Below are 60,948 nucleotides of genomic sequence, written 5' to 3' on the forward strand. Positions count from 1 at the left end.
TCACAAGGTGGGTGGTGTTAATTCCTCCGCCCATCTTCGTGGCCTCAGAGTGAAAAGGTTCTTCCCTCCTGGGGCTGACGGCTGGGGTTTGTGTGTTGTCTCGAGGGGAACCTGCAGCACTGTGGAGACTAGCAGCACAGAAATAAACCCCACTGTCTTTCAGCCCAACAGCAGCAATGCTGAGGCTGGAACCTGAACGTCCATCTCCATCAAAGCTTATCTTCCCTTTCACGTCCTCCTCCACGTTTTGGTTGTTGGTGTACAGATATCCCAGGAGCTTCAGAGCCCTGCTCTCATCTTGTTTGTACCGGAGTATCACCTGGAAGCTGGAAACTTGGTGTGAACAGTTGATCCCACTGACAAGAGCATCTCCTTCTCTCTTTGTGATGGACGGAGGTGTTTGACGGACACTTTTGTCGTCGGCAGCAGCTGTGAGGAGAAGAGCAGAAGAGGTTATGGCCACGGTAGCTGTGCAGCCTCTGTTCTTTGGTCTCACCTTCTTACCCTGAGCTGCAGACAAATAAAGGCTGCAAACTACCAGAAGCGTGAAGATCATGTTGGCTGGCTCAAGAAGACTCTTGTGTGCCAGTTTAGCCCCAGTAGGCAAGAACGTCTCAGTGGTGGTGATTCTGATGAGCAGGGGGGGTCTGAGAGGAGGGGGCGGCTCTGCTCTGGCTGAAAACACCTCCTCAACCACCTTTAGGTAGAACTTGATCTTGAGATTCTACCACACTGATTATATGTGTGAGCTCTTTGAGTACATGAGTGAAGGTCTGGTCTTGGAAAAGCTTCTTTATTCACGTGAAGGTGTGTGTGTGTGTGTGTGTGTGTGTGTGTGTGTGTCTGTGTGTGTGTGTCTGTGTGTGTGTGTGAGACAGCTGATTCAGTTTCTGTAGAGTGTTAGAGGGATCTTTATCAGTGTGCTTCACTTGCTCCACAGTAGTAAACTGCTCTTTCCTCCCGTCCTGTTATGTGAATCATTAGAGATCCATTCTTGGCTTTAGTGCCGCTCAAATCTCCAGACAGGTTAAAGTTCTGCTTGTATTCTTCTTCCATGGTGACGTCTCCAAAATACAAATATCCAACCAGCTTCATAGCCGTGTCTGCAGGGCTTCTCTGGTACCACAGCATCATCCTGTAGTCAGTTTTATCATGGCTGCAGAAAATCTGCACTTTGTCTCCAGGTTTAGTGAGCAGATCAGAGACAGACTGACGGACGTCCACACCCAGACAAACACCTGTGTGGGGAAAAAGAAGAAATCATTCACACCTGCTGTGGAGAAATCTACTTTCCATGGATCTTTCCCCCAGTTTCTCACATGTAAAGCAGCAGAAAAGTAGAAGGCGGCTCATCCTGAACCGTTTCAGACGACACGAACCAGAGGAGACGTTTGTGTGCTGGTTTGTGGAGACGCCTTCAGTCACGTGACCCGGGTGTAAAGAGGAAACGGACGTTAGAAGATACACATCAGTGAAAAGAGACGGCATCTTCGTCTGCTTCCACTTGACTTTGGCTCCTCCTGACGTCCTCAGAACTGGAATTAATGAGCTTCTATTCTTTGAAAACGATGTGAAGATTTAGTGTTTTCTTTGGTTTATTTAGGGCGTGAATATTAAACACCCCCAATAATAACAAGATTTCTTTGGCTTGTTCGAAAAGAAAAGAATGAATCAATCAGTTAGGACGAATTAGTTGACACAAATCTTGAACCATAACTTTCTAATGAACCCAGTAAACGTTTCATTCCTTAATTCTGTTTCTTTGTGCACGAGGTTGCTGTAATCACAGGTCTTTTTTCAGTAAGTGTGTTCCTATTTTGTTTGCCCCCCCCCTTCCTGTATGTTCACCTGGTTAAACCGGCTGGACCTGTGAGGATGTCCCCTGGCTCTTGGGATCGGCTCCCGTCCCCCAAACCGCCAGTTGCTACCGTGCCACACGTTTCCAGCTGTTTCCTGTTGGCGTGCACTTTATCTCCTGTTGTTCTGGGGCTTTTTGTATGACGGAGTCTCTTTCTTGCCAACTGTGCACACTTGCAGCTCCGTAATATTCTGTGCTGTCTTCAGGGTGTCCCAGGATGTGGAGATGAGCTGCTTTCTCTCCATCTCCACTCACAGCAAAGGCTTCCTTAAATGCCGATTCAACGGTGGGGGTTTTATAAGCCACGTACCCGATCAGCTTTAGGCCAGTGTCTCCTGCTGGGCGCTGGTACCAGAGAATCGTATCATAGTTCTGGATCGTGTGTGTGAAGCTCAGGTTGACTTGAACGTTTGGTCTCGTCAGCACTTCCGCTGGAGTCTGAGAAACCTGATTATCTTCACTGAGGTGAACCCCTGCAGACAGATGAACCATATTCTGTATGTGTGACCCTCAGATGATGGATTAGGATTAAATGAGTGAGAAAAGAGCTGCTGAAAGCTCTCTTTGAAGGTCAGGTCCAGATGGCACCACAGTAAATAGCTGAGCAACCACAAACCTTCGGAGCAGAAGATGATGATGATGGAGCTGAAGATGTGAGACGGCTTCATGGTGAATGTGAGACCTGCTGGAGACTCTGCTGCTGATCAGGGGAGGAAGCGGAAGTGAAGTGGAGACATGAAAGCATCAAAGATGAGGCTTTTAGTGAGCAATCCTGTGTCTTAGAGATCTAAAGAGCTCTTAAATGTTCAAACGCTGGAGGGTGTGTTCAGCCTCCTCCGTCAGCTGGATCGTAGGAGGAAGGTCTGAGACCAGGAGAAAAGGGACCAGATCTTTTATTCAAACGTCGCAGCCACAGCTGAGACACCTTTTCAAGACTTTATGGGAGTGAAAATTGATGAGAGGCTTGTTGTAAAAAGGGGTCGAGGAAGATTGAACAGCTCCCTCCTGGGGCTGACGGCTGGGGTTTGTGTGTTGTCTTGAGGGGAACCTGCAGCACTGTGGAGACTAGCAGCACAGAAATAAACCCCACTGTCTTTCAGCCCAACAGCAGCAATGCTGAGGCTGGAACCTGAACGTCCATCTCCATCAAAGCTTATCTTCCCTTTCACGTCCTCCTCCATGTTTTGGATGTTGGTGTACAGATATCCCAGGAGCTTCAGAGCCCTGCTCTCATCTTGTTTGTACCAGTAGATCCTGTCGTAACTATTGATGCTGTGTGAACAGTTGATCTCACTGACCACAAATTCACCGGTTCTCAGAATAGTGAAAGAAGGTTTTTGGGAAACACTTTTGGCGTCGGTGGCTCCTGTTGGGAAACAAATACACATTTTTAAACTGGAATTTTATTTTCGACAATATCTGGTTTGAAAACTGACCTTCATTCTCTGGCAGATGGAGAAAATGGAATAAAATAAAGAGCACAAACATTTTCAAGGCACTTTAGCTTCTCCTGTAGATTCTTCCAACTCTACCAGGTTCTGATTAATGCATCTATATAACCATGGGGGGATGGGGGGGGGGGGGGGGGGGGGGGGGGGGGGGTGTATTGATCTGCATATGCAACAGCTTTTCTCTTTACTGTGTTTTGTCTCCTCCTACTGGTCAATTCATGCACTTGTCAAGATGGGAACGCTCTGGAAAGTGAGCTCTCTGGAGGCTTCATGAGTTTCCTGGAGAAACATGTCACCATTTTTAATTTATTCCTTAATTAGTTGAGTTAGTTGATTTTAGAGTTGAACATTATTTACAGCATCTGTGGAGAATTTTGCTCTCCTCAGATCAATCAATCAATCAATCAATCAATCAATCTTTATTAATATAGTTTCTGTATCAATTAAAATAGTTTCGAGGCGCTTTCCAGAATCCCAGGGCCTGACCCCCAACAAGCTACAGTGGCAGGAAAGCAGGTGGTGGTGCACCGTGGGCCTTTGGTTTTGGCTACGCTTCCTGCGATCCGTCACCGAGCCGCCCTGGCTAGCCGGACAGGAAGTGACGCAATACGTTACCCAACGGAAGTTCCTGTCACATGTAGCACAGTAGTAAAGGCTTCAACCATTAAAGGCCCATTTCAATATGATCAGACTTTATTCAAATTGCCTTTGATGCAACATTAAAGCAGCTACAAAGCTGTTACCCTGTGGTCAATGTTTGATGGTTTTTAAGTAATGTACAAATGTTAGTTTACCTTAATAATTAGTCATAATGTTGAAGTCGATCCTGAAAGGTGACTGGAACTCAGGCGATGAGGATTTTCATGAAATCAGCACAAAGACAACCAAAGTGAAGCAAATGGACAGACATCGGGACAGAAGAAATGAGGGTGAAGACCTATTAGAAGAGGATCGTGACCTTCTCTCCTCAATTGATGAATTAATTGAGGAAATTGAGTTGAATTTGCCTGACCCAAATAAACCCACTAGTTCATCTGAATCAGAGGATGGCGACTGGGAAGCCATCCAGGAGGCAGTTTATGAGCAAATCGATCTAGAAATGGACATCAAGTTTCTCATTGAGGACTATGAAAGAGCTCATCAGGACATTTTAGTTGGCAGAAATAATATGAGCAAATTATTACAAGAAATTAAGGAAGTGAAACAGCAAGAAAGTGCTGAATCTTCTGATGCCCATGAAGACAAACCTCTTGAAGTCAACGCAGAACCTCCACAAAGGAATATTTTAGAGGACAAAGAGCTACAAGAATCCTTCAAATACTCCAACAAATCCTTTCTAGCTGAACCCCATATAAAGTCACACAAGTCAGAGCTTCTATCAGAAGAAAAGCTCCAAAACCTCAACTTAGAGGAATGTTTGAACCTGCTAAAATGGTTTGAGGCAGACCTTCAGCAAGAGAAGAGCAAGAACAAGGCTGCCCAAGAAGAACTGGAGAAGGTAAAACTTTCATGTGCGGAGGAGATTCAAAAGCATAAAACTGAGCTGGATAATGTCCGACAGCAACTGGAGAGTCTTCAGCGTGGCCACAAAAAGACGATCAAGGAACACTCAGACCTTTGCCAACAAGAGCTGAAGAGGACCAAAGCTGCATATGAGGAACAGCTTCAGAATCATAAAGATGAGCTCAAAGATTTCAAACGCCAGTATGAGATTCTTCAGCAGGACCTCAAGAAAGCCCGGGAAACAATTGAGAGGGAACAGTCCAGTGGCGAAGCTCCTCTGGAGCAGGAGCACCCAACCTGTAAAAAAGATCTCAGACAGAAGTTTGACAGTTTCCGGGCTGACCTCAAAAAATCCAAACTGGATCTTCAGTCTTCAGAGTCCAGTCTTTTCATGAGAGGCCTGGGGAGTATGGGAATGCTCTCAAACCAGGGGATGCTTCACAGCTTTAAAAACTCAGAGAAGAACGTTAGAAGCAGGGTCCTGAGTCTCCAGAGTGAGCTAGAGGATTCAAGAAAAGAAACCCAGCAGGAGAAGAAATTGTGTGATCGTCTCCAGCAAGAGAAGGACATCATTATGCTAGCATACAAGGAGCAGCAAAACCAGCTGAGTTACGCCAAAAGGCACTTTGAGAGCGTTCGTGTTCAGCTGGAGGATTACAAGACAAGGAGTGAGTCAAAAACTGAAGAGATGGATCATCTCAGGAAGGACTGGAACAAGGTCAAAAAATCCCTCAACAAGGACCCTGAGAAGACTGACGGTAAGATCAGTGATAGTGAACTAGAGCCTCAGAATGACAAGAAGAAGAGGCACAGTAAAGATTATAGAGCGCAGGAAGGAAACGATGCCTCGGAGCTGCTGACGGAGAGGAAGGGACGGAAGAAGCATCGCAAAAACAAACCAAGGACAGAGAACGAGCAGAAAGCGAGCGATTACGAAGACCCGCAGACATCTCAGCAGACCCAAAAGACCAAAAAGTCTGCATTTACTAAAATGTGCCACTTTTTCGGATGGAGGAAACACAAAAAAATGGAAGCCGAGCAGACAGGAGAATTTGTTATGAAAAAGACTGAAGAGAGGTTCTGGTGAAGGTCCGATGAAGACACAGACGTTGTTCACCTCGACAATCTTTACGAGATTTTAAACCAATGAAAAACAAACTGCCTGAAACTGGGAGGTGGACAGTGTGAGAATAATTATTCTATTAGTATCGTTTAAATGCATTTGTATGTTTAGCACCTAAGTAGATGAAGAAGAATCAGAGTGTTTTTCACTTCTCTTGATTTAATACACTTGTCCAGAGCACCAGATTTACTGTGAGATTGTTATCTGAAACCTTCAAAGCGTCTAGGGAGGGGGTGAAATACCACAAAGATAACAAGCTGATGTGAATAAAGGAAGGGGGTTTGCAGAGGAGCAGCAGAACGACGGAGGGTGTTCCAGAGTGAACTGCTGCTCGTTCTCCCTTGCAAGGTCACCCGTGTGTCTGTGTCTTTTGTTGATTCATGCAGGGTTTTGCTGGGTTGCTCTGTTTCAACTCTAACATAATTTGGTCCTTCGAGCCAGAGCCCAATCTGTGAGGTAATCTCGTCAGCAGGACGCCGAACACCGAAGACTGTGTACAGCCAGAACCCATCAACGGCGGTTCTGCATCAAAGACCTCGGTCGTGAATTCGGCGCGAGGCCGGTTGGCGGCCTCCTGAGACGAGAAGTCCTCCAGTGACGGACTCCGAACCACATTCTGGTGAAACAACGACACAGACGGGTAAGGAGCATTCCCGCAATTGACTGTGGTTCATTCGGAGAACCAAGACCCATCAGGGGTCTCGACAAAATTGTCGTGGGGATCCTATACTATCCTCCTGAGTTGGAAGCAGAGGCAAGACTTGTCTGCCTCATTGAAGGTAGAAGCCTGACAAGTACCAACAAAGGATTTTAAAAGGAAGTATGGAAGTCTGAGATTTTACGTCCTGTAGGGACTCACATAACTCAGAATGGGACAAGGACAGGCAAGAGACTGGTTCAAAATCCCTCCATGTTGTAGATACATGGAACAAAGGTATCCAGGGTCAATACATTTTGTTAAAATATGGCATGATAAGTTTGGATTTGATGGACAATTGGATAAACCAGAGAAATTAAGGGCCCTGATGAAAGAAATAAAAGAAACGGCAGAATCTGATCCCAAAAAAGAGGAGAAATATGGCCTCCATTGTGCCAAAGTCTGGTACGATGAGTCTGTTCAAAGATGAGAAGGTCACAATACAGGAAAGAAATTAAAAGAAAAAGTGGAGGAAGGACCACCACCTTATTTTAGTCCTCCTCAATCTAAATACCCATCGTTATCCGCCTATGTAAGATGGGCCTATGTAAGATGATGAGACGGGCGTCTCTGGGCAAATACAGAGAATGGTAAACGTACCTGCACAGGAACCACCTGCACCCACACCACATAGTTCTATGACTAACAGCCCTCAGGGGGCAGAAGGAGGAGTCAGTCATAATCCTTTCCTCCAAGAAGGACATAACACACCTCAATTAGGTGTACACGTTCACAATATGACATGAGTAATATGAATTGGAATAGACATATTCCTGGGGCGTTCAGTCCAGGACCCCCAATAGGCTATGGCGATTCATTCATCACAGTAGCAGAACCAAAACCTGGTGTCGAAGATGTTTTTCCAATGACAGAAGTCGCCAATCCAAATAGTGGTGTAGGACTTCAACCCCCTACAATGTTTGTCTACAGGACCTGGACACCAGAGGATTGTAAAAAAGCTTGTGCTGAAATTCCTAAGCCCGCGCAGACGTCGAAGCTTGTATAGAGGGAATAAATGAGTTAATGAGAAGTTACCATACAAATGGGGCAGAAACACAACAAGTCCTGATGACTGTCTTAGGCCCTAAATGGTCAACAGTCAGAGGCAATTGGACTCCCATAGAGTCCAAGGTAGTTTTCTCTGTCAACTGGACTGGGTTTCTTCTCTTGAAGACGTTTCGCCTTCTATCCAGAAGGCTTCTTCAGTTCTGAAATCGCTGGGGAGAGAGCTTGAAAATATATAGCCCCTGTGGACCATTTGCATGCTAATGATCTGGGTGGTCACCTGAGAGTCGTTAGCAGGGTCGTTGGTCGGGTCGTTCACCTAGTTTCTGTTGAGATGTCTCCCCTTTGTCTGCTGGATCACATGGTGGTGAGTCTCCAGGTCTCCTGGAATGGTGTGAATGTTTGTTTTGCTGTTGGAAGGAGTGGAGGACTGCATTGTATGTGGGTGATAGGAAGTGCCTCAGGCCACCACCTCTGTTTGAGGATGGTTTTTCCAATTTAACATGGATAGCTTCCTTGACCCCCCTTTCAAACCAGCGGTCTTCTCTGGCCAGTATCCTTACTTGGCTGTCCTCGAAGGAGTGCCCACTCTCCTTTAAGTGTAAGTGAATCTTGACCCGAAGAGGTGGCACGTCTGTGTTGTGCCATTCTTCTGTGGAGAGGTTGTTTGGTTTCCCCAATGTCCAGTTCCTTGCATTTCTCCTGGCACTGTACAGCATAAACAACATTACTTTGTTTGGGTCTTGGTGTCTTGTCCTTTCCAGTCTTCACACTTTCTGCTTGAGGGTCCTGATATGTGAATTATACCAGGGTTAGGGTTAATTAATAACTTGGAGTGATAGATTGCTATTAATTTTAATAAGATTTTGGTGATTGACCGCTCCCCTGCTCTGTGCTTGGTGAACTTTTAACCGTGGAACAGAGACTACCTCTATAGTGTTAAATATATTATTGTTGGTGGATGAGGGTTCTAAGGAAGCAGCAGAGAGGTGTGTTAGACTACAACTCTGCATCCTGGTCTGGACCCTGGATTGTCAGGTCAGTGAGACATTAATATTTTCATCTCTAAGGCTGCAAGATTTCTATTGTGACGTCACAGTTTATCAGCTAAACTGAAGGAAGGTTATATTATATCATATTTGGACAGTCTGAGTGTTTAAAGTCTCAGCTGTCACTGATCTGAGGATGCAGCTCCCAGCAGGTGTTTAGGGAGGTGAAGATTGGGGTGATTTTGTGTTGTCTTGAGGGGAACCTGCAGCACTGTGGAGACTAGCAGCACAGAAATAAACCCCACTGCTGTTCACACTCAGACTGTCAATTATTAACGTGCAGGTTTTGTTTTTGTTGGCGTCTCCTCCTATGGTCACGCCACCTCCTTTCTCCACGTTTGGTTCGTTGAGAAACATGTATCCCAATAACTGAAACTCCAGGTTGGACTTCTTGTACCAGAAGATTCGGTTGTAGGTCTCAATGCTGTGTGAACAGTTTATCTTGGCTGTTCCTCTAGGTTGATGGTAAATGTCTGCTGGACTCTGGTGGACTTGGTCACTGAGAGAGGAGCCTGTTGAACCGCAGAAGAAACAATGACAGAAAAGATGAACGGATACACAAACAGAGAAAATCAGCTGCTCACCAACCAGGTTAGAATGTGCAACATTTAGTTTCCTTTACCTGAAGCTAGAAGAGAATCTAGAGTGATGAACAGGAATAAAAGGATCATGCTGCTCATTTGCAGGAGTGTATCACAATAAGAACATGAGGCTGTTGCTCCTTCAGGCTGGTGTGAACATTTCCAATGTCCTCCTTGAGTCAAGCCTCCATGTCACAAGGTGGGTGGTGTTAATTCCTCCGCCCATCTTCGTGGCCTCAGAGTGAAAAGGTTCTTCCCTCCTGGGGCTGACGGCTGGGGTTTGTGTGTTGTCTTGAGGGGAACCTGCAGCACTGTGGAGACTAGCAGCACAGAAATAAACCCCACTGTCTTTCAGCCCAACAGCAGCAATGCTGAGGCTGGAACCTGAACGTCCATCTCCATCAAAGCTTATCTTCCCTTTCACGTCCTCCTCCACGTTTTGGATGTTGGTATTCAGATATCCCAGGAGCTTCAGAGCCCTGCTCTCATCTTGTTTGTACCAGTAGATCTGGTTGTAACTACTGATGCTGTGTGAACATTTGATCCCACTGACAAGAGCATCTCCTTCTCTCTTTGTGATGGACGGAGGTGTTTGACGGACACTTTTGTCGTCAGCAGCAGCTGTGAGGAGAAGAGCAGAAGAGGTTATGGCCACGGTAGCTGTGCAGCCTCTGTTCTTTGGTCTCACCTTCTTACCCTGAGCTGCAGACAAATAAAGGCTGCAAACTACCAGAAGCATGAAGATCATGTTGGCTGGCTCAAGAAGACTCTTGTGTGCCAGTTTAGCCCCAGTAGGCAAGAACGTCTCAGTGGTGGAGATTCTGATGAGCAGGGGGGGTCTGAGAGGAGGGGGCGGCTCTGCTCTGGCTGAAAACACCTCCTCAACCACCTTTAGGTAGAAATTGAGCTTGAGATTCTACCACACTGATTATATGTGTGAGCTCTTTGAGTACATGAGTGAAGGTCTGGTCTTGGAAAAGCTTCTTTATTCACATGAAGGTGTGTGTGTGTGTGTGTGTGTGTGTGTGTGTGTGTGTGTGTGTGTGAGCTGATTCAGTTTCTGTAGAGTCTTAGAGGGATCTTTATCAGTGTGCTTCACTTGCTCCACAGTAGTAAACTGCTCCTTCCTCCCGTCCTGTTATGTGAATCATTAGAGATCCATTCTTGGCTTTAGTGCCGCTCAAATCTCCAGACAGGTTAAAGTTCTGCTTGTATTCTTCTTCCATGGTGACGTCTCCAACATACAAATATCCAACCAGCTTCATAGCCGTGTCTGCAGGGCTTCTCTGGTACCACAGCATCATCGTGTAGTCACTTTTATCATGGCTGCAGAAAATCTGCACTTTGTCTCCAGGTTTAGTGAGCAGATCAGAGACAGACTGACGGACGTCCACACCCAGACAAACACCTGAGCAGAGAGCAGAAATAAGCAGACCATATTATTCGGAACACCTTCAAGTGCTGATGAAATATGACAATAGACAGTTAATGAGCAAAGAACCTGTCAGAAACAAAAGAATCAAAGAGATCCTTTTGTCTTCCTGAACTGGAAACATTTCCTGTGAATTGAGATTCTTCTGGTCCCTGAAGGCCTCACCGACGCTGAGAGGAGTTCTGAAATGAGATGTGGATTGTAGCTGGTGACGGGGAGGGAGGGACTCTCAGGGTTCTACTGAGAACCATCAGAGTTGTGGTGTAAAGGAGCAGATCACTGGCTGCACTGATGCCCTGCGATCAGGTGGAGGATCAACAAGGAGCTGCTCCTGGCTGTGTTTGCACTCAGATCTCCTGAGATGTTCCGTGAAAGACTCCTCCTCTGCTTCACGAGTCGGTGGCCTTTGGGAGCGCCGTCTCTGGAGGGCTTTTGAGACCGGAACATTAAGGAGGCCTCAGACCAACTGGACTTGGTCTCCAGGTCTTCTTAGGGTTGCAAGAGGACTTTGTTGGACTTCAATACTCAGCAAATGACCAAATCTAAGAAAATGGTTGAGTTGTGCAAAAATCTGCACACCTGCTGTTATTTTTGGACCAATGTTAAAGACACACTGAGCAGCGGGCCACGTTGGCTGGAGGATCTCCTGTCAGACCTGCATGAAGGCTCCAACTGACAGCTGCGTCTTTGTGGTAATAAAAAGCTGGAACTTCTGGAGTTTAGCGCCACCTTCTGGAAAGAAGAGATGATCATTTCTTGAAGGTGCTTCTTACTCCATCAAATGATAAGAAATATTCCCAGATTGTGTTAAAATGTTTGTATCCTAGTGAGAAATGAAGGTTTTGCCGTGATCCTGTCCTGTAGGATGTGTGAGGCAGCAGCTTCTCTTCTCCACCCCTGAGACCTGAACTCTCCTCTGAGGGCTTCTTGTGGACATGCTGGTAGATTTCTGCACTGAGCTTCAGGCTGGTGCAGCACTGTGGAGACTAGCAGCACAGAAATAAACCCCACTGCTGTTCACACTCAGACCCTCAATTATTAACGTGCAGATTTTGTTTTTATTGGCGTCTCCTTCTATGGTCACGCCACTTCCTTTCTCCACGTTTGGGTTGTTGAAAATCATGTTTCCCAATAACTGAAGCTCCAGGTTGGACTTCTTGTACCAGAAGATTTGGTTGTAGGTCTCAATGCTGTGTGAACAGTTTATCTTGGCTGTTCCTCTAGGTTGATGGTAAATGTCTGCTGGACTCTGGTGGACTTGGTCACTGAGAGAGGAGCCTGTTGAACCGCAGAAGAAACGATGACAGAAAAGATGAACTAATACACAAACAGAGAAAATCAGCTGCTCACCAACCAGGTTAGAATGTGCAACATTTAGTTTCCTTTACCTGAAGCTAGAAGAGAATCTAGAGTGATGAACAGGAATAAAAGGATCATGCTGCTCATTTGCAGGAGTGTATCACAATAAGAACATGAGGCTGTTGCTCCTTCAGGCTGGTGTGAACATTTCCAATGTCCTCCTTGAGTCAAGCCTCCATGTCACAAGGTGGGTGGTGTTAATTCCTCCGCCCATCTTCGTGGCCTCAGAGTGAAAAGGTTCTTCCCTCCTGGGGCTGACGGCTGGGGTTTGTGTGTTGTCTCGAGGGGAACCTGCAGCACTGTGGAGACTAGCAGCACAGAAATAAACCCCACTGTCTTTCAGCCCAACAGCAGCAATGCTGAGGCTGGAACCTGAACGTCCATCTCCATCAAAGCTTATCTTCCCTTTCACGTCCTCCTCCACGTTTTGGATGTTGGTATTCAGATATCCCAGGAGCTTCAGAGCCCTGCTCTCATCTTGTTTATACCAGAGTATCACCTGGAAGCTGGAAACTTGGTGTGAACAGTTGATCCCACTGACAAGAGCATCTCCTTCTCTCTTTGTGATGGACGGAGGTGTTTGACGGACACTTTTGTCGTCAGCAGCAGCTGTGAGGAGAAGAGCAGAAGAGGTTATGGCCACGGTAGCTGTGCAGCCTCTGTTCTTTGGTCTCACCTTCTTACCCTGAGCTGCAGACAAATAAAGGCTGCAAACTACCAGAAGCATGAAGATCATGTTGGCTGGCTCAAGAAGACTCTTGTGTGCCAGTTTAGCCCCAGTAGGCAAGAACGTCTCAGTGGTGGAGATTCTGATGAGCAGGGGGGGTCTGAGAGGAGGGGGCGGCTCTGCTCTGGCTGAAAACACCTCCTCAACCACCTTTAGGTAGAAATTGAGCTTGAGATTCTACCACACTGATTATATGTGTGAGCTCTTTGAGGACATGAGTGAAGGTCTGGTCTTGGAAAAGCTTCTTTATTCACATGAAGGTGTGTGTGTGTGTGTGTGTGTGTGTGTGTGTGTGTGTGTGTGTGTGTGTGTGTGTGTGTGTGTGTGAGCTGATTCAGTTTCTGTAGAGTCTTAGAGGGATCTTTATCAGTGTGCTTCACTTGCTCCACAGTAGTAAACTGCTCCTTCCTCCCGTCCTGTTATGTGAATCATTAGAGATCCATTCTTGGCTTTAGTGCCGCTCAAATCTCCAGACAGGTTAAAGTTCTGCTTGTATTCTTCTTCCATGGTGACGTCTCCAACATACAAATATCCAACCAGCTTCATAGCCGTGTCTGCAGGGCTTCTCTGGTACCACAACATCATCGTGTAGTCACTTTTATCATGGCTGCAGAAAATCTGCACTTTGTCTCCAGGTTTAGTGAGCAGATCAGAGACAGACTGACGGACGTCCACACCCAGACAAACACCTGAGCAGAGAGCAGAAATAAGCAGACCATATTATTCGGAACACCTTCAAGTGCTGATGAAATATGACAATAGACAGTTAATGAGCAAAGAACCTGTCAGAAACAAAAGAATCAAAGAGATCCTTTTGTCTTCCTGAACTGGAAACATTTCCTGTGAATTGAGATTCTTCTGGTCCCTGAAGGCCTCACCGACGCTGAGAGGAGTTCTGAAATGAGATGTGGATTGTAGCTGGTGACGGGGAGGGAGGGACTCTCAGGGTTCTACTGAGAACCATCAGAGTTGTGGTGTAAAGGAGCAGATCACTGGCTGCACTGATGCCCTGCGATCAGGTGGAGGATCAACAAGGAGCTGCTCCTGGCTGTGTTTGCACTCAGATCTCCTGAGATGTTCCGTGAAAGACTCCTCCTCTGCTTCACGAGTCGGTGGCCTTTGGGAGCGCCGTCTCTGGAGGGCTTTTGAGACCGGAACATTAAGGAGGCCTCAGACCAACTGGACTTGGTCTCCAGGTCTTCTTAGGGTTGCAAGAGGACTTTGTTGGACTTCAATACTCAGCAAATGACCAAATCTAAGAAAATGGTTGAGTTGTGCAAAAATCTGCACACCTGCTGTTATTTTTGGACCAATGTTAAAGACACACTGAGCAGCGGGCCACGTTGGCTGGAGGATCTCCTGTCAGACCTGCATGAAGGCTCCAACTGACAGCTGCGTCTTTGTGGTAATAAAAAGCTGGAACTTCTGGAGTTCAGCGCCACCTTCTGGAAAGAAGAGATGATCATTTCTTGAAGGTGCTTCTTACTCCATCAAATGATAAGAAATATTCCCAGATTGTGTTAAAATGTTTGTATCCTAGTGAGAAATGAAGGTTTTGCCGTGATCCTGTCCTGTAGGATGTGTGAGGCAGCAGCTTCTCTTCTCCACCCCTGAGACCTGAACTCTCCTCTGAGGGCTTCTTGTGGACATGCTGGTAGATTTCTGCACTGAGCTTCAGGCTGGTGCAGCACTGTGGAGACTAGCAGCACAGAAATAAACCCCACTGCTGTTCACACTCAGACCCTCAATTATTAACGTGCAGATTTTGTTTTTGTTGGCGTCTCCTTCTATGGTCACGCCACTTCCTTTCTCCACGTTTGGGTTGTTGAAAATCATGTTTCCCAATAACTGAAGCTCCAGGTTGGACTTCTTGTACCAGAAGATTCGGTTGTAGGTCTCAATGCTGTGTGAACAGTTTATCTTGGCTGTTCCTCTAGGTTGATGGTAAATGTCTGCTGGACTCTGGTGGACTTGGTCACTGAGAGAGGAGCCTGTTGAACCGCAGAAGAAACAATGACAGAAAAGATGAACGGATACACAAACAGAGAAAATCAGCTGCTCACCAACCAGGTTAGAATGTGCAACATTTAGTTTCCTTTACCTGAAGCTAGAAGAGAATCTAGAGTGATGAACAGGAATAAAAGGATCATGCTGCTCATTTGCAGGAGTGTATCACAATAAGAACATGAGGCTGTTGCTCCTTCAGGCTGGTGTGAACATTTCCAATGTCCTCCTTGAGTCAAGCCTCCATGTCACAAGGTGGGTGGTGTTAATTCCTCCGCCCATCTTCGTGGCCTCAGAGTGAAAAGGTTCTTCCCTCCTGGGGCTGACGGCTGGGGTTTGTGTGTTGTCTTGAGGGGAACCTGCAGCACTGTGGAGACTAGCAGCACAGAAATAAACCCCACTGTCTTTCAGCCCAACAGCAGCAATGCTGAGGCTGGAACCTGAACGTCCATCTCCATCAAAGCTTATCTTCCCTTTCATGTCCTCCTCCACGTTTTTGAAGTTGATATTCAGATATCCCAGGAGCTTCAGAGCCCTGCTCTCATCTTGTTTGTACCAGTAGATCCTGTCGTAACTACTGATGCTGTGTGAACAGTTGATCCCACTGACAAGAGCATCTCCTTCTCTCTTTGTGATGGACGGAGGTGTTTGACGGACACTTTTGTCGTCGGCAGCAGCTGTGAGGAGAAGAGCAGAAGAGGTTATGGCCACGGTAGCTGTGCAGCCTCTGTTCTTTGGTCTCACCTTCTTACCCTGAGCTGCAGACAAATAAAGGCTGCAAACTACCAGAAGCATGAAGATCATGTTGGCTGGCTCAAGAAGTTTAGCCCCAGTAGGCAAGAACGTCTCAGTGGTGGAGATTCTGATGAGCAGGGGGGGTCTGAGAGGAGGGGGCGGCTCTGCTCTGGCTGAAAACACCTCCTCAACCACCTTTAGGTAGAACTTGATCTTGAGATTCTACCACACTGATTATATGTGTGAGCTCTTTGAGTACATGAGTGAAGGTCTGGTCTTGGAAAAGCTTCTTTATTCACATGAAGGTGTGTGTGTGTGTGTGTGTGTGTGTGTGTGTGTGTGTGTGTGCGTGTATGTGTGAGCTGATTCAGTTTCTGTAGAGTCTTAGAGGGATCTTTATCAGTGTGCTTCACTTGCTCCACAGTAGTAAACTGCTCCTTCCTCCCGTCCTGTTATGTGAATCATTAGAGATCCATTCTTGGCTTTAGTGCCGCTCAAATCTCCAGACAGGTTAAAGTTCTGCTTGTATTCTTCTTCCATGGTGACGTCTTGGTAATTCAAATATCCAACCAGCTTCATAGCCGTGTCTGCAGGGCTTCTCTGGTACCACAGCATCATCCTGTAGTCAGTTTTATCATGGCTGCAGAAAATCTGCACTTTGTCTCCAGGTTTAGTGAGCAGATCAGAGACAGACTGACGGACGTCCACACCCAGACAAACACCTGTGTGGGGAAAAAGAAGAAATCATTCACACCTGCTGTGGAGAAATCTACTTTCCATGGATCCTTCCCCCAGTTTCTCACATGTAAAGCAGCAGAAAAGTAGAAGGCGGCTCATCCTGAACCGTTTCAGACGACACGAACCAGAGGAGACGTTTGTGTGCTGGTTTGTGGAGACGCCTTCAGTCACGTGACCCGGGTGTAAAGAGGAAACGGACGTTAGAAGATACACATCAGTGAAAAGAGACGGCATCTTCGTCTGCTTCCACTTGACTTTGGCTCCTCCTGACGTCCTCAGAACTGTAATTAATGAGCTTCTATTCTTTGAAAACGATGTGAAGATTTAGTGTTTTCTTTGGTTTATTTAGGGCGTGAATATTAAACACCCCCAATAATAACAAGATTTCTTTGGCTTGTTCGAAAAGAAAAGAATGAATCAATCAGTTAGGACGAATTAGTTGACACAAATCTTGAACCATAACTTTCTAATGAACCCAGTAAACGTTTCATTCCTTAATTCTGTTTCTTTGTGCACGAGGTTCCTGTAATCACAGGTCTTTTTTCAGTAAGTGTGTTCCTATTTTGTTTGCCCCCCCCCCTTCCTGTATGTTCACCTGGTTAACCCGGCTGGACCCGTGAGGATGTCCCCTGGCTCTTGGGATCGGCTCCAGTCCCCCAAACCGCCAGTTGCTACCGTGCCGCACGTTTCCAGCTGTTTCCTGTTGGCGTGCACTTTATCTCCTGTTGTTCTGGGGCTTTTTGTATGACGGAGTCTCTTTCTTGCCAACTGTGCACACTTGCAGCTCCGTAATATTCTGTGCTGTCTTCAGGGTGTCCCAGGATGTGGAGATGAGCTGCTTTCTCTCCATCTCCACTCACAGCAAAGGCTTCCTTCAATGCCGATTCAACGGTGGGGTTTTTATAAGCCACGTACCCGATCAGCTTTAGGCCAGTGTCTCCTGCTGGGCGCTGGTACCAGAGAATCGTGTAATAGTTCTGGATCGTGTGTGTGAAGCTCAGGTTGACTTGAACGTTTGGTCTCGTCAGCACTTCCGCTGGAGTCTGAGAAACCTGATTATCTTCACTGAGGTGAACCCCTGCAGACAGATGAACCATATTCTGTATGTGTGACCCTCAGACGATGGATTAGGATTAAATGAGTGAGAAAAGAGCTGCTGAAAGCTCTCTTTGAAGGTCAGGTCCAGATGGCACCACAGTAAATAGCTGAGCAACCACAAACCTTCGGAGCAGAAGACGGTGATGATGGAGCTGACGGAGATGAAGATGTGAGACGGCTTCATGGTGAATGTGAGACCTGCTGGAGACTCTGCTGCTGATCAGGGGAGGAAGCGGAAGTGAAGTGGAGACATGAAAGCATCAAAGATGAGGCTTTTAGTGAGCAATCCTGTATCTTAGAGATCTAAAGAGCTCTTAAATGTTCAAACGCTGGAGGGTGTGTTCAGCCTCCTCCGTCAGCTGGATCGTAGGAGGAAGGTCTGAGACCAGGAGAAAAGGGACCAGATCTTTTATTCAAACGTCGCAGCCACAGCTGAGACACCTTTTCAAGACTTTATGGGAGTGAAAATTGATGAGAGGCTTGTTGTAAAAAGGGGTCGAGGAAGTTTGAACAGCTCCCTCCTGGGGCTGACGGCTGGGGTTTGTGTGTTGTCTTGAGGGGAACCTGCAGCACTGTGGAGACTAGCAGCACAGAAATAAACCCCACTGTCTTTCAGCCCAACAGCAGCAATGCTGAGGCTGGAACCTGAACGTCCATCTCCATCAAAGCTTATCTTCCCTTTCACGTCCTCCTCCACGTTTTGGATGTTGGTGTACAGATATCCCAGGAGCTTCAGAGCCCTGCTCTCATCTTGTTTGTACCAGTAGATCCTGTCGTAACTACTGATGCTGTGTGAACAGTTGATCTCACTGACCACAGATTCACCAGTTCTCAGAATAGTGAAAGAAGGTTTTTGGGAAACACTTTTGGCGTCGGCGGCTCCTGTTGGGAAACAAATGCACATTTTTAAACTGGAATTTTATTTTCAACAATATCTGGTTTGAAAACTGACCTTCATTCTCTGGCAGATGGAGAAAATGGAATAAAATAAAGAGCACAAACATTTTCAAGGCACTTTAGCTTCTCCTGTAGATTCTTCCAACTCTACCAGGTTCTGATTAATGCATCTATATAACCAATGTGGGGATGGGGGAGGGGTTGTATTGATCTGCATATGCAACAGCTTTTCTCTTTACTGTGTTTTGTCTCCTCCTACTGGTCAATTCATGCACTTGTCAAGATGGGAACGCTCTGGAAAGTGAGCTCTCTGGAGGCTTCATGAGTTTCCTGGAGAAACATGTCACCATTTTTAATTTATTCCTTAATTGGTTGAGTTGGAGAGTCGATCATCACACCAGGGTGAGTGAAGCGCACCAGCACACGCACAAGCCTGCTCATCAATAACCGTTGTTAAACATCAAGAATGGAACCTGTTTTCTATTTTTAGTGAGTTAAACATTATTTACAGCATCTGTGGAGAATTTTGCTCTCCTCAGATCAATCAATCAATCAATCAATCTTTATTTATATAGTTTCTGTGTCAATTAAAATAGTTTCGAGGCGCTTTCCAGAATCCCAGGGCCTGACCCCCAACAAGCTACAGTGGCAGGAAAGCAGGTGGTGGTGCACCGTGGGCCTTTGGTTTTGGCTACGCTTCCTGCGATCCGTCACCCAGCCGCCCTGGCTAGCCGGACAGGAAGTGACGCAATACGTTACCCAACGGAAGTTCCTGTCACATGTAGCACAGTAGTAAAGGCTTCAACCATTAAAGGCCCATTTCAATATGATCAGACTTTATTCAAATTGCCTTTGATGCAACATTAAAGCAGCTACAAAGTTGTTACCCTGTGGTCAATGTTTGATGGTTTTTAAGTAATGTACAAATGTTAGTTTACCTTAATAATTAGTCATAATGTTGAAGTCGATCCTGAAAGGTGACTGGAACTCAGGCGATGAAGATTTTCATGAAATCAGCACAAAGACAACCAAAGTGAAGCAAATGGACAGACATCGGGACAGAAGAAATGAGGGTGAAGACCTATTAGAAGAGGATCGTGACCTTCTCTCCTCAATTGATGAATTAATTGAGGAAATTGAGTTGAATTTGCCTGACCCAAATAAACCCACTAGTTCATCTGAATCAGAGGATGGCGACTGGGAAGCCATCCAGGAGGCAGTTTATGAGCAAATCGATCTAGAAATGGACATCAAGTTTCTCATTGAGGACTATGAAAGAGCTCATCAGGACATTTTAGTTGGCAGAAATAATATGAGCAAATTATTACAAGAAATTAAGGAAGCGAAACAGCAAGAAAGTGCTGAATCTTCTGATGCCCATGAAGACAAACATCTTGAAGTCAATGCAGAACCTCCACAAGGGAATATTTTAGAGGACAAAGAGCTACAAGAATCCTTCAAATACTCCAACAAATCCTTTCTAGCTGAACCCCATATAAAGACACACAAGTCAGAGCTTCTATCAGAAGAAAAGCTCCAAAACCTCAACCTAGAGGAATGTTTGAACCTGCTAAAATGGTTTGAGGCAGAGCTTCAGCAAGAGAAGAGCAAGAACAAGGCTGCCCAAGAAGAACTGGAGAAGGTAAAACTTTCATGTGCGGAGGAGATTCAAAAGCATAAAACTGAGCTGGATAATGTCCGACAGCAACTGGAGAGTCTTCAGCGTGGCCACAAAAAGACGATCAAGGAACACTCAGACCTTTGCCAACAAGAGCTGAAGAGGACCAAAGCTGCATATGAGGAACAGCTTCAGAATCATAAAGATGAGCTCAAAGATTTCAAATGCCAGTATGAGATTCTTCAGCGGGACCTCAAGAAAGCCCGGGAAACAATTGAGAGGGAACAGTCCAGTGGCGAAGCTCCTCTGGAGCAGGAGCACCCAACCTGTAAAAAAGATCTCAGACAGAAGTTTGACAGTTTCCGGGCTGACCTCAAAAAATCCAAACTGGATCTTCAGTCTTCAGAGTCCAGTCTTTTCATGAGAGGCCTGGGGAGTATGGGAATGCTCTCAAACCAGGGGATGCTTCACAGCTTTAAAAACGCAGAGAAGAATGTCAGAAGCAGGGTCCTGAGTCTCCAGAGTGAGCTAGAGGATTCAAGAAAAGAAACCCAGCAGGAGAAGAAATTGTGTGATCGTCTCCAGCAAGAGAAGGACATCATTATGCTAGCATACAAGGAGCAGCAAAACCAGCTGAGTTACACCAAAAGGCACTTTGAGAGCGTTCGTGTTGAGCTGGAGGATTACAAGACAAGGAGCGAGTCAAAAACCGAAGAGATGGATCATCTCAGGAAGGACCGGAACAAGGTCAAAAAATCCCTCAACAAGGACCCTGAGAAGACTGATGGTACGATCAGTGATAGTGAACTAGAGCCTCAGAATGACAAGAAGAAGAGGCATAGTAAAGATTATAGAGCGCAGGAAGGAAACGATGCCTCGGAGCTGCTGACGGAGAGGAAGAGACGGAAGAAGCATCGCAAAAACAAACCAAGGACAGAGAACGAGCAGAAAGCGAGTGATTACGAAGACCCGCAGACATCTCAGCAGACCCTAAAGGCTAAAAAGTCTGCTTTTACTAAAATGTGCCACTTTTTCGGGTGGAGGAAACATAAAAAAATGGAAGCTGAGCAGACAGGAGAATTTGTTATGAAAAAGACTGAAAAGAGGTTCTGGTGAAGGTCCGATGAAGACACAGACGTTGTTCACCTCGACAATCTTTACGAGATTTTAAACCAATGAAAAACAAACTGCCTGAAACTGGGAGGTGGACAGTGTGAGAATAATTATTCTATTAGTGTCGTTTAAATGCATTTGTATGTTTAGCACCTAAGTAGATGAAGAAGAATCAGAGAGTTTTTAACTTCTCTTGATTTAATACACTTGTCCAGAGCACCAGATTTACTGTGAGATTGTTATCTGAAACCTTCAAAGCGTCTAGGGAGGGGGTGAAATACCACAAAGATAACAAGCTGATGTGAATAAAGGAAGGGGGTTTGCAGAGGAGCAGCAGAACGACGGAGGGTGTTCCAGAGTGAACTGCTGCTCGTTCTCCCTTGCAAGGTCACCCGTGTGTCTGTGTCTTTTGTTGATTCATGCAGGGTTTTGCTGGGTTGCTCTGTTTCAACTCTAACATAATTTGGTCCTTCGAGCCGGAGCCCAATCTGTGAGGTAATCTCGTCAGCAGGACGCCGAACACCGAAGACTGTGTACAGCCAGAACCCATCAACGGCGGTTCTGCATCAAAGACCTCGGTCGTGAATTCGGCGCGAGGCCGGTCGGCGGCCTCCTGAGACGAGAAGTCCTCCAGTGACGGACACCGAACCATATTCTGGTGAAACAACGACACAGACGGGTAAGGAGCGTTCCCGCAATTGACTGAGGTTCATTCTGGGAACCAAGACCCATCAGGGGTCTCGACAAAATTGTCGTGGGGATCCTATACTATCCTCCTGAGTTGGAAGCAGAGGTAAGACTTGTCCGCCTCATTGAGGTAGAAGCCTGACAAGTACCAACAAAGGATTTTAAAAGGAAGTATGGAAGTCTGAGATTTTACGTCCTGTAGGGACTCACATAACTCAGAATGGGACAAGGACAGGCAAGAGACCGGTTCAAAATCCCTCCATGTTGTAGATACATGGAACAAAGGTATCCAGGGTCAATACATTTTGTTAAAATATGGCATGATAAGTTTGGATTTGATGGACAATTGGATAAACCAGAGAAATTAAGGGCCCTGATGAAAGAAATAAAAGAAACGGCAGAATCTGATCCCAAAAAAGAGGAGAAATATGGCCTCCATTGTGCCAAAGTCTGGTACGATGAGTCTGTTCAAAGATGAGAAGGTCACAATACAGGAAAGAAATTAAAAGAAAAAGTGGAGGAAGGACCACCACCTTATTTTAGTCCTCCTCAATCTAAATACCCATCGTTATCCGCCTATGTAAGATGGGCCTATGTAAGATGATGAGACGGGCGTCTCCGGGCAAATACACAGAATGGTAAACGTACCTGCACAGGAACCACCTGCACCCACACCACATAGTTCTATGACTAACAGCCCTCAGGGGGCAGAAGGAGGAGTCAGTCATAATCCTTTCCTCCAAGAAGGACATAACACACCTCAATTAGGTGTACACGTTCACAATATGACATGAGTAATATGAATTGGAGTAGACATATTCCTGGGGCGTTCAGTCCAGGACCCCCAATAGGCTATGGCGATTCATTCATCACAGTAGCAGAACCAAAACCTGGTGTCGAAGATGTTTTTCCAATGACAGAAGTCGCCAATCCAAATAGTGGTGTAGGACTTCAACCCCCTACAGTGTTTGTCTACAGGACCTGGACACCAGAGGATTGTAAAAAAGCTTGCGCTGAAATTCCTAAGCCCGCGCAGACGTCGAAGCTTGTATAGAGGGAATAAATGAGTTAATGAGAAGTTACCATACAAATGGGGCAGAAACACAACAAGTCCTGATGACTGTCTTAGGCCCTAAATGGTCAACAGTCAGAGGCAATTGGACTCCCATAGAGTCCAAGGTAGTTTTCTCTGTCAACTGGACTGGGTTTCTTCTCTTGAAGACGTTTCGCCTTCTATCCAGAAGGCTTCTTCAGTTCTGAAATCGCTGGGGAGAGAGCTTGAAGATATATAGCCCCTGTGGACCATTTGCATGCTAATGATCTGGGTGGTCACCTGAGAGTCGTTAGCAGGGTCGTTGGTCGGGTCGTTCACCTAGTTTCTGTTGAGGTTTCTCCCCTTTGTTTGCTGGATCACATGGTGATGAGTCACTGGGTCTCCTGGAATGGTGTGAATGTTTGTTTTGCTGTTGACTGCATTGTATGTGGGTGATAGGAAGTGCCTCAGGCCACCACCTCTGTTTGAGGATGGTTTTTCCAATTTAACATGGATAGCTTCCTTGACCCCCCTTTCAAACCAGCGGTCTTCTCTGGCCAGTATCCTTACTTGGCTGTCCTCGAAGGAGTGCCCACTCTCCTTTAAGTGTAAGTGAATCTTGACCCAAAGAGGTGGCACGTCTGTGTTGTGCCATTCTTCTGTGGAGAGGTTGTTTGGTTTCCCCAATGTCCAGTTCCTTGCATTTCTCCTGGCACTGTACAGCATAAACAACATTACTTTGTTTGGGTCTTGGTGTCTTGTCCTTTCCAGTCTTCACACTTTCTGCTTGAGGGTCCTGATATGTGAATTATACCAGGGTTAGGGTTAATTAATAACTTGGAGTGATAGATTGCTATTAATTTTAATAAGATTTTGGTGATTGACCGCTCCCCTGCTCTGTGCTTGGTGAACTTTTAACCGTGGAACAGAGACTACCTCTATAGTGTTAAATATGTTATTGTTGGTGGATGAGGGTTCTAAGGAAGCAGCAGAGAGGTGTGTAAGACTACAACTCTGCATCCTGGTCTGGACCCTGGATTGTCAGGTCAGTGAGACATTAATATTTTCATCTCTAAGGCTGCAAGATTTCTATTGTGACGTCACAGTTTATCAGCTAAACTGAAGGAAGGTTATTTTATATCATATTTGGACAGTCTGAGTGTTTAAAGTCTCAGCTGTCACTGATCTGAGGATGCAGCTCCCAGCAGGTGTTTAGGGAGGTGAAGATTGGGGTGATTTTGTGTTGTCTTGAGGGGAACCTGCAGCACTGTGGAGACTAGCAGCACAGAAATAAACCCCACTGCTGTTCACACTCAGACTGTCAATTATTAACGTGCAGGTTTTGTTTTTGTTGGCGTCTCCTTCTATGGTCACGCCACCTCCTTTCTCCACGTTTGGTTCGTTGAGAAACATGTATCCCAATAACTGAAACTCCAGGTTGGACTTCTTGTACCAGAAGATTTGGTTGTAGGTCTCAATACTGTGTGAACAGTTTATCTTGGCTGTTCCTCTAGGTTGATGGTAAATGTCTGCTGGACTCTGGTGGACTTGGTCACTGAGAGAGGAGCCTGTTGAACCGCAGAAGAAACGATGACAGAAAAGATGAACTGATACACAAACAGAGAAAATCAGCTGCTCACCAACCAGGTTAGAATGTGCAACATTTAGTTTCCTTTACCTGAAGCTAGAAGAGAATCTAGAGTGATGAACAGGAATAAAAGGATCATGCTGCTCATTTGCAGGAGTGTATCACAATAAGAACATGAGGCTGTTGCTCCTTCAGGCTGGTGTGAACATTTCCAATGTCCTCCTTGAGTCAAGCCTCCATGTCACAAGGTGGGTGGTGTTAATTCCTCCGCCCATCTTCGTGGCCTCAGAGTGAAAAGGTTCTTCCCTCCTGGGGCTGACGGCTGGGGTTTGTGTGTTGTCTCGAGGGGAACCTGCAGCACTGTGGAGACTAGCAGCACAGAAATAAACCCCACTGTCTTTCAGCCCAACAGCAGCAATGCTGAGGCTGGAACCTGAACGTCCATCTCCATCAAAGCTTATCTTCCCTTTCACGTCCTCCTCCACGTTTTGGTTGTTGGTGTACAGATATCCCAGGAGCTTCAGAGCCCTGCTCTCATCTTGTTTGTACCAGAGTATCACCTGGAAGCTGGAAACTTGGTGTGAACAGTTGATCCCACTGACAAGAGCATCTCCTTCTCTCTTTGTGATGGACGGAGGTGTTTGACGGACACTTTTGTTGTCGGCAGCAGCTGTGAGGAGAAGAGCAGAAGAGGTTATGGCCACGGTAGCTGTGCAGCCTCTGTTCTTTGGTCTCACCTTCTTACCCTGAGCTGCAGACAAATAAAGGCTGCAAACTACCAGAAGCGTGAAGATCATGTTGGCTGGCTCAAGAAGACTCTTGTGTGCCAGTTTAGCCCCAGTAGGCAAGAACGTCTCAGTGGTGGTGATTCTGATGAGCAGGGGGGGTCTGAGAGGAGGGGGCGGCTCTGCTCTGGCTGAAAACACCTCCTCAACCACCTTTAGGTAGAACTTGATCTTGAGATTCTACCACACTGATTATATGTGTGAGCTCTTTGAGTACATGAGTGAAGGTCTGGTCTTGGAAAAGCTTCTTTATTCACGTGAAGGTGTGTGTGTGTGTGTGTGTGTGTGTGTGTGTGTGTGTGTGTGTGTGTGTGTGTGTGTCTGTGTGTGTGTGTGAGACAGCTGATTCAGTTTCTGTAGAGTGTTAGAGGGATCTTTATCAGTGTGCTTCACTTGCTCCACAGTAGTAAACTGCTCTTTCCTCCCGTCCTGTTATGTGAATCATTAGAGATCCATTCTTGGCTTTAGTGCCGCTCAAATCTCCAGACAGGTTAAAGTTCTGCTTGTATTCTTCTTCCATGGTGACGTCTCCAAAATACAAATATCCAACCAGCTTCATAGCCGTGTCTGCAGGGCTTCTCTGGTACCACAGCATCATCGTGTAGTCAGTTTTATCATGGCTGCAGAAAATCTGCACTTTGTCTCCAGGTTTAGTGAGCAGATCAGAGACAGACTGACGGACGTCCACACCCAGACAAACACCTGTGTGGGGAAAAAGAAGAAATCATTCACACCTGCTGTGGAGAAATCTACTTTCCATGGATCTTTCCCCCAGTTTCTCACATGTAAAGCAGCAGAAAAGTAGAAGGCGGCTCATCCTGAACCGTTTCAGACGACACGAACCAGAGGAGACGTTTGTGTGCTGGTTTGTGGAGACGCCTTCAGTCACGTGACCCGGGTGTAAAGAGGAAACGGACGTTAGAAGATACACATCAGTGAAAAGAGACGGCATCTTCGTCTGCTTCCACTTGACTTTGGCTCCTCCTGACGTCCTCAGAACTGGAATTAATGAGCTTCTATTCTTTGAAAACGATGTGAAGATTTAGTGTTTTCTTTGGTTTATTTAGAGCGTGAATATTAAACACCCCCAATAATAACAAGATTTCTTTGGCTTGTTCGAAAAGAAAAGAATGAATCAATCAGTTAGGACGAATTAGTTGACCCAAACTTGAACCATAACTTTCTAATGAACCCAGTAAACGTTTCATTCCTTAATTCTGTTTCTTTGTGCACGAGGTTGCTGTAATCACAGGTCTTTTTTCAGTAAGTGTGTTCCTATTTTGTTTGCCCCCCCCCCTTCCTGTATGTTCACCTGGTTAAACCGGCTGGACCCGTGAGGATGTCCCCTGGCTCTTGGGATCGGCTCCAGTCCCCCAAACCGCCAGTTGCTACCGTGCCGCACGTTTCCAGCTGTTTCCTGTTGGCGTGCACTTTATCTCCTGTTGTTCTGGGGCTTTTTGTATGACGGAGTCTCTTTCTTGCCAACTGTGCACACTTGCAGCTCCGTAATATTCTGTGCTGTCTTCAGGGTGTCCCAGGATGTGGAGATGAGCTGCTTTCTCTCCATCTCCACTCACAGCAAAGGCTTCCTTAAATGCCGATTCAACGGTGGGGGTTTTATAAAACACGTACCCGATCAGCTTTAGGCCAGTGTCTCCTGCTGGGCGCTGGTACCAGAGAATCGTGTCATAGTTCTGGATCGTGTGTGTGAAGCTCAGGTTGACTTGAACGTTTGGTCTCGTCAGCACTTCCGCTGGAGTCTGAGAAACCTGATTATCTTCACTGAGGTGAACCCCTGCAGACAGATGAACCATATTCTGTATGTGTGACCCTCAGATGATGGATTAGGATTAAATGAGTGAGAAAAGAGCTGCTGAAAGCTCTCTTTGAAGGTCAGGTCCAGATGGCACCACAGTAAATAGCTGAGCAACCACAAACCTTCGGAGCAGAAGATGATGATGATGGAGCTGAAGATGTGAGACGGCTTCATGGTGAATGTGAGACCTGCTGGAGACTCTGCTGCTGATCAGGGGAGGAAGCGGAAGTGAAGTGGAGACATGAAAGCATCAAAGATGAGGCTTTTAGTGAGCAATCCTGTATCTTAGAGATCTAAAGAGCTCTTAAATGTTCAAACGCTGGAGGGTGTGTTCAGCCTCCTCCGTCAGCTGGATCGTAGGAGGAAGGTCTGAGACCAGGAGAAAAGGGACCAGATCTTTTATTCAAACGTCGCAGCCACAGCTGAGACACCTTTTCAAGACTTTATGGGAGTGAAAATTGATGAGAGGCTTGTTGTAAAAAGGGGTCGAGGAAGTTTGAACAGCTCCCTCCTGGGGCTGACGGCTGGGGTTTGTGTGTTGTCTTGAGGGGAACCTGCAGCACTGTGGAGACTAGCAGCACAGAAATAAACCCCACTGTCTTTCAGCCCAACAGCAGCAATGCTGAGGCTGGAACCTGAACGTCCATCTCCATCAAAGCTTATCTTCCCTTTCACGTCCTCCTCCACGTTTTGGATGTTGTTGTACAGATATCCCAGGAGCTTCAGAGCCCTGCTCTCATCTTGTTTGTACCAGTAGATCTGGTCGTAACTACTGATGCTGTGTGAACAGTTGATCTCACTGACCACAGATTCACCAGTTCTCAGAATAGTGAAAGAAGGTTTTTGGGAAACACTTTTGGTGTCAGCGGCTCCTGTTGGGAAACAAATGCACATTTTTAAACTGGAATTTTATTTTCAACAATATCTGGTTTGAAAACTGACCTTCATTTTCTGGCAGATGGAGAAAATGGAATAAAATAAAGAGCACAAACATTTTCAAGGCACTTTAGCTTCTCCTGTAGATTCTTCCAACTCTACCAGGTTCTGATTAATGCATCTATATAACCATGGGGGGATGGGGGGGGGGGGGGGGGGGGGGGTGTATTGATCTGCATATGCAACAGCTTTTCTCTTTACTGTGTTTTGTCTCCTCCTACTGGTCAATTCATGCACTTGTCTAGATGGGAATGCTCTGGAAAGTGAGCTCTCTGGAGGCTTCATGAGTTTCCTGGAGAAACATGTCACCATTTTTAATTTATTCCTTAATTAGTTGAGTTGGAGAGTCGATCATCACACCAGGGTGAGTGAAGCGCACCAGCACACGCACAAGCCTGCTCATCAATAACCGTTGTTAAACATCAAGAATGGAACCTTTTTTCTATTTTTAGTGAGTTAAACATTATTTACAGCATCTGTGGAGAATTTTGCTCTCCTCAGATCAATCAATCAATCAATCAATCTTTATTTATATATATGTGGAGACTAGCAGCACAAAAATAAACCCCACTGCTGTTCACACTCAGACTGTCAATTATTAACGTGCAGGTTTTGGTTTTTCTCAATCAATCAAGCAATCAATCAATCAATCAATCAATATATCAATCAATCTTTATTTATATAGTTTCTGTATCAATTAAAATTGTTTCGAGGCGCTTTCCAGAATCCCAGGGCCTGACCCCCAACAAGCTACAGTGGCAGGAAAGCGGGTGGTGGTGCACCGTGGGCCTTTGGTTTTGGCCACGCTTCCTGCGATCCGTCACCCAGCCGCCCTGGCTAGCCGGACAGGAAGTGATGCAATACGTTGCCCAACGGAAGTTCCTGTCACATGTAGCACAGTAGTAAAGGCTTCAACCATTAAAGGCCCATTTCAATATGATCAGACTTTATTCAAATTGCCTTTGATGCAACATTAAAGCAGCTACAAAGCTGTTACCCTGTGGTCAATGTTTGATGGTTTTTAAGTAATGTACAAATGTTAGTTTACCTTAATAATTAGTCATAATGTTGAAGTCGATCCTGAAAGGTGACTGGAACTCAGGCGATGAGGATTTTCATGAAATCAGCACAAAGACAACCAAAGTGAAGCAAATGGACAGACATCGGGACAGAAGAAATGAGGGTGAAGACCTATTAGAAGAGGATCGTGACCTTCTCTCCTCAATTGATGAATTAATTGAGGAAATTGAGTTGAATTTGCCTGACCCAAATAAACCCACTAGTTCATCTGAATCAGAGGATGGCGACTGGGAAGCCATCCAGGAGGCAGTTTATGAGCAAATCGATCTAGAAATGGACATCAAGTTTCTCATTGAGGACTATGAAAGAGCTCATCAGGACATTTTAGTTGGCAGAAATAATATGAGCAAATTATTACAAGAAATTAAGGAAGTGAAACAGCAAGAAAGTGCTGAATCTTCTGATGCCCATGAAGACAAACCTCTTGAAGTCAACGCAGAACCTCCACAAAGGAATATTTTAGAGGACAAAGAGCTACAAGAATCCTTCAAATACTCCAACAAATCCTTTCTAGCTGAACCCCATATAAAGTCACACAAGTCAGAGCTTCTATCAGAAGAAAAGCTCCAAAACCTCAACTTAGAGGAATGTTTGAACCTGCTAAAATGGTTTGAGGCAGACCTTCAGCAAGAGAAGAGCAAGAACAAGGCTGCCCAAGAAGAACTGGAGAAGGTAAAACTTTCATGTGCGGAGGAGATTCAAAAGCATAAAACTGAGCTGGATAATGTCCGACAGCAACTGGAGAGTCTTCAGCGTGGCCACAAAAAGACGATCAAGGAACACTCAGACCTTTGCCAACAAGAGCTGAAGAGGACCAAAGCTGCATATGAGGAACAGCTTCAGAATCATAAAGATGAGCTCAAAGATTTCAAACGCCAGTATGAGATTCTTCAGCAGGACCTCAAGAAAGCCCGGGAAACAATTGAGAGGGAACAGTCCAGTGGCGAAGCTCCTCTGGAGCAGGAGCACCCAACCTGTAAAAAAGATCTCAGACAGAAGTTTGACAGTTTCCGGGCTGACCTCAAAAAATCCAAACTGGATCTTCAGTCTTCAGAGTCCAGTCTTTTCATGAGAGGCCTGGGGAGTATGGGAATGCTCTCAAACCAGGGGATGCTTCACAGCTTTAAAAACTCAGAGAAGAACGTTAGAAGCAGGGTCCTGAGTCTCCAGAGTGAGCTAGAGGATTCAAGAAAAGAAACCCAGCAGGAGAAGAAATTGTGTGATCGTCTCCAGCAAGAGAAGGACATCATTATGCTAGCATACAAGGAGCAGCAAAACCAGCTGAGTTACGCCAAAAGGCACTTTGAGAGCGTTCGTGTTGAGCTGGAGGATTACAAGACAAGGAGCGAGTCAAAAACTGAAGAGATGGATCATCTCAGGAAGGACTGGAACAAGGTCAAAAAATCCCTCAACAAGGACCCTGAGAAGACTGACGGTAAGATCAGTGATAGTGAACTAGAGCCTCAGAATGACAAGAAGAAGAGGCACAGTAAAGATTATAGAGCGCAGGAAGGAAACGATGCCTCGGAGCTGCTGACGGAGAGGAAGGGACGGAAGAAGCATCGCAAAAACAAACCAAGGACAGAGAACGAGCAGAAAGCGAGCGATTACGAAGACCCGCAGACATCTCAGCAGACCCAAAAGACCAAAAAGTCTGCATTTACTAAAATGTGCCACTTTTTCGGATGGAGGAAACACAAAAAAATGGAAGCCGAGCAGACAGGAGAATTTGTTATGAAAAAGACTGAAGAGAGGTTCTGGTGAAGGTCCGATGAAGACACAGACGTTGTTCACCTCGACAATCTTTACGAGATTTTAAACCAATGAAAAACAAACTGCCTGAAACTGGGAGGTGGACAGTGTGAGAATAATTATTCTATTAGTATCGTTTAAATGCATTTGTATGTTTAGCACCTAAGTAGATGAAGAAGAATCAGAGAGTTTTTAACTTCTCTTGATTTAATACACTTGTCCAGAGCACCAGATTTACTGTGAGATTGTTATCTGAAACCTTCAAAGCGTCTAGGGAGGGGGTGAAATACCACAAAGATAACAAGCTGATGTGAATAAAGGAAGGGGGTTTGCAGAGGAGCAGCAGAACGACGGAGGGTGTTCCAGAGTGAACTGCTGCTCGTTCTCCCTTGCAAGGTCACCCGTGTGTCTGTGTCTTTTGTTGATTCATGCAGGGTTTTGCTGGGTTGCTCTGTTTCAACTCTAACATAATTTGGTCCTTCGAGCCGGAGCCCAATCTGTGAGGTAATCTCGTCAGCAGGACGCCGAACACCGAAGACTGTGTACAGCCAGAACCCATCAACGGCGGTTCTGCATCAAAGACCTCGGTCGTGAATTCGGCGCGAGGCCGGTTGGCGGCCTCCTGAGACGAGAAGTCCTCCAGTGACGGACTCCGAACCACATTCTGGTGAAACAACGACACAGACGGGTAAGGAGCATTCCCGCAATTGACTGTGGTTCATTCGGAGAACCAAGACCCATCAGGGGTCTCGACAAAATTGTCGTGGGGATCCTATACTATCCTCCTGAGTTGGAAGCAGAGGCAAGACTTGTCTGCCTCATTGAAGGTAGAAGCCTGACAAGTACCAACAAAGGATTTTAAAAGGAAGTATGGAAGTCTGAGATTTTACGTCCTGTAGGGACTCACATAACTCAGAATGGGACAAGGACAGGCAAGAGACTGGTTCAAAATCCCTCCATGTTGTAGATACATGGAACAAAGGTATCCAGGGTCAATACATTTTGTTAAAATATGGCATGATAAGTTTGGATTTGATGGACAATTGGATAAACCAGAGAAATTAAGGGCCCTGATGAAAGAAATAAAAGAAACGGCAGAATCTGATCCCAAAAAAGAGGAGAAATATGGCCTCCATTGTGCCAAAGTCTGGTACGATGAGTCTGTTCAAAGATGAGAAGGTCACAATACAGGAAAGAAATTAAAAGAAAAAGTGGAGGAAGGACCACCACCTTATTTTAGTCCTCCTCAATCTAAATACCCATCGTTATCCGCCTATGTAAGATGGGCCTATGTAAGATGATGAGACGGGCGTCTCTGGGCAAATACAGAGAATGGTAAACGTACCTGCACAGGAACCACCTGCACCCACACCACATAGTTCTATGACTAACAGCCCTCAGGGGGCAGAAGGAGGAGTCAGTCATAATCCTTTCCTCCAAGAAGGACATAACACACCTCAATTAGGTGTACACGTTCACAATATGACATGAGTAATATGAATTGGAATAGACATATTCCTGGGGCGTTCAGTCCAGGACCCCCAATAGGCTATGGCGATTCATTCATCACAGTAGCAGAACCAAAACCTGGTGTCGAAGATGTTTTTCCAATGACAGAAGTCGCCAATCCAAATAGTGGTGTAGGACTTCAACCCCCTACAATGTTTGTCTACAGGACCTGGACACCAGAGGATTGTAAAAAAGCTTGTGCTGAAATTCCTAAGCCCGCGCAGACGTCGAAGCTTGTATAGAGGGAATAAATGAGTTAATGAGAAGTTACCATACAAATGGGGCAGAAACACAACAAGTCCTGATGACTGTCTTAGGCCCTAAATGATCAACAGTCAGAGGCAATTGGACTCCCATAGAGCAGGCAACAGGACGGCCCTGGACCCCTGACACAAATGATCTGTATTTGGGAGAATGAGAGGCAAATTCACACACCGTGCTGATTATAGTGCCATAGGAAGGTGTAAGCAGAGAGAAAATGAATCGTATGAAGAATATTCTCATAGAATGACAGATGTGTTCCATCAGAGAAGTGGCATTCCCTTCTCTGATAATGACAACGGACCATATCAACAGCTATTAAAAATAGCACTCCAAAATGGTACACGTGCAAAAAAAAAGACTTTGTAGAGAAGTGTGGTAAATTTCTTCTGATGGTAGTCGAGAAGTGTTGCTGAGAAAGGAATCTTTGTCGATACCGACTTGGTTATCAATCAATCAATCAATCTTTATTCATACAGCGTCTTTTACAATCAAAATTGTTTCTAGGCGCTTTCCAGAATCCCAGGGCCTGACCCCCAACAAGCAACAGTGGCAAGGAAAAACTCTCCTTTAACAGGAAGAAACCTTGAGCAGGACCAGGCTCATGTAGGGGGAGAGGAGAGGAGAGGAGAGGAGAGGAGAGGAGAGGAGAGGAGAGGAGAGGAGAGGAGAGGAGAGGAGAGGAGAGGAGAGGAGGGGACTGTGACTCTTGGTTAATTTGGCCACAGTGCTGAAAAGAGACCTGGGGTTGTACTTGTTTTCTTCAATTAAAGAAAAAATAAGCTGTTCTAGCCTTGCGAAGGGCCTTTTTATAAACTAATAGACAGTCTTTCCAGGCTACATGGTAGCTGTCTATTTTACAAGAATGCCACTTCCTTTCTCGTCTTCGCACTTTCTGCTTGAGGGTCCTGATATGTGAATTATACCAGGGTTAGGGTTAATTAATAACTTGGAGTGATAGATTGCTATTAATTTTAATAAGATTATGGTGATTGACCGCTCCCCTGCTCTGTGCTTGGTGAACTTTTAACCGTGGAACAGAGACTACCTCTACAGTGTTAAATATGTTATTGTTGGTGGATGAGGGTTCTAAGGAAGCAGCAGAGAGGTGTGTAAGACTACAACTCTGCATCCTGGTCTGGACCCTGGATTGTCAGGTCAGTGAGACATTAATATTTTCATCTCTAAGGCTGCAAGATTTCTATTGTGACGTCACAGTTTATCAGCTAAACTGAAGGAAGGTTATATTATATCATATTTGGACAGTCTGAGTGTTTAAAGTCTCAGCTGTCACTGATCTGAGGATGCAGCTCCCAGCAGGTGTTTAGGGAGGTGAAGATTGGGGTGATTTTGTGTTGTCTTGAGGGGAACCTGCAGCACTGTGGAGACTAGCAGCACAGAAATAAACCCCACTGCTGTTCACACTCAGACTGTCAATTATTAACGTGCAGGTTTTGTTTTTGTTGGCGTCTCCTTCTATGGTCACGCCACTTCCTTTCTCCACGTTTGGTTCGTTGAGAAACATGTATCCCAATAACTGAAACTCCAGGTTGGACTTCTTGTACCAGAAGATTCGGTCGTAGGTCTCAATACTGTGTGAACAGTTTATCTTGGCTGTTCCTCTAGGTTGATGGTAAATGTCTGCTGGACTCTGGTGGACTTGGTCACTGAGAGAGGAGCCTGTTGAACCGCAGAAGAAACGATGACAGAAAAGATGAACTGATACACAAACAGAGAAAATCAGCTGCTCACCAACCAGGTTAGAATGTGCAACATTTAGTTTCCTTTACCTGAAGCTAGAAGAGAATCTAGAGTGATGAACAGGAATAAAAGGATCATGCTGCTCATTTGCAGGAGTGTATCACAATAAGAACATGAGGCTGTTGCTCCTTCAGGCTGGTGTGAACATTTCCAATGTCCTCCTTGAGTCAAGCCTCCATGTCACAAGGTGGGTGGTGTTAATTCCTCCGCCCATCTTCGTGGCCTCAGAGTGAAAAGGTTCTTCCCTCCTGGGGCTGACGGCTGGGGTTTGTGTGTTGTCTTGAGGGGAACCTGCAGCACTGTGGAGACTAGCAGCACAGAAATAAACCCCACTGTCTTTCAGCCCAACAGCAGCAATGCTGAGGCTGGAACCTGAACGTCCATCTCCATCAAAGCTTATCTTCCCTTTCACGTCCTCCTCCACGTTTTGGTTGTTGGTGTACAGATATCCCAGGAGCTTCAGAGCCCTGCTCTCATCTTGTTTGTACCAGAGTATCACCTGGAAGCTGGAAACTTGGTGTGAACAGTTGATCCCACTGACAAGAGCATCTCCTTCTCTCTTTGTGATGGACGGAGGTGTTTGACGGACACTTTTGTCGTCGGCAGCAGCTGTGAGGAGAAGAGCAGAAGAGGTTATGGCCACGGTAGCTGTGCAGCCTCTGTTCTTTGGTCTCACCTTCTTACCCTGAGCTGCAGACAAATAAAGGCTGCAAACTACCAGAAGCATGAAGATCATGTTGGCTGGCTCAAGAAGACTCTTGTGTGCCAGTTTAGCCCCAGTAGGCAAGAACGTCTCAGTGGTGGTGATTCTGATGAGCAGGGGGGGTCTGAGAGGAGGGGGCGGCTCTGCTCTGGCTGAAAACACCTCCTCAACCACCTTTAGGTAGAACTTGATCTTGAGATTCTACCACACTGATTATATGTGTGAGCTCTTTGAGGACATGAGTGAAGGTCTGGTCTTGGAAAAGCTTCTTTATTCACGTGAAGGTGTGTGTGTGTGTGTGTGTGTGTGTGTGTGTGTCTGTGTGTCTGTGTGTCTGTGTGTCTGTGTCTGTGTGTGAGCTGATTCAGTTTCTGTAGAGTGTTAGAGGGATCTTTATCAGTGTGCTTCACTTGCTCCACAGTAGTAAACTGCTCCTTCCTCCCGTCCTGTTATGTGAATCATTAGAGATCCATTCTTGGCTTTAGTGCCGCTCAAATCTCCAGACAGGTTAAAGTTCTGCTTGTATTCTTCTTCCATGGTGACGTCTTGGTAATTCAAATATCCAACCAGCTTCATAGCCGTGTCTGCAGGGCTTCTCTGGTACCACAGCAGACCAGTCAGACCTGTAGCGGGTCTGTGTCACTAGTGTTGAGTGTTCTGATACATGTGAAGCTGGTGGCTGAGCGCCCCCTAGTGTTCACACTAACACGGGACTTCTGAGTCATCCTGAGAAATGTGTCTTTGAATTCATCCTTTCATGTTTTATTCTGTTTATACTGCTATGTTGGAACAATAGGTGAATCTCAAACATCATATTGTTTGATTTTGCTCCTTCAACTTACCTAGATTGAGCAAATTTCTTGCTCAATTGAAAATCAACGCAGATTTGTTTTATATGCTGTGGCGGTTGTCCAGCAGGGGGCAGAAGCTTCATTTTATTTTTCGTTGATTTTTAAACGTGTTACAGCAGGAATGAGCTAACGGCTGAGAGAAATTTGAACACGGTTGTAAAAAAGCTCAAACTATTTAAAAGAACTGAGTTTTATTGCAGGTAACCTTGTCTCACAGCAGGACTCCTACATGAATGATGGTTAAAAGATGAAACATACCACAACGCAGCCTCCCATACGGAGACCTGATGAAGCTTACTAAACCCAAACACTACAGTAAACACCTCATAAGTACCTTTGTGTTGTAACCTCTGCAACGGTTCTGCTCAAATTTAGCAGCACTACAATGTTCCAGCTTTTGGTCAGGATGCTGTTTTTGGTTGATTCTTCAATTATGTTAAAATGATGGAACTTCTACTGGTCCTGACGGGTCTGGTTAACAGACATATTTGATTCAGGTTGCTCAGGAAAACGTGTTGAATCCAGTCTTATCCTGCAGAGGAATTCCCTCAGCACCTCTGAATTCCTCTGCGATTTGGTCAAAGGTGCGACCTTTTGTCTCAGGCAGGTGAACCCAGGTGAAGGCGAAGGCAGAGAGAGCTGCCGTCATGAAGAGCAGGTAAATGTACCTGCCGCACATTTCCTGTGTGGACAGCACAAACATGTCAGCTGTTACTTGAAGGGTTTGAAGGAAGATTAAGGCACAGCAGAACCTGAGGAAGCAGCGGCGCTCACAAATACAATCCCACCAGTAATGGCGGGAAGAGCAGCGCCAGGAGACACTGCCCTCCCCAGTGGAGCATGCTCGTGAAGGCCATGGCCGTCGGTCTGCCAGGCTGGTCAAACAGCTCTGCTGCGATGAACCAGGAGATCGGCCCGGGGCCCAACTCGTAGGCTGAGACCAAGCAGCAGACCAGCAGCACCTGCAGGCTGCGCAGCTCTGGAACCAGGTGCTGCCAGGTAGCGAGACACCATCGTCAGCCAGGCTTTGGAGGAGACTGGCTTTAGTGGCACCAGGACCAACTCACCAGGACAGAATCCACTGTTGTCAGGAGAAGGTTGCACGTGGCCACAGAGATGAAGCCTGCGAGGAGCAGCCACCTCCTTCCCGCCCGCTCCATCAGGAAGAACTGGAATAACAGAAAACAAGTCTGCAAGTTCTAAACACTACATGTCACACACCTCCATTATCCTGCCATCATGACTCGGGGAAACACTTCTGATGGCTGGCTGATTAATCGAGCACTCACCGCCACCAAAGTGAAGGCCACGTTCACAGCCCCCACACCCAGGGTCAGGTTCTTGGCTTCAGCAAACCTAGCCTCAAACATCCTGGTGGAATAGTTGATGATCTGCAAACACAACAACCTTTTTTCGGGAGTGTGGCAGAAATGAGGCGGCCTGATGACGGACGTGGACTCACGGCAGTGAATCCAGACAGCTGGCTGCCCAGGTTGATGCCCAGGACGATGATGATTGGCTCTTTGTAACCAGACCTCTTGAAGAAGTGGTGAAGGTTGACCCTGGTCAGAGTGTGGGCCGCCTCCTCCTTCATCTCCGCCAGCTCAGCCAAGACCTTTTCTGCATCACCCCTCAGCCGCTGCAGCGCTGCCGGGTTAGAACATCATCTTGAAGAAGGTTCCCTCACTCTGGGAAGTCACCCACCAATCTAGAAGCTGATATGGTGGCAGGAGAATCCTGGCTGAGGCCCACCTGCTGCTGCTTTGCTCTCCTCTGCCTTAGTGAGGAGCAGGTATCGTGGACTCTTGGGACAGAGGGGCAGGAGCAGGTACTGTGTGAAGGCTGGGATGAGGGACAGGGAAAGCATCAGCGCCCAGTGACGCTCTGTTCCCAGCACCATTTCCTGACCAGCTACCTGCAGCAGACAGACAAAGCCTAGTTTGATGGGACCTTCTTGGTGATCTTCTGCCAGGTACCTTCTGAAGAGGTTTATCCCAGCCCAAAATAACTCCTGGTGTTGATTAAAGGCCAGCCCAAACGTGTTTACAGTCCTCCACTCACGGAGGAGTTTAGGGCCATTGGGAGGATGAGAGACACTCACCATTCCCAGGAAGATGCCTGTGGCACATGCCACCTGGTTGAGAGCAGCAAAGGCCCCTCTCAGGCTGGTGGGGGACACTTCCAGGATGTAGAGAGGGTTGAGGCTCATCGCCAGGCCACAGAACACACCAAAAACCAATCGGCCCAGGATGAGGATCTCAAAGGATTTGGTGACTTTGGAGGCCGACATCAAACATGCTCCCAGAACAGAGAGCCCGTTCGCTATGAGGATGGAGTTCCGCCTGGACAGGTCGGAAGGGCAGGAAGGGGAAGAATTTACAAAGGAACAGTTCTAAAGATGATAGCATGAGATCGTTTTACCTTCCATAATAATCTGCCAGATATTTGACTCCTAGAGATCCCAGTAAGGCTCCAAAGTCTTTGCTACTGACAGACAGCGACCACAGCAGAGTCAGGCTGGGATCTGGCATCGACTGGTTGTGTCTGGATCTCCAGGTGTGGTTCAAAAACTCCTCAATGACCTCAAAGATCATAGAAAGAAAACACATGAGCCACGGGAGTGGAACATGAGAACGAGGCGAGATACTGGTTTTAATGGTCTGAATGGTTGGGGTCCAGTGTTTATCCACACGCAACCAACTGCAGGAAGAGGGTCATTTCCTCCCTCAGCCCTTCTGCCCGGCTCACCCTGGCTGCAGCGTTGACGTTACCGGTGTGGTATCCGATCTGCAGGGAGCCCAGCGATGCCGCCAGGACGCAGGTCACCAGCGTGGCCGTCGGACGCCTCTGGAACATCAGACACGCTCAGCATTACTCGTTAACCAATGACTGTTCAAGAGCCCACGTTCTCCAACTACCAGCCTCCCTCTGGCCTCTGTTAAAGGTCACGGTTGGCAGGAACGAGAGGAATTTCACACCCTGGCACGGAGGAGTAACCGTGGCGGCGGAGCGCCGTCGCTCCTGCCAGGCGCCTCAGTGGGAGCAGAAAAGCCGGTTTAGACCCAGAACCCTTCAGGGTGCTGCTGCCTTTCTCTCTAACCTCAAGTGCATCAGCAGGAGCTTCCCTGTGAGGAGCGTCAACAACATTCTCCGATAGCTCAGACTTATAAATGAAGCTCCAACAAACGGCTGCTGTGTTGTCAGGTTCTAAATGTTCTAAAGGGGCCCAGAGTCTCCCCAGAGAAGATTCCGCTTTCATCCAGTCAGCCACAACACAGAAATGTGTAGTTGAAGATCTCACCTCCGTCCCTGAGAAGATCCACTTCATCCCTCTCAGATGTGACAGCACACACTCCGCTACTGGGAACTCTACATCCCCCCCCCCACACACACACACACACACACACACACACACACACACACACCCAGCTGTAGACGTGAGTGGTGTCCAGTGCTGAAGTCACACCCAGCTGGTGAATCTGGGCCGGTCCGACCCAGTGGTTGTATAGAACAGCTGTGGTTGCCATGACAACCAGCCCGACTGATCCAGGATCTGATTCTTTCGCAGGACGACTCCAAGTTTAATTCTAAAGAAACGATTGCTCCTTATTTTGGGATGTTCTATCAAATTCTGTCTGATTATTTACTTAAAGAAAATGTGGGGTTGTAATAACTTTTCTTGTTGCTAGGCAACAACGGGCTCCAACCGTGTGGAGCTTTTCCACAGGACCCGGTTCCGCTGTGCAGAAACATCTAAAACCAGACAGTTTCTGGACCAAAGCTCCTATTTCTGACTGACTGCACAGAGAAGGAAGAAATGTTGGCGTCTCGTACTGCAGCTGAGCTTCCAATTAGCCTGTCTGGTCCATGACCTCTGACCCCTGAGCCCTGGCCTCCTAGCAGGGAACCCTCTGACCCTGTGCAGGTGCTGCTGCAGACGGAGGGGGCATCAGGCCCAAATGGCCCCCCACTGCTAATGTTCAGCCCCCTCAAGCTAATGGCCCCTCTAATGACCTGTAATGTTTTTAATTGAGAGAGTCATCACCAGCAGAACCTGCGGACCTGAGAACCGTGGTCATGGTGGGCGGAGCTATGAGGTCATCCTGGCCTCTAGTGTTCCGGTTAGCTGGTGAACCATTGAGGACGGGCCTCGATGATGGACACCTGATGTGGAACACACACACACACGCACACACACACGCACGCACGCACGCACACGCACACACACACACACACACACACACGCACGCACACACACACACGTCCCCGAGCAGCTGCAGCTGTGTGTGTGTGTGCGTGCGTGCGTGTGTGTGTGCGTGTGTGTTCCTCCCAGGAAAGTGTTCCACATGGCAACAGTGAAACTTAACATTTCTATCAAAGATGAGAAAATAAGTTACAAAGAGAAGTTTGTTCTTGTAGTTTTGAGTGAGTTGATCCTCCACAGTTGATTATTAACAGTTGATCCTCCACACTTGATCATTAACAGTTGATCCTCCACACTTGATCATTAACAGTTGATCCTCCACACTTGATCATTAACAGTTGATCCTCCACACTTGATCCAACTGTTGCCCCTTTAGGCCACAACGGGTGCTTTGCTTTGTGCCTGGGGTGCCTTTGTCTGGCTTCAAGGGCCCCACAGGTGTCCAGGTCAGACCAGACTGAACTCGCATGATCTTAAGTTTGGCTTGAAATGGTCCCAACTCCAACCACATACATGTTGGTGGACGCTGCAGTGGATCCCAGTGGATCCTGTTGCTTTATGGTTCCATTATGTTGTAGAGACGGAGGTTTGGACCCCCCCTTGGGAAGTCATGTAATTGTCCCCCCCAGGACCCTGAGGTTAAACGACCGTTCTTCTACTTTAGTAAAAACGATCCATTATTGGAACTAGACTGGCAGGATCCCAGGATCCCAGGATCCCAGGATCCCCCCTCAGTGGTGAGAACACCACTCCGCCCCTGGTTGTACCTGATGCCCCCCCACCGCGGTATTTCTGCACAAATATCTGTGGTTTCTACGTGTTGGTGAGCAGATGTGAGAAGATCTCGCTAACGTTGCCAACGTCTCCGGGTTATTTTGGGATGTTTGACATGTTGCGCAATTAATTAACAGCGTATCCAAACCATCTAAAGCAGATGTAGAAGCTGAAGCAGTGGATTATGGGATGTGTAGCTGCTGCTCAGGTACATGCCTGCAGGTCTTCACAAGTCTTTATTGATATGATTTTGTTAGCACAAACTTTATTAAAAAAGTAGAAAATTTCAGAATACATACAACATAAAGTTCTCACAAAGGTTTTGGGTGGAACTTGACTTTCCTAAAATGTCCTAAACGAATAGCAGACAACAAAGTTTGGACATTCTTTCCCACAAAAATCTGATTCTGAAGACAAAATGTTAATGTGTGTAGAAAGTTGTGCACAGTGCAAGTGGTGGTCCAGCTAATCAGGTGCTGATAAAGTCGCATCACGGTCACAGTTTAATAGGTGCTGCATGTTACCAGGACCTCCTGTTCAACGTTTGGGCCCCTCTTTGGTGCGGTACCACCCTCTCTTGTGCTACATGCTGGGGGAATATGTCAGCTGATAAAACAGTGTTAGTGCCTGTTGTTGTTATCGGAGAATAAATGACAACTGCAGAAGAAACTGGGGAGAACTGTGGTCACCAACACGCCGTCCAGTGATGAGTCTTTACAGTTAGGTCCTTTACAGCCACTTCAAGAGGAAAAAAATGCACAGCAAATAAAACATGGGGAGGAGAAAGTGCAAATATTTTGGCGCTACTTTGTTTTCCTTTAAAAACCAAACTCAGGATCTTCTCGATGTTTTGCTCCAACTTTCTCTTTCCTGTCAGCCAGCGTGCAGATGCCCTTTCTCTGCTCTCTCTCTAGCTTCGGGATCCTTCCCTTCTCACACTGGACGACCTGCTGTGAACAAAAGCATAACCCAGTTTAAATTAGACTTTTAAATGAGTAAAATATCTTTTTAAACCAGGAGCCGTACGTGTCCTGCACGCTGCAGTTCCACGAAGTGACCACCAGGCGGCAGCAAGTAGTCATTTTTATTCATTTCATCACTTAACTAATGTTGAAAAAACCCAAATACAAAACTAGCTCTAAATTGAGATGAGGTATGTATCACCTTAGTCTTGCATTTAGATCCAAAAGCCTTTTCATTTTTTCTGATGTTGCTAGTTCGCTTCATTGAAAAAATAATGTACATTTTCACTTGGGTTCTATTATGATAAAAACAACTAAATCCTGGAAGCAACCCAAAGCTCCGGCCTCTCCCTGGCCACCTTGCTTTTTTGTGTTTCAGTCATGGTGCTGGTGACGTGAGCATTTACCTGTCAGAGCGCACGTGTGTGCGCTGTGTTGGGTGCCACTAATTAAAGCACAAGTGTTGTGGCTGTTGGCTCAGGGAGGACAGACCTGCCTCATAACGTCTTGCCTTCATTCCTGCCTAATGATGGACGCAGGTGGGAGAAACCGGGAGGAGCCCGACATAAACGGGCTCAGCAGGCCTCACCTGCGGGATTCGTGCTTCACAGGTGAACTGAGCCTCTGAACCTTCAGGTTGTAATCCCAGCAAGGCCTGACCCTACATCGCTGTAGGAACAGTAAAGGTTGGGAGTTGTGTGGCGATGTGGTCCACACACGTGAATAAAGCTTTAGCTTTAGCACATCAAAGCAGAACTGGGACGACATACGGCAGAGCTGATCCGAACGTTCTGCAGCAGTAAAACAACTTCCACTATTTTCGGTCTGACTGCAGAGCTGCAGTTTATGGCAGCCAAAAAACCCCCCCAATAAATCAGAGGTAAAAATGCCCGTGCACGTTGGTGCGTTCTGGACCTGCATGTGTTTGTACTTATCCAGGCCCGTGTTTGTGTTTCTGAACTCAATTGGGAGCATAAAGAACACACTTCTCACAGAGGTGAAGGAGACGTGAGGCGGGGGCACCTGCACCCCCTGCTCCGGGCCTCTGTCCTGGTGCCAGGAGCTTCTCAGCTCCTCACACATTCCACGTCCCCTCGGCAGGACCCTGGTGACGGTGCCGCTGCGTGCCGAGGCTCTCTGTGAGACTACGGAGCCTGAATGAGCCCAGGTGCTGTTTTTACGGGCTAATTAACGCTAGCTTAGCGTGTTTGAGTGGCAGCGTAAGGAGCTGAGGCCTTTCGCCGCCGTCTCAGGGATGAAGATGATATTCAGTGACTAACAGGGAAAATAAAACCTCACCAAGTCTTCTCTGCCCTGTGGGGGCTGTTTGTCCTGGCAGCGTAGCCAGGGTCCAAGAGGTCTGACGTGATGGCCCTTCTGGGCCGCTCCAGGATAAATGAATGAGCTCAGCGCTGCGAGGCAGCCAAAAGGCCCGGCGGACGCTCGGCAGGACCGGTGGGTCCGATAATGGGGGGTTGAAAAGATGGCCGACTGTACATGTTCTGTTGCAGCGAGGGCAGTTCTGCTGCACACAGCTGCTTATGTTAGGCATCATGAAGACGAGAAGGCTTCAGGAAGCAGCACCGATGCAGGATCAGTTCCTCGTACTTACTGCTTGGCTCCATGTTAGTGTCACCGGCCAGTTAGTAAAAGCACATTCGTTAACCTCACTGAACAACCGGGCCCTTGCCTTGTCCTGTGGGTCCCACTTGTTGTTGAGCTTCCTGCAAAATGAGGAAAAATCAAGACTAAGTGCTCGTCACCGAGTTCACCTTCAGTATAGAAAACCATGATTTTAGAATGTTGCTGTTAGTTTCCAGGCCAGACAGCAGATGTGATCCACTACTACAGGACTTTCTGGAGGAGCCAGGTGTTATCCAGAGGTGTGCAGCAGTGTCTCCTCTCACCCTCCTTGCTGACACCCAGGCAGCCCTTCAGCTCCTGCAGGGAGATGGTCCTGTCCTTGTTCAGGTCACAGTAGTCGATGAACTTGCGGGCACATTTCTTGGGTTTGGCTTTCTTCTTCAGGTATCTCTTCAAGGGCTTGAGCTCCTTCTTGTTTATGTCGTGGCTGCTGTTGTTATCCAGCTGGGCAAAGTACCAGTGCACCACCCGTTCCTCCAGAGTGTGACTGGGGTCCGGTTCAGCAAACCTGAGGAGAGTTAGACGTAAGCACAGCGGTATGAGAGCAGCACCGGGAAAACCCTTTAATGTGAAGGTGCAGGGATGAGCGAGGCTACAGAACAGGCCTGTGCCCCCCCCCCCCCCCCCCCCCCCTCCTTACATTCTAAAGCTGACGCGTATGAGCCACAGAATGTCCTCGTTAAATGAAATGAGACAAGTGTGAGGACATATCAGGCAGAGTTGTGGTGGGACTCCGTGACTTTGTGCCTTTATCTTCCAGTAAATAGTTGGAAAAGGATGGAAGGGATTTTTTAAAGCTCATTTTTAAAGCTGTTCACAGTTGTAAAGACAAGCTTGTGGTCTCTTTCTTTTATATAGTTAAATCCCACCCCTCAACTTAATGATCACCATAATATCAGCTTTATTAATATAACGCTGTACTTACCTCCCACCACCAGAGGGGGCCGGTGAGTTTATAGCGTGCACCATGTCTGTGGTGAGGGCGTCTAACAAGCTTGTAATGAATTCCAGTTTCTTCCCTTCTGGGCAGCCTGGCACAAATCAGAAACAACATGAGCTGCCACAGCTGAGGTGGTTCTCCCAGCGCGGCCATGTGACGGGTCCCTGTGGTGGATTTTAAGATTGACTTGGTCACCGTTAAGTGTTTAAAGTTAACTCAGAGGTTTGAAGTCGGAACAGAGGTGTGCGTTTTGCTGCGCAGACCTGTTAACTTTTATGACACAACTCAAAACACCTTGGTAGCTCTTTCTAATGGCCCAGATGTTTGGCTTTAATGGGAGGCCGAACCCGTGCAAACGTTTCCCCTCCTAATTGTGTCTCTTCTAGGGAAACTTCAAACACAGCTGCAAAGCTAGCTAACGTCCCTCTCCTTCACTCAGGCCTCCCCGATCTCCTCCTTCTTCTGGTCTTTGGTGGAGATCTGTGACAGGTGTTCTGCTGCTGAACCAGCTGAGGCTCCAGCTTCTCCAGCTCCCTTCATCCACGCCGGTCGGCTCTCACGGATCTGAGAGGAGCCAAACTACGAGCGCTGGGTCTCTGCTCTGCATGGAGCCCATGTAACCGCCTGCTTTTGTGGTGCTTAATAGCTCAGCAGTACATAAACGACCCCCCCGTACGGCCTCAACCCTCACAGCTTCTATAAAATGAGCCACACATCTGCTGCACAGTCAGGAGTCCTTCTCGACTGTGTAAACGCACCAGATGGGAGTTAAATGAGAGTTACGCTGAAGCCCTAAACGATGGGGAAACACACAGTAACGTGGGCCGCTGAGGTCGTGACCTCTGCGCTCTGATCTGTGCAGCAACGCCAACGCCACAAGCTGCGATTTCAAGTCAAATCCTTCGTTCTGGTCCTTTACCATCAAACTGATGGAATGTTTGAGCCCAGCATGTGGAATCACCTGTTGGTTGTTCTACGTGTGCAGAGGAACGCGAGCGTGTCGGGGTGGCCACCTGGGCCTGGCGGCCATCAGCGCTCGCTCCCGCATTAGCAGGTCTGATGACTAGGAAAGATTTAAACTAGTTCATGCTTTGGGTCATCTGACTACCTAAAGCACAGATTAGCATTAGCTGTTGTCTAACTAGGTGTGAGAAGGCCACGCAGGAGCAGCAGCAAAGGTGCGATTGGATCATATACAACCTGGCAGTTCTCGGCCTTGGAACGGATCTTCTAGGCCCGAGAGCTGAGAACGTGCAGCGGCGTCACACTCCGGCGTCTGGTACCTGTTAGAGCAGGAAGGCCGTCAGCAACCGGGAAGAAAGGGAGCGAATGGGCGGCTGAAACGTGAGCTGAGCGTGAAGCATCTCATCTCAAACTCAAAACAAACCCCAACAGCCTGAAACTGGACTCAACAGAACGCAACAAAAGCAGCACCAGTGCAGATGAGCTTCCTCTGGGTCTGTTGGGCCTGGGAAGGTTCTGCCCTCCTGATCGGAGCCGGGACGGCGGCCTGCTGCTCTGCTCTTTGGTTTGATCTGTTTGTTTCCTCACTAGCTAAACTCCTAATGTCAGATTAGTGCTGCCCAGATTCTTTTCACAGAATCACGCCGACATTCTTCACAGCGTGACGCGTTTTCTCCTGGCGTTTGTGTCGGCGGTGGGTGGAAACGGAGCATGTGGCTCTCATTTACCGTCAGCTCTCCCTCTAGTAGCAGCTCGCTTTCAGGCTTTTTCAATCATCCAAGACACAAAGTCCCTGCTGGCCGTTCCTGGGAGGACGTGAGCGGCTCGGCGGCGTCTCTGACGGCGGCGTCTCCTGAGGATCAGTCGCTTCCTTGGAGAGGCGAAGGAGGCTCATTATTTACTGATGTGTCCTCAGATTAAAGGACACGATGAGCAAATCCTCCTTTATCCTGTTACTTCATCTGCTTCTCTCTGACATGGAGCTTTTGCCAAAAGCCACCGAGCCTCCGTCAGTTCCCAGTAGAAACCAGTAGAAACCAGTAGAAACCAGTAGAAAGAGCAGCGGCGGCTCCGAAACAGAGCAAACGCGGCGTGTTTATGAGCAGGAGACACCTTTGCCCACCTCAGCCCAACAGATCAGATGTAACTGGACCTTTTCTTGGCTCCTATAAACAGGTTACCTGGTGGAGGTTCCAGGGATGGGCCGTCCTGTGTCCACCAGAACACACCAGCAGTAGCCTGTGGACTGGTGGCACTGGACCGCCTTATAAAGTCCTCCGGGTCCACAGTCGGGGATGAAAAAAGCCTGACGAGAATTCTGCCGAGCTTCCTCCAGCGCGCTCTGTCGCTCCTGGTCACAAGAGGGAACCTTCTCTAAAACCATGAGAAGCACATTCAATACAAAGGCCTGACACAGCTAGCATCTCTGATCCTAGCGCTGGGTCTCACACGCACGCACACACACACACACACACACACACACACACACACACACACACACACACACACACACACACACACTCCCTCCCCTCCCTGCCCAGGTGCTCCCATCGCAGCTCTCCTCATCACTTCAATGGTTCTCAGCTGTGGGATAATGGCTCCAATATTGTCTCCAGAAGGTCTCGTCTGCAGCGGAACCAGTGAATTGGCATTAAGACCAATCTCAGGCAGCTGCAGACGCACGTGCCTGCGTTTTTTACTGAACAGGAAATACGTGCACGTTCTCTGACCGTTCACTTTGTTTGTGAAGAATTGATGCAGTTCAGGATTGAAGGAAAGAGAAACGCCTGTTGTTCTATTTTAGGTGTCTGGAGCAGCAGAGAAAAGCTCATATTTGGAGCTCTGGTCGCGTCTGTCAGCGAACCAGCCAGCGTGGAGGCTGCGCAGAGTCCTCACACACACACACACACACACACACACACACACAAGGTCAGCCTGATAGCTTCACACACACACACACACACACCAACACGTATAAATGTGACAGCGAAGGTTCCAAAGCAAGAGACGTCCTCTTGGCGTGGCCACACAGGCCTGGGGGGTTGTGTGTGTGTGTGTGTGTGTGTGTGTGTGTGTGTGTGTGTGTGTGTGTGTGTGTGTGCGTGTGAAGCTATCAGGCTGACCTTGTTTCCTGGAGCTGGAGCTGTTTTGTTTGTTCTCCCGTTGTTTGTTCCATAAGGTCGGCCCCGTGATTTCTGCAAGAGCAACAGATGAGCGCTCACGCAAGTGTTGGACTGTTGTTCGCAAGGGTGATTTGTTGTGTGTCTGCTGCCTCCACCCACCATCACCCTCCGCAGGGACGTGGGTCTCCATGGTGGGGGGGGGCCTGGAGCCATCGTCTGGGTTGAGGGTGAGAAAGAAAATGAAGGAGACGACTATTACTGAGGTTAATAGGATCTACTCTCCAGAAGGGTTGAATGATTGGGATTTGCACATGGCCCGGCCAGGACAGACAGACAGACAGACAGACAGACAGACAGACAGGCAGGCAGACAGACAGACAGGCAGACAGACAGGCAGACAGACAGACAGACAGGCAGACAGACAGACAGGCAGACAGACAGGCAGACAGACAGACAGGCAGACAGACAGGCAGACAGACAGGCAGACAGACAGACAGGCAGACAGGCAGACAGACAGACAGACAGGCAGACAGACAGGCATACAGACAGGCAGGCAGACAGACAGACAACACATTTCCCACACACACACCACTCCTCTACACACTCACACACTCTCATAACTGGTGCTGAATGTGTGACCATACACGGAGGGGGGGGGGGGGGGGGGGGGGTGAGGGGGGGTAAGAGGAGGAGGGGGGGGAGAGGGGGGATAAGAGGAGGAGGGGGAGTAGGGGGGGTTAGAGGAGGAGGGGGCTAAGAGGGGGAGGGGCAGGGGGAGTAGGGGGGGTTAGAGGAGGAGGGGGAGGGGGAGTAGGGGGGTAAGAGGAGGAGGGGGAGGGGGAGTAGGGGGGTAAGAGGAGGAGGTGCAGGGGGAGTAGGGGGGGGTTAGAGGAGGAGGGGGGTAAGAGGAGGAGGGGGAGGGGGAGTAGGGGGGGTAAGAGGAGGAGGGGGGTAAGAGGAGGAGGGGGAGGGGGAGTAGGGGGGGTAAGAGGAGGAGGGGGGTAAGAGGAAGAGGGGGAGCTGATTGAGCAGCATGTAGTTGAACTTTCAACCACTGTAACCTGGTTGAGGTAAACGTCTGTTGCCCCTAAACTCAGCAGCAGCTAATGGAGAAGCCCCCCCCCCCCCCCCCCCCCCCCTTCACTCACCCTGGTGCAGCATCGCAGCTTCTGGAAGGTTCCTTAGAAAATAATTTAGTCATAAACACCACAGAGATCTAGCAACGCTACAGGGTCCTTAAAGAACCTGAGGACAAACCCTCAGAACATCAGTGACCCGTCGGGAGGACGCGTGTGGACAGGCAGCAGGTCGGGGACGAGCCGGGCTGATGGCACATTTACCGGACTGAAAACGGATTCAGACATTTCCGGAAGGTTCCAGGTCACTAGACACTCGGAAAACTAAGCGTGTCCCTGAATTGGTTTGGAACGAGTATAAAAGCAGGAAGTGACAGAAGGACACGATGTGATTGGTGCATTCATGGAGGACGCAGCGGAACAGCGTGGATCCACGTTCTGCTCATAAACGGGTCACTTAGGAAAGTTCTCCATCACTCACTCACTCGTGCAGACGGGCAGCAGATCTCAACTCACCTTTTCGACCAGAGTTGGACGGCCCAGGAGGTTTTTCAGTGACTGAGCCTGTAAATGAGACACAAGCAGTTGAGCAGCACCAGCAGAGCTCCAGAACATCAGCGGATTCCAAATGAAAACACTCCAAAACACGGAAACGTGGTGGGAACCATGTTCCCCCAGAGGAGCCCGCCCAGGTGGACCGGCCGATCTACCGGAGTTGGGCGGCTACGTTGTGTTAGGCCTGAGGACAGGGAAACGTCCCACAGGTCTGGGTAGCATCTCCTCACATGCAGGTTATGGCTTCCATGCATGGATGCACATTTTAGGCAACGACTGTGATAAGAGCGAAGGGTCGGAGGCAACCTGGGTCGGAGACGGGCACCTGGCGGGTCGCTTGGTCCCACGTGAGTTCCCATAAATTCATGGAAGTTTCCTGCAAACGTATGTGAGATGATTGATGTGGGTGACAGAAGGTGTGAGTGTGCCAGTAAAGGTGGCAGATCTGGCTCAGACTGAGGAGATTCTGGTTCTGGTTCTGGCTCAGACAGTGTCAGCAGATGATAGAACCCACAAGGTTCCTGTTGAAAACCGTTGAGTTGAAGCCTAAAACGCAGACCCAGCTGAAGAAACAACTCCAGCAGCTGCTCTCGGTTCAGCCGTCTCACAAGTTCTCCAGGAGACAACGACGGCTGACGATGCTAAATGGTAACGAGGACGTGGCTGGGGGGCCGGGGGGCTGAGGTGACCCCCTCGGACCCAGGAAAGGTCCGAGGGGGGAGACGGCTGAAGGAGCCCAGCTGGATGCAGCTGAGAACGAGCTTCAGACCGAGCACCCGGACCTCTGCCAGAGAGCCTCTCTAGTTCCCACTGAGGGAAAATGATGGCGATTATCCTAAAGTGTTCCCATCCCGGATGAGCGTGCCGGGCCCCGCTGCTCCGGGGGGCCCTGGATGTAGGGCCATTAGCCTCCAGGCTGACCTTGAGGCTGCTCCGTCCCTGGAGCGTGAAACAAAGGCGGCTCTGTCGGCCGTGGCTCAGCTGCTCTTTTACTGTTGAAGGTCCAACAGCTTCGGCCTGGACCTCCAGCAGCAGCCCAGCTGTTCTCTGCGCTGCCAGAATTCTCTTGTTCTACTTTAAAGGTGCTGAACGTTTAGGACGTGAAACGGAGTGTGCAGCTAAGCTGTGAGATGATCAGAACCGTCCCACCACACTGAGCCCTGGACACGTTGTCCAGTGCCCTCACTGGTACCAAGCGTTTGTTCTTCCCACAGTACCTGAACACACCGGGGTCCTGTTGTGCACGGAGGAGCCGCTCACCGGTTTGCCATCACTGGTGACGCACCAGCAGTAACCTGTCAGGGTGTGACACTGCACCTGCAGAGGCCAAACCAGGTAAACTCGGGTGAAAACCTGCTTTTCTAACTGTCTTCCCAACCTAAGAGGAAGAGGAGGAGCTGTAAACACACCTGGGCAAATGTCCCGTCCTCGTTGCATTCTGGCACAAACGTGGACTCCTGAGGTCTCCTTGCTTGGTCCAGAGCCTGGCTCCTATCAGCACGGCACTTGGACTGGCCTCCTGCATCTGTAAGGTGGGCACAGGTGTTGAGCCGTTCTCTGGAAGGACACCTCACCTGGGGCGCCAGCGCCAGCCACCAGACGCCTCTGGACCCCTTTGGTTAGTGGGAGCTGAGCAACACCACCCTGTGTAAACAGTCCGTCTCTGACCTGAGAGGAGTCGGACATCCTCCTAAATAAAGGTCTACGAGGGCCCTAAGTGGAGCCGCCGTGGCCCAGGATATAGACGTGGTTCCAGTGCTGAGTCATCCTCTACTAACGAGCCTTGACTCAGCACCCGGGTCCACCCGAGCCTCAGGTGTGATTCTGAGAGCCGTGCTGTTCTCATCCCACCTGTTTGCTTCTGTCTGGTGGTGTTTCTCAGCTCTGCGGCCAAAAGGGCCAAAACGGGCCGGCAGCTTCCTTCTCTAACGGAACGGGCGTGAAGATCCGAGCTGCCCTGCAAAGCTGTTCATGTCTGCTGCCCTTCCGGCCCTGCGGAGGTCAAACCTTCGAGTCCTGAAGGGGCCGTTTGAGCCGCCCTCCCAAATCAGTACCGGTTTGTTGTGTGTTTGATGTGTCCACAGACAGCTTACAGGGTCGCCTCTCGGCTCCTCTGCTGGTGTCCCGCCGGTGGTCTTACCTTTCACCTCCGGGTCTCTGACTTCTGACGCCGACGTTGGCGCCGGAGCCGCCGGCAACTGGTCGATTTTCGCCCAGTTTCTACCTGACAGGTGAAAAAAGACATGATTTGGTGTCGTTTGGAATTTCTTTTTGGATCTTTGGCCGCCGGTCCAGACCTCTGCAGCGGCCGCGGGGCGCCACCGTCAGGGTTTTGTCTCTGCAGCGCGCCCTCTGCAGCTCGCAGGCGCTCTCGTAGCTCCGCCCATCCGAGCCGCACACCGGCTTCACCTGCGTCCGTGTGCAGATGACCCCACAGTGACTGTCTCTGTCTCCGATCAGCCACTGCAATGACAACACACACAACGCAGGTGTGACACGAGGAATTTAAGTGGCACCACATTTCTGGAAGACTTGAACTGCTTCCTCAGCTGCTAACACACTTCAAAGCTGGTTTCCCTCTGTCACTGTCTGGGAACAACGCTTTGATTCAGCCAACTGGGGACAAACTGGGTCACCTTTGTCTCTATCCAGGCTCCCGTCCTCAGAGCTGGCGTCAGGTATCGTCGATCTCCTGAATCCTCTCAGCTGGCTTTAAAAACAAGCTGAAAAATCTAAATATCTGACAAGTGCTGAACTGCAGCAGCAAAGAGAAGAACATGAAGCAGATGAAACTTTCTCAGATGTATTTCTCACTCCAGGCCTGTTGCTGGAGCTCTGGAGCTCTGCAGCCCGCACGAGAGAGCTCCATCGGGGCTCATTCAGGGCTCATTCAGGACTCATTCAGGCCTCATTCAGGCTCATTCAGGGCTCATTCAGGGCTCATTCAGGCTCATTCAGGGCTCATTCAGGCTCATTCAGGGCTCATTCAGGCTCATTCAGGCTCATTCAGGGCCCACTAAGAGCTCATTCAGGACTCATTCAGGTTCATTCAGGACTCACTAAGAGCTCATTCAGGACTCATTCAGGCTCATTCAGGACTCATTCAGGGCTCATTCAGGACTCATTCAGGGCTCATTCAGGGCTCACTAAGAGCTCATTCAGGGCTCACTAAGAGCTCATTCAGGGCTCATTCAGGACTCATTCAGGGCTCATTCAGGCTCATTCAGGGCTCACTAAGAGCTCATTCAGGGCTCATTCAGAGCTCATTCAGGGCTCACTAAGAGCTCATTCAGGGCTCATTCAGGGCTCACTAAGAGCTCATTCAGGGCTCATTCAGGGCTCACTAAGAGCTCATTCAGGGCTCATTCAGGGCTCACTAAGGGCAGGTAGGAAGGTGGTAGAACATAAGAGCAGGCCAACTGAGAGGACCTGAAGCAGCTGTCAGAAGGAGCCTCGTTTCAAACATTTGAGCTCTCTCCTCGTTCTGAGATGCTTTAGTTTCAACATCATCAAAAAATACTTAGAAACCATTTGAAAGAATAATCAGACGGATTTGGAGACGGTGAAAAAGAGACCTTCAATCAGTGCAGCTGAATTCACGGCTTTTCCATCCATCCTGGACCAACAACATCAGAACGTCTGAGGGCAACCAGAGATGCCAAATGCTGCAACGTGACTGGCTGAGAGGAACCCAGCCATGCTGTTGATAAACAAACGGGCCACCGTGGCGTCCGCAGGGCGGAGCTAAAGGCTAGTGCTCGTCACCAAAGACCACCTTGTCACTGACTGCTCAACAACTAAATCTCAGGTTAAGAGTTCCAGAGGCAGCGACACTGTTGGCACTGGAATTTTATCCTTGTTGTCACTTTTTGGCCAACATTTGTTGCCCTCCTTCTGCCTGGAAACCAAACACAAGTGAAACGTGTCAGAGCCTCAATTACAGATATGAAATGATCCTAATAATCATCCCATTAATCACAAATGTGGGACTTTTTCTCTGCTAATTTCTTTGCTAGCGCTCTTGCAGGGCGAGGAGCCATTTTCCAGCTCCGGTATCTTCAGATTCCATCAGACGTGACAGTTTCAGCAAGGCTTGCTTAAATAAAGCAGCCTGAAACAGGACAGTTGTGGGATTAAGTCCCACAAAAAGGCCACATAACAACCACGGAGCTTTGAAAGAACACACACGTGTGTGTTGGGGGTGTTGCCTGACGTTTCGCATCGCGCTGTAAGCCTCCATCAGGAGGACGCCAGGCAGCTTGACGTGCGCTCAGCTTTGGCGCTGCAGCACGACGGCCAATCGGTTGTCAGGAGGAGCTGCTCCATGAGGAAGTGCAGACCGCCAGGAGACGCCAGCGGAGCGTTTGGTGTTTAAACGTGCGTGTCATCCTCTTGGCTGCACCCACCAACACAAAGAATGCTGAAGTCAGAAAAAACGAATGCGTTCGGACTATTTTGTTCTCTCCAAAGTCTCCACTTTGATGAATAATGCAGCCGTTATGTGTGTTGGCTGACTGCAGGAATCAGCAGTTCAGCCTTTTGTTTAGGAAAGATGGACCAGGCCAGCTGCCCGCTTGAGGATCTAGAGGCAGCTCTTGGGGTCCAGCCGGCCGCTCCTGCAGGTGGAGAGCCCCAGAGTCGGGCCTCTACCCACCCTCAGACCCACAGAGGCCTGACTCATGACCTGAATGGTGGGATCCTGCCTCTTAAATCGCACATTTTCAGACTCGTTGTCCGGTGAGTGGAAATAAACACTCGGACTCATTCGTCATTCTGTCCAGCTCAGACGTCAAGTCCAGTCACGGCAAAAACGAGAGAATGAGAAACAACCTTCAGGACTCCGTTTGCTGAGGACGTTGGTGCCAATAAGGAACCATTTAATGAGCTCTCACGGTATGGCCAAAGGTGGCACTTTGCACCTTCAACCAGGGCGTCGTTGCTCATGAAGCTGCATCTCAGTGTTGCACAAAGATCTCAGAAGGTTCTCAACGCTCCCAGTCAGAGTGAACGGAAGCAGCTGAAAGCTGAGCGCTTAATTCTTCATGGCTGTACATTTTGTATAAATGGCTTTGCTAACGGGACAGCACGGCATGCTAAGCTAGCATTAGATATGTCAACATTAGCTGTGTCCAGTGAGACCAGGAGAGAATATAAAACTCACATGCACTTTCTGCTCAATGCCCAGTGGTAAAAATCATCTGTTAACCATTAGTTTAGGATAGTTGAACCCTTATTTTGGTCAGTGACTTCAGGTCTTCCTCTGCTTTAATTTCTAAAAGTCTCTTCCAACTACGATCCTGCTGTCTGATCTTTCTCCTCTGGCAGGTAGAATAATGAGCTGATGTGATCAGGCTCTCCCCCTCCTGGAGAAGGTGCACGTGCAGCCAAGTTCCCCGGTGGCCTCGTGCTGGAGCGTACCAGCAGCTCCGGGGCCGCTCAGGCCGACGGCGTGACCGCTCTCACCGCCACGATCAAACACCATCAGGTGGAAACCAAAGCAGGCTGGGCTGCAAAGTGGGCTCATAAACGGCACCGGCCGGTGCTGCTAATCATCGTCACACATTTTAGATGTTCCCCAGCAAGAGCAGGAATACTTTTATCTGAGGAGACAACCCGCCAAAAGCAGCGCAACGTAAAACATGCAGAGATTTATGGTCGATTTCTATCAGGAAAGGAGGAGATCTCACGTTTAACGAGCTAAATTCCTCGTTACTCACAGACCCGAGCACTGATTCTCCCCTAAAAGCCTTGATTTAGCATCACCGAGCAAAGATGCAGCCCAGACTATAAAAGATTGTTTAAAATTCCGAGACAAGAGATAAAAGAAGGGAATAAAGTGCTGCAGGATTTAATCAAATACACCAACAGTTGAGTTGAAGCTCCAAAAAGGAGCAAATCTGCCTCCACCGTTGGCAGCTAAAGGTGAAAAAGAGACTTTTCTCCTTTGTGGAAAGTTTTATTAAGATAAAAAAGCGGCCTGTGGTCTATCAATAAATCCTCTTTATGACCTGTTGGACCTGGAGACAGAGGCAACAGTTGGAAACGATCGTCTACGGATTCGTCTACAGGTCGTCCTCATTTGTGTCCTCAAACGTTGTGGTTGCTGGAGTTCCACCTAAAACGGACTCTAATTGAGAGCTGAGTGCAACTTTATTGATGAAGACATTAATTATAATTGTAAAATGTGTCACAAATTAAATTAGGACGAGTTTGTTTCTGTCTGTGTCTCATCTGTTCCTTTATGGCCTTCAATGGTCTTACAACCTGATCGTGTGTGAGTGTGTGTGGAGTGTCTGTGTATGTGTGTGTGAGTGTGTGTGTGTGTGTGTGTATGTGTGTGAGTGTGTGTATGTGTGTGTGTGTGTGAGGATATTGTGTACCAGCTCTACTCTTTATTTCATTCTCCTCTTTGGGCACCATCATATCAAACGACACGCTCACATATGTACTAATGGGGGGTAACGGGGGTAACGGGGGGTAACAGGGGTAATGGGGTAATGGGGGGTAATGGGGGGTAACGGGGTAATGGGGGGTAACGGGGTAATGGGGGGTAACGGGGGTAACGGGGGGTAACGGGGTAATGGGGGTAACGGGGGTCACGGGGTAATGGGGGGTAACGGGGTAATGGGGGGTAACAGGGGTAATGGGGTAATGGGGGGTAATGGGGTAACGGGGTAATGGGGGGGTAAACGGGGTAATGGGGGGGTAACGGGGGGTAACGGGGGGTAACGGGGGTAACGGGGTAATGGGGGGTAACGGGGTAATGGGGGGTAACGGGGTAATGGGGGGGTAATGGGGGTAACGGGGGGTAACAGGGGTTAACGGAGGTAACGGGGTAATGGGGGTAACGGGGTTAACGGGGTAACAGGGTGTAACGGGGGTAACAGGGTAATGGGGGTAACAGCAATCGCAACAGTCGGGGTAGTTGTGGCCTCTTGGGGCATTTAACGGGGGGAGTATCCCTTTTGGTCCTTAAACAGGGTTTAGTTAAAGGAAACCGAACGCCACCGACGCTAAACTGGGCGTCAGGGTTGTGTCGTGTGCCCAGGACAGGGGCAGTTATCTTCAGACGGAGCAGCTTAAGGTGCAAATGCTCAAAACTGCCTGTTTGCAGCTCCTGCTGGACGTATTTGGCCTGTGACCTGTTGCCTAGCAACGCGCTGCACATGTCTGACCCTCTGCTTCGACGCGTTTCCTCCTTGACAGCTTTACGTTTGTGGCCGTCCGACCAGATGTGATCAAACAGACGTAATAAAGAGCCAATAAAGGAGGTTCGCACGCTGCTTAGGCCAAAGCTCCACCTGCCTCGGCGGATCTTGGGTAGAGCCACGGAGGAGGAGGACTTCCCCCTGTTGCTTTTGAAGTTCTGGAAAGGAATTAAAAATTAAAGTGTCAGTGAGTCGGTGGGGGCTTCTTTCTTTTTGGGAAGTGGTCCTAAATCTGATTAAGAACATTCCCTGTTTTTCCTCTAATGCTGCGTCCTGGCTGCAGAACAGTCGTCTGTCCCAGGAAGTGTGTAGCTGTGTGAGTCCGACACACAATACAAAAGGGTCAACCCCAGCCCACACACGGGCTTTGTTGGGGTGAGGACGCCCTTCTGCCTGCAGGCCATGTGTCCTCACAGCGATGAATTGTGGGCCTGGGCCTAGGTCTGGGCCTGGTCCTGGGTCTGGTCCTGAGTCTGGTCCTGGGTCTGGGCCTGGTCCTGAGTCTGGGCCTGGGTCTGGTCCTGAGTCTGGGCCTGGGCCTGGTCCTGGGTCTGGTCCTGAGTCTGGGCCTGGGCCTGGGTCTGGTCCTGAGTCTGGGCCTGGGTCTGGTCCTGAGTCTGGGCCTGGGTCTGGGCCTGGGCCTGAGTCTGGGCCTGGTCCTGGTCCTGAGTCTGGGCCTGAGTCTGGGCCTGGGCCTGGGTCTGGGCCTGAGTCTAGTCCTGAGTATGGGTCTGGGCCTGGGTCTGGTCCTGAGTCTGGGCCTGGGCCTGGGCCTGGTCCTGAGTCTGGGTCTGGTCCTGAGCCCGGTCCTGAGCCTGACCCTGGGCCTGGTCCTGTGCCTGAGCCTGGTCCTGAGCCTGGCCCTGAGCCTGGGCCTGGTCCTGGGTCTGGGTCTGGTCCTGAGCCCGGTCCTGAGCCCGGTCCTGACCCTGGGCCTGGGCCTGGTCCTGTGCCTGGTCCTGAGCCTGGTCCAGGTCCTGGGTCTGGGACTGGCTTTGATTAGGCTGATTACAAAGCCCTGAAATTGAGCGTGAACTGTGCTGATTACAGTTATCAGAGGGGACAGACACATGGAAGCAATTTGATTGGTCACTGATGAAGTCGGTGTGGGAGCCGAACTGCTCGTGTCCTGCAGCAGAACCGCCCCACCTAACCCGCCCCCGTGTCATGGAATTCTCATCCAGAGATGATGAGGTCTAAAAGGGTCCTTCCTGTTTGTGGTCTGGCGACAGGAGCGTCATGGTAACCCAATATTGAAGCTAAAGGGGCTCATTTGCTTTTCTTTATTATTCTCTGGTTTAGCCTTCATCTCCATCAGTGACGTCATTAATTCTTCTGATCAGTGTTACTGTCCTGTCTGGTTCTGGGTCAGCAGTTTTAGGGCTCTGGTGCTGCTCCCAGGACGCTCCTCTGAAGGGGGTCGGATGCTTCTACTTCAGTCCTGCCACCTTGTCCTGGGTCACGTTTGATCTTCCAATGTGCAGAATTCTTTAAAAGGTCCGGCCCAGGTGTTGGGTTTGTGAGTGTTTTCCTTGTTCTATGGTCTGAGCAGCTTTGGTCTCATTAGAGCAAATATTTCGGTATCTCTGCCATCGAGGACCACGACGGGTTCGTGTAAACCTGCATTTTCTCATGTGCTCGGATGTTTCTGGTCTCGAGCCTCCATCAGCGGCAGGTTTCATATTTGGAGCAAAAGTCTACTTCCTGTTCCTTTGTGCACTGAAGGTGTGACCAAGAGTCATTAGCTGACCACACAACAATGGCCCTCGTGCACCTATTGGTGCACCTATTGGTGCACCTATTGGTTCCAGACGCTCACGCCAATAAAAGCCGCTTTGAGAGAAGCAAAGTTCTGACTGCGGCTCCGTTCGCTTTGATCCGCGGTGACTTTTCCTTCGCTCTCCGGACCCCAACAGCTCAGAGTGATGGAGGGAACCGCGGATGGACGGATAAGAACGGGTGGAATCCTCATTTGTTGGCTCTAATTTCTCAACACCCCCCCACCCACCCACCCACCCCCGCCGTCCCCACCTTGTTACGCCGACGAGTCCTCGCTGAGCGCAACATAAAACACACAAAATATCACGTTGCAGCCATTAAAAGCTGCAGTTCGATGCAGTTGGGAGTCTGTGATGAGCTGAGCAAACATCAATCACCAGAAGAGGTCTTGAATTCCCCAGACGTGAGAAATGTTGGACGTGTGTCCTCATTGCGTCATGTAGCCTGAGACGGAGACGGGAATGAGACGGGAGCGACGCGGTGAGGTTAGCACAGCCTCTCAGTGCTGATATCAATGTGGGGGTGTGAATTCCTGCTCTGGCAGCTGTGAGCCACGGCTAAAGTATCTCCGGGGGTGTCAGGAGGCCGAGAGTGACCGTGGCCTCCGCCCCGGGTCAGGGATAGGGCTGCTTTGAATTTAGCCATGGAGCTTTACAATGACTCAGCGATATTTCAGCAAATGTTTCCAGGGCCGAAGGAGCCGGCGGCTCGTTTTCATCACCGTGTTCCTGGGAGACCATCCAGTGTGGTTTTTGTAAAGGTTTCCTCAGGGCGATAGAGTTTCTCCTTCTGCAGAAGAGCCTGAAGCCCTGCACAGTTTGGAAAAGAAGGGAAAAATCCACCAGGTTCTGATTTCGCAAACCCAAACGTTCGATCTGCCACAACATAAAACCACCTCTGGAGCCTTAGTCACAGAAGAAACCGCCGCGATTGTGTTCCAGACCAGAGTCTCGCAGACTGAACAGAGGGGAAGTTTCACAGTTGTTGTGAAATACTTGGTCTCTGCCCCCCAGACACAAAACCTCTCAAACCCACATTAGTTCCACCTGGGCAGCTTTGTTAAAACGGCTCTATAAGGGAGACATAAAGAGTGAAGTGGAGCACAGCCCCAGATGCTGAGAGATGCCCGTTTAGATGGTCTACAGCAGAACCTGGTCTACAGCAGAACCTGGTCTACAGCAGAACCTGGTCTAGAGACGCAGCTCGTCAGCCCACATTAACCACTCATGGTTTAGAGAAAGAAGAGGCCTTTGGGTTACTGAGGAGACGCTTCTAATTGTTATTTACTTTTTATTGGCAAATGTTATTTATCCGCCCCCTTCATGTCCTTGGCTTTGACGTCATTTGTTGACTTTATCGATCGCTTTGCAGAACTCGAATTTTGCACTTTCTCTCTGTATTCATGTTCAAATGTACGCGCACACGCATAACAGTGCTTTTCTTTATATTGAAGACTTGCAGGTAAAGTCACTCACCCGAGATGCAGGCTTCTGCGCGGAGACGTGAGGCAGAAAAGAGAGAAACGGAGCCGCCAAGAAGTGGGAGAAGGTGAAGAAGAGCAACGCTGACGACAACATCTCTGGAGGAGTGAGAGCAGCAGGTAGAAGGTCTGTCAACGCTGCTGGTCAACAGCTCCGACACGTCCAAAACACGTCAGAGGTTCAAAAAAGACCACGCGCAACTATTTAGTGATCTCCCTTCTTCTATTCACCTCGGGGGGGCTGAGAAGTTCTGAGCATGTCGGCACTCTTCATCCGCACAATCAGCTGTTCATCGCGGCTGCGTCAGGTTGAGTCGCGCCTGCGGAACCATCGCCACGTGATTTAAAGGGGGGGCGGGAGAAGCGCCGGTGATTGACAGTGCGGCTGTCCAATAAGAGGCGAGGTACACGCCACTCTTTCATGCCACGCCCACCTCAGAGCGTACTGGACAGCTGCGGCGGGGACGAGCGCCGTGCACGTAAAGCACCATAATAGAGGGGAGTACTGCCGCGACATTAGGCCCGTTTAGTGGGACTACAATGGAAGCCTCTCAGTGGCTGTCAAAGGCACCGCGGGGGGGGGGGGCGCGGGCGCGCGCGCGCGCGCGACACTTAATCTTTTAAAAAATACTGCTTTCGAATTGATTTACACCTTAATTGTGAATTAAGATTGGCATTGGAGACAGATTGATTAGAAATGCCTGAAAATTCCCATTTCCCTCCTCAGTTGAATGCGAACCCCAACCCACCTGTGGAGGGGGAGGAGCCAAAGCAGCACGCCTCGGCTGTGGTTTCGCTGTTAATCCCACCTGTGCCCCGATGCACGGGTATGACCTTTATACAAACAACATGAGTCGTTGGTTCTATAGAAACCAGCCATCAGAACTGAAGTAATCTGATTACTGTTGGACTTTTCCAGGAGTAAAAGATGCCCCCCTCTCACGTCCTCTCTGTCTCTCTGTCTCCGTCTCGTCCTCTTTCAGATGAACGGTGAGGTTAAAGACGAGTCTGGTCGAGTGTTGAGTGGGTGTTTAAGAGCCATCAGGGCCCCCCCACCCCGGTTAGGTAACCTTCCTCCCACCTTCCCTTTTCGTGTCTCTAACTTCTCATGAGGAGCCTCTTGAGTAGAGCTGCTGCACTTCAGCGGGAATAACCTGAAAGCCTCGAGGTTCTCGGGACCTAAACGCCCATGCGATGGTGCGTGGGACCACATTTGAGGGTGGGATGCTTCGGAGGATGAGGAGCGCCAGGAGAGTCTTTTGGAATGTTAACGAGATCACTTTCTCTATCTGAAGAGCAGAGCAGCTCTTCTGGGGGGTGAAGCTGTTGTGGTGGACACTTTCATCCTGTTGTGGTTTGGCTGAGCATGAAAGGGAAACTGAAGGGGGAGTGAACGGCCGGGCGAAATGTGCTTCCCAATTACTGCAGCGGCGCTTCCCAAGGCCCCCCAGCATGTGAGCTGCTGGGGGGCCAAAATTAGCAGGTGTCTG

General features: G+C 48.5%; 2 protein-coding genes, 1 non-coding gene and 1 gene segment (V, D, J or C); all 4 read right to left on the reverse strand.

Annotated features, from left to right (window-relative positions):
- LOC101076386 (T cell receptor alpha variable 36/delta variable 7-like) overlaps window positions 1-12,941 on the reverse strand; it is a gene marked incomplete at its 3' end in the record, with an annotated part of 22,391 nt that extends 9,450 nt beyond the window's left edge. Inside the window, 2 exon segments of the V gene segment in view lie at window positions 12,547-12,667; window positions 12,743-12,941. Coding sequence covers window positions 12,547-12,667; window positions 12,743-12,794 — 173 coding nt within the window.
- Window positions 12,942-15,599: 2,658 nt separating this feature from the next.
- On the reverse strand, window positions 15,600-16,896 carry LOC101077008 (uncharacterized). Its single transcript, XR_003887594.1, has 3 exons — window positions 16,858-16,896; window positions 16,328-16,423; window positions 15,600-16,246 (listed from the first exon to the last, which is right to left on the reverse strand). It is a non-coding gene; the product is annotated as an uncharacterized protein (transcript).
- Window positions 16,897-35,911: 19,015 nt separating this feature from the next.
- Window positions 35,912-39,105, reverse strand: slc2a1c (solute carrier family 2 member 1c). The gene is made up of 10 exons (XM_029832658.1): window positions 39,052-39,105; window positions 38,499-38,597; window positions 38,172-38,332; window positions 37,852-38,092; window positions 37,503-37,665; window positions 37,213-37,397; window positions 37,040-37,141; window positions 36,818-36,919; window positions 36,539-36,742; window positions 35,912-36,432 (listed from the first exon to the last, which is right to left on the reverse strand). Exons 1-10 carry the CDS (start codon window positions 39,076-39,078, stop codon window positions 36,253-36,255), a joined length of 1,464 nt encoding a protein of 487 aa, XP_029688518.1. The 5' UTR covers window positions 39,079-39,105; the 3' UTR covers window positions 35,912-36,252.
- Window positions 39,106-40,947: 1,842 nt separating this feature from the next.
- Window positions 40,948-59,799, reverse strand: smoc1 (SPARC related modular calcium binding 1). Of its 5 annotated transcripts, none has more exons than XM_029830377.1 (15): window positions 59,690-59,799; window positions 59,454-59,557; window positions 51,289-51,454; window positions 51,132-51,215; window positions 50,401-50,516; window positions 50,209-50,308; window positions 48,953-49,000; window positions 47,520-47,612; window positions 47,361-47,432; window positions 46,419-46,611; window positions 45,475-45,557; window positions 44,260-44,365; window positions 43,598-43,842; window positions 43,381-43,414; window positions 40,948-41,675 (listed from the first exon to the last, which is right to left on the reverse strand). In XM_029830377.1, the coding sequence occupies exons 1-15, from the start codon at window positions 59,730-59,732 to the stop codon at window positions 41,639-41,641; spliced, it is 1,524 nt and encodes a 507-aa protein (XP_029686237.1). In that variant the 5' UTR covers window positions 59,733-59,799; the 3' UTR covers window positions 40,948-41,638. The 5 variants fall into 5 exon arrangements, with proteins under 5 accessions (XP_029686237.1, XP_029686242.1, XP_029686236.1 ...); XM_029830382.1 differs by having other exon boundaries at window positions 40,948-41,678; window positions 47,520-47,576; window positions 59,690-59,798; XM_029830376.1 differs by having other exon boundaries at window positions 40,948-41,678; window positions 59,690-59,798.
- Window positions 59,800-60,948: the final 1,149 nt, after the last annotated feature.

The sequence above is a fragment of the Takifugu rubripes genome, chromosome 2 (genome assembly GCF_901000725.2).
Source record: "Takifugu rubripes chromosome 2, fTakRub1.2, whole genome shotgun sequence".
Lineage (NCBI taxonomy): Eukaryota > Metazoa > Chordata > Actinopteri > Tetraodontiformes > Tetraodontidae > Takifugu > Takifugu rubripes.

Coding starts and splice junctions, on each gene's coding strand:
- slc2a1c (XM_029832658.1), bottom strand. CDS start 39,078: ATGAAGTGGATCTTCTCAGGGACGGAG. Junction 36,920..37,039: donor TGGCCTTCACTTTGGTGGCG/GTGAGTGCTCGA, acceptor CTGTTATTCCAG/TTCTTCCTGATGGAGCGGGC. Junction 36,743..36,817: donor CAACAGTGGATTCTGTCCTG/GTGAGTTGGTCC, acceptor GCTACCTGGCAG/CACCTGGTTCCAGAGCTGCG.
- smoc1 (XM_029830376.1), bottom strand. CDS start 59,732: ATGAAGAGTGCCGACATGCTCAGAACTTCTCAGCCCCCCCGAG. Junction 50,517..51,131: donor CAGAGACCCGGAGGTGAAAG/GTAAGACCACCG, acceptor CCCACCTTACAG/ATGCAGGAGGCCAGTCCAAG. Junction 50,309..50,400: donor AGGACGGGACATTTGCCCAG/GTGTGTTTACAG, acceptor TGGCCTCTGCAG/GTGCAGTGTCACACCCTGAC.